The sequence below is a fragment of the Megalops cyprinoides genome, chromosome 11 (genome assembly GCF_013368585.1).
Source record: "Megalops cyprinoides isolate fMegCyp1 chromosome 11, fMegCyp1.pri, whole genome shotgun sequence".
In the NCBI taxonomy this organism is placed as follows: domain Eukaryota; kingdom Metazoa; phylum Chordata; class Actinopteri; order Elopiformes; family Megalopidae; genus Megalops; species Megalops cyprinoides.
Window position 1 is genome coordinate 34,447,957 of NC_050593.1, and position 60,948 is coordinate 34,508,904.

Here is a 60,948-nt window from a genome sequence, read left to right on the forward strand (position 1 = left end):
CACAGCTGTATGTAAGTTGCTTGTAAATTAAATTCAAACCATTTCAATTAACCCGAAAGACTTTGAAGTCTTTTTTTTTTTTGGAATGCTGGAAACATTCTTAAATGTCCCAGGATGGCCCACAGACAGACACAATTATATAATGACTCCAGAAGAGCGCATTCCCAGTGTTATTTCTGATTTATAATGGAGTGCTTAAAGGACCGGCGAGACGGTATTCAAAGAGCAGCCTCGGAGTGTTTTGTTCATTTCTCTTTGATGCCCCTAATGCAAGACCTTCAGTGCTGCTGAGCATCATTTGCGCCGTGTCACTTCCACGGTAGGACGGAGCCGGGCCATTTGCCTCAACCTGCAATTCAAACTTGGGCCATTACTACAAAAGCACTTTCCTTGCACTCAGGGGTTCTCTCCGGCTAGTGGTGGATATTTCCAATCACTCCGCTGTCAATCCAAGTGTCAGGTAAACATAGGCCCTGCAAAAAAAAGCCTTTTGAAACCCACACAACTGTGTTTCATTTTCCACAGGCCAGAAAGGGACTCGCATGCAGTCTCTTCCACGCAGACTTCCATGTTTAAAAAGTACAATTTCCACCTTTTGTGTGGCAACAATGGCTGCAGACGTTTAATCTAGTTGCCAGGAACAGGAAATTGTATACTATAAAGCTAATTTCGGATAAATTTACGCCGTGTTTAAATGAAAGGAACGTGTTTGGTCTCCGTTTCGTGTGTTTGCAGGCCAGAGACATGCGCAGCTCGAGGCGTTTGAAAAGGCATCTCAATACTGGATTGCACTGGCATTATGGACTGGCGCTGGTCCAGTAATTGCAATTCTGGAGAATTCTGCCATTGACTGACAGGACAGGAAGCATCAGGGAGACCTTAAACTGTATGTTGTTGTGCAGTCTGTGGGATGCTGTGAATAAAACAACTTCCTCCTTACAAAAATGTTAATCTTTGTCTAGGCCCAAGGCCACATCTATTGGGATTTGCTATTCAGACTTTTTACTCTGTATGCCCAAATTCCAGGCAACAGTCACTGTTTACAATATTCACATATAACCTATTTACACAGCTGAATATTCACTGAAGAAGGTCAGCTTAAGCACCTTGCTCAAGGGACCACCAACATAACCTTGTCTTGGATTTTGTCTTGCAACTTTTACAGTTACAAGCCCAGGTCTGTAATCACCATGCAACACAGCTGCTATAACATAAACACTTTCGCACCTTAGTCTCCACTTGCAGGAGAGTGGCTTGGCCTGGCCTGCCGGGATGGAAAAGCAGAACCTGCTGGTCGTGCAGGATGGCTCGGAAGGGGTGGCATTAGCATATTGACAGTTTTGTCCGTAAAGGCCGATCCCGGGGAGAAGTGACCCCATGGAGTGAAACTGCCACTCTGGAGACACATTGTGAGACACGATAAATGGGGCCTCGGAGGGAAGCTGGAAAGTGGTGCAGCAGAAGAAATGTGGTGAGAATATCAAACGTGTCTCAATGACACGCCAGAGACGGGCTTCGGGAAGGGCAGAGTGCAGAACACAGCTCTCCCGTCATGCGCACAGGTAACACACGGGAATTGGCAGCGTTTAGAATGTCTTCCTTTCCTCATGGTGAGAGTCACCTTAGAGTGATAAAGGCAGAGAGAGTGAGCCCACAGTAGAAGCTCACCTAAAAATCCTTCATTTGAGCCTAAGCAAAGATGTATCGCCAGATTGTGGAAGCCATGAGCAGTTTCTTTACTTTACTCTCTGTGCGTAGCCTCTGGCATGTCAGTTGGAAGGACTCAATGTGAAGCACCAGCATATTTCTGAATATTTTTGCACAGGAACGTTATGTGGACATGTCCGCTGAGACATAATGACTGGGTAAAGTAAGAATGTGGTTTATTATTTACCCGCTTTGTACTACCCTTTAGGACCGGACAGCTTGCATGGATTAGGCCAGCCCATTTATTTGGTTGTATTTTTACCGGACCAATTCAAGTGAAGAGCTTTGGCTCCGGGCTGTAATGGCACTGTCTAATTCAAACTCACAACCAGCTGCACACAACGTTCCCTGCCCTAACCACTAATTAGCACTGCTCCCCATAGGGATGTATCTAGTGTGAGAGATGCTCTGTTGTCATGGTTCTAGCTCTGAGAGCGATACATTAGCTCATTAGACCTGTTTCTACTGACTTTGACCACATGGTCAAAAACACCCGCTGCTCTCTTGAGCACAAGAAATTTAAAAGAGCAAACAGGCCAAAAAGTTCCTGTTTAAGCAAGAGATTAGACATTTTGCAAGAATGTTGGAGACAGACCTGCTACTCAATGACAAACATGAAATGATAATTCATTACAGAATGTGTTTCTGACGTCCTAATAAATGAATGATCAGGAAACCCATGTCTGCTGAAAACAGCTGAAAGTGCAGATGCATTCAGCTGATGTGTCACAGTGGGGGAGTGTGGGTGATGTGATGGCCAGTGGGACTGTTTGAAATCAGACTCTTATTTCATTCAGAGGCCATGAGCCCCATCTACTTCAGGTCAAAGAAGAGCACTGTTAGAAACACTGCTTCATACAGAGACATACAGAAGTCTGTTTTCATCTGATACGGGAAAGGACATAATAATTGTATACATCTGGAGACTGCTGTGGTGTTAGTGTCATGTCACTTTTTTGCAGCAGATTTTCTGAAGTGGATCAAATTAATGATTGCTGGCAGAAAAATAACGACTTGTGTTTTCATATTATTATCAAATGATACTGAAGCATGTCTGATGCAAGTGTGGCTATTACACGCAATGCACGCATGAATATGCAATGCCGCTGTGGCAAGACTTCTTTCTGTTCATGCTTAAAAAGTTTCCCATTTTCCAAAATTCTCAAGTTGGCTGTTATTTTACCCTGATATTCCGTCAGCGTTTAAATATAAAGCAACTGTAAGTCCTGAGTGTAAATTATTTTTCCTGTCATTCACACATTGTTCTCAAATCCCCCGAAGAGAGGATGAAATAAATACATGAATAAAAACAAGAAGTCGAGACGCGCGGTGCAATCCGTCGGAGCGCGGGAGGGGAAATGCGGAAGAGGATGTCGCTCCTGTGGGAAGTGTGGGTTGGAGGGAGCCGCTTCAGTCGCCGGGTTTCGGGCACATTCTTGAGAGCCATGATACCCCGCGTCTCGTTTGCATGAGACCGTTCTGCCTCAGAAATTCTCCCGGCTCTCACCGTTCTGAAGCGAGTGCCACAGGTACGGCGAAAGGTCTCGCTAATGAGCCGTGTTATTCAAATCTCAACAAATGAGCTGTTTTGGTGTGCTTCGTTAAGAACATTCACTACAATTTCTCAGTATGAATCGTTTCAAATATGAGAGAGAGCACAATTACCCATTAAATCCATGTTGCTGCTTTTCAGCTAAAACCAATAAGTAAGCCATTCTAAGAATGCCTGGTGCAGACATTGTATTTTTGGTTTGTCCAATAAACCCTAAATTTCCTACGATATACTGCACCAGCATGGGTTTATTCCCAGGACAGAATATAAACCATGTTAGCGTCAGCATGTATGCTTTTCTTGTTAGAAATGTGAAAATTTCCTCCGAGATCTATGAACACAGGTCAAAGCACTACTCAGGAATTTTTGTGACTAAACCACCTTTTATTTCTCCAGTGTCCCCAAGAGTATCTTAAATCCCCTTAATTTATTATTCTTACCACAGACCTTATGGAGAACAGCCATGAACCCTCTGACTAATATTTGGCATCTGAAGCCGCAAATTATACCAAGCGTACCAATATTGTCTGCAATATTTGTGCAGCCGTGAATACATATTATCATTAAGTGTTATATTTTAAACCTTGACCTTGCAGGAATAATTAATTACCTGTTAGTTAACTAAGTAAATGGGCATCAGATTTCGCAATAGTCTCCCGTCAAGAACGAACAAACAAGTCGCAATATTCAGCATGAATTAGACATTGAAAAAGTTGATATTTCAATATCACTTTAACTAGTTCTTATTGAAATGCAGTTTTGATTCTTTTGAATATTAACCACGATAAATATAATAATATGCAATATATGATAACGCCAAAGGGACTAAAACCTTTTAACCCTTGGATTGCTTGAATCCTCACCTCTCACACCCATCACCAAAAGGGTAAACTAAACATGTGGGAAATATAGAGCACTAAAGTACTAAATACTTTAGTTCGGTTTAGTTAAACTGAATCCATGCAAGCATAGGTCTAAAAAGATTTTTAATATTGCATTAAGACAACCGTGTTATTCTTGAAAGCCTGGAACAAATGATAACCTACTGATATAATTATATATATATATATATATATATATAATAACTGAAATAATTATAGTACATGCATATTTGACGTGGATCGTTGCTTAATGCTTAATTAGACAGTAAAACAAACTGATAAAGCAGTTGAGAGTTGATATATATATATATAAAATATAAAATAATTAATTGGTGCACAGTAATGATGTTCATAATTAGTATGTAATTAATCATACTTCAAATATAAAATATGTTATACATCTTTACTTTGGATGCCAGCCGACATTTTCATCCTCCTGATCAAATTCTGGAGATTGGGTTATCAATATTACGCCCCCTTGTGATTCAATTCTGAAACATAAACGTGTTAATATCTGAAAATTATAGTGACTATATGAATGGGCATTTTTTCCGTTTATACAACATTGACTAATATATTAATTGACTAGAGGGCGGTTTGCTATGGTATGTAAATGTTAAAATTGTACAGTTAAAATGTAAAAATATCAAAATGGATGTGGTATTGAAATTCAATTCCTGACCGTATCACACGCAAAGAGTAATGGTTACTATTAATAGAAACGCCGTGACTGACAAGGAAATTGAATTGTTTCATCGCCGAGTGTTGCACGGGAGGGTAACCGCCTTTGAATGAAAGCATTTATGGACATTTCTGAATAAGAAGGGCGTCTGTTATGTAGTTGAATCCAATTTCTCCCGTTACAAAAACGAACTTTTAAAACGAAATTTAACTGCTGTCTCGCCACCCATGAAAGAGTGCAGTTGCTCCAACAAACTTCGACAGTTCGAGCACGTCACGGGTGTTTCTCCTAACTGAAAGATGGTTTTGCAGAATTAAATCTCGATCTGTTCCAAGTTCATTCAGCTCCAAGGGAAGGCAGTACACATCACATAATCAAATGTTGCCTCTCTTCCATTAACCAGCTATACTCGCTTTTTTAAAAAAAGGAAAACGTGGTGCATGTCATCTTAGCCGACAAGAGAGCGACCAGTTTACAAGAACGAAAGAATGCGTAGTTAACACATGACACAGGCTTTCCGTAAACATTTACGTTCACGCAGTCCGACGTCACAGTCACAAAGGCAGTTAACCCACATACATTAGAAGACCGAACCTTGGACACAGAACAGGTGTTGGCAGAGGCTGTTTCAAGCAGCGGGGAACATTCGGTGTTAGGAGGTGTATTTGTAATTTGAGTTCACACCAAGCCTATTAACAGTAATCATGTTTTGCTAAGGTCCTCCCACTAGAGGGAAAATCCGTATGCTTTGCATTGTCCCCTAAAGCATGGTCGTATTTATCTGTAGCTATTTAGCAGACATCCCATACTGTTTCATGTGAAGGATTATTCAGATTTTCACAAGTGCTTTTACGATGACACTAAACTTGCGTGATTTATGACAGCGCGGTTTGATTTCTAATACTCTCAGTTCTTTGAGCTGGCTTTAAACCCATCGCTAGTCTTGGTGTGGTGCCACTGCGGTTTGCCTCTGGGTGCAGTGGCACCAGTTGATTGATGATGCTGACAGAATATTTGAACAATGAGATGGAAAGAATCTCCAAACAACTACCAATCATGCTGCTCTTTGATTGCCTTCAAGCTGATTTCATTTTGCAAATCAAAAACATCAAGACATATTCATGTGAAGTACACAGTAATACCAGTAACAGCAGTGGGATAGCATTTTAAGCGGTAAAAAGACAAATTATCAGTAAAAATAAAAAGTCAAGGACAGAAGAATGCTTTGCAAAATATACAACATATTTCACACCTCAAAACCGATATTAAGCTTTTGGCTTAGTTTACTACACTCTGCATGACTACAAGTCAAAATACATGAAAGCAACATTTAAATAACATGTATTGAAAATTTCAGCTTGTTAATAAAGCAAAACTTTTCACATGCCCTGAACAGACAGGATACAAGCAGTGTTTGCGTACAGAGTACAAGTCAAATCTGCTCTGCTCTGGTGCTTTGAAACCTTGCCTATTGGTATTCAACCCTAAAACGGTCTGCCTATGATTAAAGGCCAGAGGATTTTTATGGGGTTTTGTCTTGGGGGTAGCATCTGCATAGTTCTGAATAACTTTATTACTGTTTGTTAAATTTTACTGTCGGGCGTTCAAAAAAACAAAAAACAAAAAAAAAAAAATTCCAAGAAACCACAGCAAAAGCTTAAGTCCCAGACCCTTGAAGCTGCAAAGATGGCTTCAGTGAGTCTCCAGCACTGACACAGCTCCTTTGAGAAAAAAAGGACAGCTCAGTTACCAGTGTACCTCCAAACTGCAGACACCACATGGTCGTGACTAATAAAAATATGAACATCCCCAGCCAAACTCTGACTAAACAGTAACATTAGAAATCCGTTCCCATCAACAGCCTCTATTCACTCCTGATAAATCACAGGGATTTAAATGACATTATTACACTAAGATGAGAAGTACAATTGTGAGTCTCCTTCACACGGATTAACATGGAGTATCTCCAACGGACGTCACTCAATATCCAATGGCTCCGGCATCTATATTACCACAGCCCTAGCTTCATTTTAAACCTCAGACTCTTCAGGATGAGGGTACTAACCTGAGAACAGGTGGTCCTTCTCTAACACTCCTACTATATTTGAGGATAATTTCAGAAGTGTGCAGATCCCAATGCTTATTTCAGACAGAGACAAGAGGAGCCAACATTCAGTGATACCGTGGAGAGGGTTTGCATATCAAATGGGCTGTTTGATACCTTCCCTGGGTCTGGCATCCCACCCTCTCCAGGGGGATTACTGGGTGTTAGTCTGTGTAATGTGGTGATTCGCTCTGTATGATGCTCCACGGCCTCCCACAGTGCGAGACCCACTGATTTACGCATTATCTGTTCCTATTAGCAGCCTAAAGAGAACTGGATACCAAGAAATACATTTTATTACGTATCCAGATATTTTTCCCACCAGTATTTTACTCTCTTAAGAAATTCTAATGGACAGCAAAACGGGCATTTTAAGCACTACACGCTCATGCTTTGGAGAGGGTTGCACGTGTTTTTCGTTTGTAACGGCGTGATTTTAAAGCAGTCGCACACCTCGTGATTTCTGCAAAAAGACCGGTTTTTATTTAATCTCTTTGCCTCCACCTGTGCAGCATCATACTGCTCAGGGAAATACACTCCAGTGAAGGACGAGCTGCTCGGAGGTCTCACCCTCGCAGCGCATGCTACACTGCCCTGCACTGCTGATTGAGGCCCCTCCATTCCGCTGCACGAGTGCCTCACTTTTGCTTACTAACTACAGAGGAGAAAAAAAATCTGCGTCTGCGGTCCGGCAATGGGCGTCACATTTTTATTTTTTGGTCGGGGGGGGGGGGGGGGGGGGACGACGACGACACAATCGTTTATTCTTCTACCAATTTAAATTTGGGCAGATAAATATGGATAAATATGGCCGCTCGTTTAGTGGTTTGGTGGTCGTTTTCTGTAAGATAATTAGACCAATTAAACAACCGTCAACATTAAAACTGATCTATTTTCACTGCACCCACAAGCTGAGTGATAATGAGAAACTACATTCTGGAACAAAGGCTGGTAAAATGCTGGTCAGACCCCAAAGTCAAAGCATGTTTGTACTGGGGTGCAAAGACATTAAGTAAAGTGATCATGCACAGTGCAAATATTATCATCACCACTGTGATTCTCCAGTGAACTACATTCATACTCAAAATATTTTTTTACCTCCCAAAAAAGAATACTTTACAGTCCAATTACATCTCATGTATAATTTTAAAATAACAAGCAATTAATATCACCAGTATTTTTATGTTTGGTTCCTCAGTAGGTAACCATTTCTTTCAAACATTCAAGTTCAGCCAGATGGACCTAAAGCAGAATCATCTTAGAAATATTTCTTAAACATTTAAATGAAAGTAGTTCTTTTTATTTCTGACATATTAAATTTAGCTGTCAACGAAGAGTCACACGACAGCAGTGGTCATTCATTGGGGGTCCCAGGTTCAAACCACTTTAGAATCTCAATTCTAGAAAACTGTGCTTTCCCGCACACCTGCTGAAATTTCACAGACTACTATCAGACACAAGAATGCAGAGCAGTTCCTAACTGCAAACACAATCTGAGAAAAAAAAATCACTCCCTGCTCTCTCCCAGTGCTCTGTATGAAATCATCATAACCCTACCCTTTCCCATCCGATAAAAGAATCACTCCACGGATACAATTACAGCCCCCCCACCCTTTCTGCAAGACCCCCGTCCCCCTTTGCCTTTTAATTCCGTAATCAGTCCCCGGCAGGTCTCACTATCGCTGCGCGCACGCCGAGCACCAGTCAATACAGACATCCCCAAACACACGCAGGCTGGCTTTTTTCTCAAATGTTTTATTGAGTGTAGACATCTGGGCTACTGTAAAACATGCATTATCTGTGGGTGCAGGAGAGGAGCCGGTCCCATTGTTCCCCCTGTCAGCCATGTCAGGCCTGGCACCGCTGATGGAGATTAATGAAGTATCAGGAGAGTAATGCGCTTCTTCAAATGCTCCTACAATTTTCGAGTGGGGGGACCCTAATCTTAAATAGCAAAGCTGTCAGTGTTTAGCGGATCTGTGCATTAGCGGGAAAGGGGGGGGGGGGGGTCGGTATTTTTTCCCCCCGGCCCGAAAACAAACAGAGATAATGTGACGGTGTGCAGGAAGGATGGCCGTTTTCCTGGCAGGTAGCAATCATGCCTTCCTGTCTCATTCTGCCTAAAACAAAGAACATCTTTTTTATCCCCTTGCAGCACAGTTCGTTCTGATAGGTGCAGCAGCGCCGCGGCGATCACTTCTTCTTGGGCTGGTTGGGCGTGTTGAATTTGAAAAAGATTATGTCACCGTCCTCCACCGTGTAGTTTCTGCCCTGTTGTCTGTATTTCCCAGCAGCCTGTGAAATGGACAGAGAAGAAACGTTTCATTTAATATAATGACAGAGAAGGCAAGCCGTCCGCTGGCTAAACCTATACAACATTCAAGCAAAATGCGCACACACACACACACACACACACACACACACACACACACACACAGACAGACACAGACACAGACACACACATACACACATACACACATGCACACGCGCACGCGCACACAGACACAGACACAGAAACAGACACAGACACAGACACACACGCACACACACACACACAGACACACACACACAGACACACACACGCGCACACACACACGCGCACACACACACACACACGCACACGCACACGCACACACACACAGAGACGCACACAGACACACACACAGACACACACACACAGCCATTCTGTATTCATGAGATGTTTAGGTTTCCACAAGCACAAACCTCTTCTTTTTCAATTTGTATTTATAAATACAAGTAATATGCTTGTAACACATATGCAGTTTGCACTCAAGCTTCTAAACACTCAAAGTGTTCTGAGTTCCAACACGTCTTTTGAATACTTTCGCCGAGCTTGTAAATAATTGACTTGACGTGCTAATACAGATGGGTTTTTGCATTCTGTTCCCACACAGTATACAATTAATTAAAGAATCAATGTTCCTTTTAAAGGCCCAGGAGACCGTTTAATCCAGCCTCAATACCAGCAGAAACCATTGCTGGAGGAGGAGGAGGAGGGAAAAAAAAATCAATGGCTATTTGTGATTCCTCAGTATGTATTAAAGCAGACAAGTCTAACTGGTTCATTTGCACTTGAAAGCTGCCATCTGGAGGAGCAAGCTTCGCCTAGGCAGATATGATTACTAATGATGCGATATCCCGGTACACTCTGCGCACCACATAGCCGAGCTCCAGACCCGGCTTCCTACCGCTGACATTAAAGCCCAGGCCTTTAATGGCTGCAGCTCCAGCCCACAGAGGAAGGCTGGAGTCGGCCTGAGAGGAGAGCCTGTGTGAGGGGCCTGCCTCCACTCATTACATTACATTGCATTACATTACGGCATTTAGCAGACGCTCTTACCCAGAGGGACTTACATCATTTACAGGTTTTTTTTTTTACAATGTTATCCATTTATACAGCTGGATATATACTGAGGCAATTGTGGGTTAAGTACCTTGCCCAAGGGTACAACAGCAGTGTCCCCCCAACCTTTTTGGTTATGAGTCCTGCTCCTTAACCACTATGCTACACTCACTATGTCATTTACACACTGCGCTCACATTCCCAGAGCTCAGACGTCAGCCTGGGCCTGCCATTCATTCTGAGTTTGGATGGATTCTCAGAGCTGCCACCGACACAGAACCTTTTTTCCAATGGGTCCTCAAGATCGCATCGATCCCATTCCAATTCTGCTGTTTATTAGAGTTTGTCAAATCTACCCCTTCTCTCCTTTTTTTAATCAATGGTGCAAGCGCTTTATACATAATTTAAGTCCCTAAGTATAAAAAGGGACTGACTGGGATAAATATGTAACTGAAAAACATATATAGCCAATACTGAAAACATTCAGCACACAGACAAAACCACTATCCAAAAATAAATACAAAGCACCACACTTCAGATCAACCATATTTTCTCAACAGAAAACTGACAGGAGCAAGACAGCAACCTGTAGTTTTTGCTAATCTCTATGTATGAGGTATTCATTTAACATTATAACCACGCATATCCATGTGACTGTACAATATTATGACATACAACTTATTCAATATTTTCTAAAGATGATTTTCCTTCAATAATTTGGCATTACAGGACATAATTTTGATCCATACTATGTAACTATTACTTTCAGAGTTATTACATGTATCGAAAATGTATAATCAGTCTACATGAATAATGAAGCCATACCACCACCATAATTACTCAAACCTTACACACAGACGTCTGTAGTCACACGGGACCTGTAGGTGGCGCTGTTTGTGAAGAATGAAGAGGTCTCCTAGGTGATATTAGGCAGTCATGAATCTTCCATTTTCCCTCTCCCAGGGTGTCGGATTCTCTATCTTCATCCAGCTCTAATCGGGGCCAAAGGCCCTGCCTCAATTACACACTAATATCCCACTCGGAAGGCATTGGTGGGGATTACTGACAGTAATTTATCAGGTTCAAACTGGACTGCGATCTCTGCTTTGTTCTGATCAGTAAGTGATTGTCTAATCCACCTATTCAAGTGGAAAAAACCCCTCCATATTACACGCGACTGGGACAGCGCTGCTCGGGACAGCGCTGCTCGGGACAGCAGGACACGTGCCAGTTTGGACGCTGTCCTGAACGTTTTTACGCAGTCTGACGCGTTACTGATCTTAGGCCTTACTCTGCCTCGCCCTGAGGCACAGGCCATGTGTCACGCTTGACGGCTGTCCTGGTAATTCAGTTTAAAACACCAACATAATGATTGTTTCATTGCCCCCTTTGCCCCCCCCCCCCGCTCCCTAATGGAACCCCATCAACTGTCTCTCTCCTGTCAACGCATCCCTGGGCTAACGCTCCAGACGGCGGTAGCTTCCCTCACACGCGCTGTAACCACAGAGCCTGACACATTTACGCTCCTGTTCCTCAGGGGTATCAGCATATCTCGATAAATCAGTGCCGTCAGCCCGGAGAAATCACAGTGACAGTGAAGAATTACAAGTCCCACAATGCACCACAGCAGAGCGAACCCTGACTGGAGGATAGGCGCTGAAGAATACTATAGCTGTTCTTCACGCTACAGGTCCCACAATGCACCACAGCAGAGCAAACCCTGACTGGAGGATAGGCGCTGAAGAATACTATAGCTGTTCTTCACGCTACAGGTCCCACAATGCACCACAGCAGAGCAAACCCTGACTGGAGGATAGGCGCTGAAGAATACTATAGCTGTTCTTCACACTACAGGTCCCACAATGCACCACAGCAGAGCGAACCCTGACTGGAGTATAGGCGCTGAAGAATACTATAGCTGTTCTTCACACTACAGGTCCCACAATGCACCACAGCAGAGCGAACCCTGACTGGAGGACAGGCGCATCTCTGCTGACACCATGTGAGAATGTGTCAATGCGGAGGGATGAGGGGATACCTGGCCAACAAAACCTACAAACAGTGGAACAAATCCGTCTGTGTTCAGCTGCTATGGACTCCTGGTCACTACCGGTGAATGACACCACTCAGACTGTGGGACTCAATCTGGCCTCAGGGCTTGATTAGGGTTCAGTTTGGACTCGGTTTGGGCTCAGCTAGGGCTCGGCTAGGGCTCAGTTAAGACTTGGTTTGGGCTCGGTTAGGGCTCAGTTTGGGCTTGGTTTGGGTTTGGTTAGGGCTCGGTTAGGGCTCAGTTAGGGCTCAGTTTGGGCTTGGTCTGGGCTCAGTCAGGACTTGGTTTGGGTTTGGTTTGGGCTCAATTAGGGCTCAGTTTGGACTCGGTTAGGGCTCAGTTAAGGCTCAGTTAGGGCTCGGTTTGGGCTCAGAACAGGCACCTTCATCACATGAGCCACTCAGGAGCTTTGTCACACACAGGATCTTTGACAGTCCCAGCTGCGCTCGTGTAAAAATAACAGAGCAGTAAAAACTAACAGCACATTAGCAGCTATAAAAGAAGATATGCAGCCCGTTTTATGCGGTGTTCATCAGCGAAACCCTTCATACGTTAGGAATTACACACTTTGTTTAGCTTGCCTTTTCGAATCAGTGTCAGGCTTGGAACAGGAATCTAGGAATCTCACTGCACATATGTGAATTAATGCCCTTCTCCCGCACTGCCAAAAGCCAGGGTTTAGTGGGAGAAAACTGAGCATTTCTGCTGCTGAACACACAGTTTGAAATTAAGAGAGAGAGAAAGGAGTTTAAGTCCACTGAAAGGAGGTTTAGCTCAATGGTGTCTGGTGTGGTGGAGGACATACAGTCATTTCTACCTCTGTGAAAAGGTGAGACGCTTTGGAAGTCACAGTTTCACAACAACTGTCAACTCCAGTGACATTCTGTGTCTCAGCTCACACCCGAGAGCTCACCTTTACAGTGCGCTCACAGGACACCTCGCTAGCTCCAGCTCACACCTTTGTATCACGCTCATAGGAGATCTCATGCATCTCAGCTCACACCTGAGAGGTCTCACCTTTACAGCACTCTCACTGCCTTCCTCCTTAAAGTCCTGGAACTTCATCACTTCGGCCATGATGAAGCCCTTCTCGAAATCCGTGTGGATCTTCCCAGCTGCCTGTGGGGCCTTGGTTCCTTTCTGTGAGGGGGAGGGAGGAGAGGACACACACACACAGGAAGTCATTATATTACATTACATTCATTTAGCAGACGTTCTTATCCAGTCACTGTCAGCAACAGTGTCAGACCAGGCTAAAAACACTCCCAGACCAGGGAGTGCGAGCACAACACCATTCAAGCCCTACCACAAGTTACCTTGTGCTAACAACCTAGACAAGGGAAGCCAAGTATGCTACCATACATCAGTCATCGCAATACTTCATGTAAAACAAACAGCAAGTACTAGAGCTGTTCTGGAGAAGACGGACCGCAGAAGGGGACGATACGGGGCAGGGGTGCAGACTGTGTGGTGCAGCTCGAGGCGGGGCACTGCTGATATTGGGATAGCACTCCGCACCGCTGCACCCCTCTCCCGCCACAGCTCGCCCCTGATAAGGCCCCAGCGCTATCAACGCGCCCAGCAGCGATTTCGGAACCCCCTTTGCGAGGCGGTATTGATTTGCGACCAGGCAATCTCTGGCTCCTTGCGGGTTTCGGCTTTGATTTCTGGCTCTCTCCTGTGCGAGGTGTGACACTCATCGCTGAGGTGCGATCATACCCATCGCTGGGTTCACTGACCTTTGTGGATCAAACCCATTTTCAAATGGACAGTGAGGCTGAACAGTGTGGATACTGTACAAAAAAAGAAAAATTCTCTAACGTTCTCTGACGTTGTGTTAAACTATTCTGTCTGCTAACATGCGGCTCTGTAAGGGAGAAATAATCGTGCCTATTGCATTTCAAAAGGAGTTTTCATGCTGTAGAATAAATTTTAGCATAAATTTCCTACACATGAATTCAAGAAACCCCACATGTTAAAAAGAAAGCAGGAGGAGAGGAGGAAATACAAAGCAATGCTTTTGTCAAATATGTTTTGGTCCAGAATATGAGACTTGTCAAATATTTAATAATAACATTTTTAGAAAATGTTCTTATTCAGACCGACTTCCAGCACAATACTACAGAACTGTAACCATTCAAGTTGAAAAATGAGCAACAGTGTCCTTCAGAAAAAAAGAAATACACTGGGTCATATTTAGTGTTCACTGCAGCTTTTGTTTCTGATAAAAGGTGTCTTATTAAAAACTATAAAGTGGAGGAAAATTATGAACAACAACAACAAAAAACCCTGCCGTGATGACTGGTCCCTGTCAGCTTGCTCTCAAGCCACAGAGGTGTGTTCAGAAACTGTTGAGCAGTTTTAATTATGTATGGAACAAGGCTGGGGTCAACATATTTCATGCCAAAAGAATGATGCGTATTTAATGACCCCAATACATTACGATCCCTGAGTAATTTCACTGATGGAGCGCTTGTAAGGTTAACTACAATAAATCAGCATCAGGGTTTGTCTAAGTGGAGACAAATACATCTGAGTGTGATTTCTGTGTACAGGGCACTGCAGGGGTTATACACGCCACACACACACGCACACACACACACACGCACACACACGCACACACACGCACGCACGCACACACACGCGCGCACACACACACACGTGCGCCCGAACACACACACACCACATGCCCCCATACACACACGCACACGCGCACACACACACACGCACGCAGACACACACGTATGCACACGCACACACACACACGCGCGCCCGCACACACACACGCGCGCCCGAACACACACACACGCGGGCCCGAACACACACACAAACACACACACACACACACACGCCATATGCCTCCACACACACACACACACACACACACTCACACACGCATGCACGCATATGCACACACACGCACACACAGGGCAGGCTGATAGATAATACTCACCTCGAGCCTGCCTAATAAAGCATGCTAACAGGGCTAAGTAGCCTGACATTACAGAATGCAGTTTTTACAATGCAAGATGTATTGGGTTAATATAGTTACTCACTGATGCTTACCTGACTGAATGTCCCTGACACTAAATCAAGGCTAGCTGCAATCTGTTATCTGACAGGGGCAAAATAACGGCACTGTTTCATAAGAGCACTACCACACAGGTTTGCATTATTCCACATTACATCTGAATGTTGTTTTCTTCAGGCAGAAACACATGCATCCGTTTAGAATATTACTCACGTTGCAGCTGCTGAAATAGATCCTCAGTATCTTTTAATTACAGCTATGTAAGATTCATGTCAATTTTGTATCAAGACATCCATTAATCCAGGTCAATATAGCCATTTTCTCCACTTAACTAGAAGGCTTTTACTAACAGGTAGGACTTTACTGCCATATCGTTAACCTGGCTAGGTTATAATATTTTCTTAAGTTAATAAAAATGGCTAACACATGTAAATGTAAGTTATACATGTTTCCCTGTGTGAGGGTATTTCCCACACAAATACAGCGGTGTAACACCCAGGCAACCAAACTGTTTCTGAGTTTAACCCAAATGAGGCAGAGAGAAGACGCATGCACACCTAAAGCACCTTCCAACAGGTACAGATACCATTATTATTATTACATCATATTATTATGTCCTTTTATCTCCTGGAGTACATGCGATTACACCACCTCCCGTCTGTGTAAGAACCCATCCTGGATAAGGGCGTAATTCTGCCGTCTGAGACGCAGACAGCGCCGGGCGGTCATGGCGGCCGAACATTGGACTGATCCGGCGGCGACCGGGTGCGCACGGAGAAAACCCACATCAATTTGAGTGCGGACAAACTGCCGTCACACAGCTTAGACACGCACAATCGAGAGGTGCCTTATCTCTGCCAGCAGGAGGAGCCGGCAGGCAGATCCCGACACGATGGGGGACATTCAGCCCAATGTAATGGCCCACAATCAATTGCTTGCCCTCCTCAATCAATGAGGGCCCTCACTCTTCACTGTTCAGCAGCTCACGAATAATTGAAGTTATCCCCGGACAAAAAGCAACCCCCCCCCGGTCTGTAATGAGTGGCTAAAGCGCTAGCATGACAAAGTTGGAATTGGGTGATGTGTATCTGGTCCCGGAGGGGGCAGACGGGACGGGGGGGGGGAACGTACCCTGATGGTCCAGGCTCGCACCTCGTCCGGGCCGGCTGTGAAGAAGTACTCCAGCTGCAGGGCCGCATATCCGCTCTTGATGATCTTGGTCAGCACACTGTCACACACAAAAGCAACACCCTTCAGCGTCTGCGCCTCGGCTCAGGGAGATAACGCACCGATCGACGCGCTGGACGCTGCCTCCTCCGCAGGGTCTCTAACAACCTTTAACAACACGCTTTTAGACACGGAGCGGACTGTTGATCTTTTTTCACTCTGCACATTTAAGACCCCTCACTTGACAGATGACAGCGTATTAGCTCCGATAAACAGAGGCATTCCTCGAGAGAAGGAGAGGGCTCTGGTTTGAACGCGGAGGACTTTCGTTTTCTGGAGTGGTCTAATTAATACGCATATGCGTCGTCTCCTTCAGCACTTTCCACAAATTATCTCTACCTCGTTTACCGTGCACCGAAGCAGCCTGCAGTCAGAGCCCCCCCACCCCGAGAACAATGCACCTCAAAACTCCCAGGTTGTAATTATCCCTGAGATGGCAGATGACAGTTAAAAACTTAATTTAGAATATAATCCTCTGACTGAGACATTCTGCAAAGAGAAGGATCCCCGCTTTATAATGGTAATTACTCTGTCATTTATTATTCTATCAGAACAAGCAATTAAAGGCGCGCGAGGGAAACAGCTGATAGTAAAGTGCAGGGAGAGAGAATGCTAATTAACCTCTGCGTCTTGTGCTCCTCGCAGTACTTCTGCTTCTCCTCCTCGCTCATGTCCTGCAGCTTGTTCTCCAGGCCGCCGCTGAAGGGGATGACCAGAGCGCCGGGGTCGTGGCTGTCCACCCACTCCTTAATTTTCACCAACCTGCAGACAGAAGAGAGAAGCGGGTGGGGGGGTGGGTCAGTGGTGCTGGCTGTGGGGTCACGGCGCGTTCTGACAGAACAACATTCATTATCCTCCGGTGCATGCATATTCATGAACCCGCTCCCTCGCAAGGTGCCTGTTTACGCCGCCGTTTCGGGGCGGCACTCGGCCAAGGTCGCCCTGCAGACACGTGCCACTTCCACGTTGCTGTTGGTTTTTTTTTTTATTTTTGCTGGTTGTGTTTGTTAGCTCCTCCCGTGGCATTCAGGTTCAACGCCGACGCTAACGTAGATGCTAATTAAGCTGGTTATTTTAAGAAGCACAGCACTGCACAGGTTTTGTCTTACATGCCCGGTAGCAGTCAGTCTTGAGAGGGGCTGCTTTCACACTATATTGTGCTCAGCTGATTATCCTGGGACCTGAGGACTCTTACGGCCTATTCATCCCCCCAAACTTTTGTTATTCAGTCATTTTAAAGCTCTTCTGAGTGTTTTTTTCTTCTTTTTTTACGACTCTAAAAGAAATAATTGTTCTGGTAAACAGGAAGGAGCAGTGGGACAGCTGACATTGCGGGACAAAGATAGCCTTACAGTAGCTAATCGCAACTCTCTGCCTGAACAAAGTGGGGGTAGGAGGAGGGGGGGTGGGGGTGAGAGCAATTATCAGATTAGGCCCACACCCTTTCAGCAGCAGTCTGGACGAGACCCAAAGAGCTGCTTCACAAAAAACCCATTTTCACACTTCACTTTGCCACAGCTAAGTGCCCGCATTGGTTCGGAAGGGCTTCAGTAATTATCTGTAATCCAAGTTTCCTGTTTAAAACCTGTTCAGTGCTCCAACAAAAAGAATTTGCACACCTTAAATACCAGGGTTTTACATACAACAAAAGCAGTTAACCTTCCGTACACAAAATTATCCTCTCTCAGTACAGAGAGTCTGGTAGACCACCATAACATCCAGTAATACTGGTGTTTTTGGTTTAAGAGGAAAAGAATCATCCTGATAATTAGTGCAATCATGTTGACAATTAGTGCATAAATGCTCACTTATAAACTTGAATACATGCACAGAAAATCCCTGTATGCTGAAAAGGAAACAATGAATATGATTATCATGTCTAACATACGGATTCAATGTATCCATTCACAAATACATCCATTCAACCACATATAAAAACGTCCATAATTTGCCATTTACGTTGCACTGACAGTTCATACAGTGCTGCCTATTAAGGTGCTGCACTTATAAAGTGCAACTGAGATCTGACAGCCAGTGACGTGCATCCAAAGAGTGTGGAAATCAAACCGCAGCGCGAGGAAGCTGACTGCCGCTGAAAGAGGAGGGAAAGAGTCCACGTGGAGGATAACAACCGCGGCCTGTCACTTTGAGAGCCCTGCCATCCGTTCTCTGGCAGGGTCTGCATTCCTCAGGTACAGTGTTTGGCAGCCAGGGTGAATAATGATCTGCAAATCGCTCTCCCTTCCCCGGTCGGGGGGCCGCGATCCCTGCGAATCAGCCATTGTACCTGAGACTGTAATTGGTGGGGACCCGACAGAGGAGAGCACTGCCAGCCTGCGAACAAAGGGGTACCGGGCCAGGGCTTGACGGACAATTTTCATAATGTGGAAGCAGAATCGGGGGCGAGGGAGAGACGAAGGGAGGGAAGGCGGGGGGTACGGGGGTCCCTGGGACGAAGGGACACGGGTTTGCCAAATTCCCCGCCACAGAACCACGGTTCTGCCAATTAGGGAATCCAAAGCTGCATCAGAGGCCCCGCCCACTGCTCAAACGCTGGCTGCTTATTGGTGCCCTTCCCCACCGCTGTGCCACTATGCCTGCCCATTCACAGGCGGAGACACACGCAGGCTTGAGCACGATTTGGATTAAGATGAATAACAAAAGCATATTTTTAAAATGTCAACTGTTCATGCATCAGCTTTAGGAAACGGATGCATGGAGCGGCGGAAGAGACGGCTGATGTCCGTTCCTCTCTGCGGAGGCAGGCCGGGATGAGCAGAGATGGGGAAAGGCAGACTGCGCTCACTCATGCCTGCACTGGTGCAGTGGCAGTGTGGCAGCTGTGCAGCACAGTGCTGTTCAGACACTGGTCTCCAGCAATGCCACACCAACTGACCCCTGGCCAGAGCCGGCGCTGCCATGGGGGTGCTTAGGGGTGCGCTGCAGCCCCAGACGGACCTCAGCGCACCCCCAGCTGTCTCCTTATATACCGATGTCTACATAGTGTTTATTTAGTTTTTTTGTTGTTTTGTGCTCCCTGTGGATTGCAGGTGAGCCCCTCTGTGTTTTCTCCGGATGACGGGCCTGCCCCGGGCTCGGACGAGCCAATCAGCAGGGCTCCATGACAGAACCATTTCAATGCTTCACAAACGCCGGTGGAGAGACGCCACCAGAGATTCAAAACGCCCACTGGGAAAAAAAAAAATCTACTTCCTGTGTGAAATGAAACAAACACTGTCCCAAACATACAACTTTCAAATATAAAATGCAAAAGTATTCCATTCCTCATATTTTAGTTTACATACCAAAACTAACAAATTTCTGCCGGTTTTAATCATTCGACTACAGAACTACACCACAAAACACAACAGCTGTCACAAGGACGAAGCCGGAATAAATGGAAAGAGTGGCTGTCTGGGAGCGGGTAAAGGAGAGATACTTGTGTCCACAGCTTTCGTAACACAAGGTAACTTCTCATACAAATAAGGCATTTTATGAATTTGAATCTGCGAGAGAGAACATGACTCCAGACCTAAGCTCAAAAGCAGCCTGTGTCTCGGAGTGCAGGTAATCACTCACATCTCTGCTAATAGAAAGATTCAGCACTTTCTAGTCCAGACCTCCTCCTTCTCTGAGCAAATGATGCCTGAAATTTTTATTCTTCTTATAATGGAATTTCAACGGCCTTCACCGCAAATCTAGTGGAAATTTTTGCATATTAAGTGGAAAAAATTAAATGTTAACCACGTTTTAATGTGATTAAGGCTGACAGGGACATTATTTCTGGTAATCATTCACCAGCCTAAAAAACTCCAACAGACTGAGGAACAGGAAATGCTCGCCCCTTCTGCTGTACGTCCCAATCAGAAAATAAATAAATATTTACTTGATTACACTGCTCTCATATCTACACTAACATTCATATCAACACGATGGAAATTACAGATATCCATTTAATGCTTTCAAAACAGAAACTGGAAAACTACACAGATCATTTACTAAATTAAAATACAATGTAGACTAGACCCTCTCAACTGGACATATTACAAAAAAAGAATAGAAAAAATACTGATAATGAAAAAATACCTATAAGTTACAGCAGATTTTAGAACAATTAAATATGTAATGAAACAACTAAATAATGTACCAAAAAAAAAAATGCTTCACTACTGCCATATGCTCTTTGCAGTCCTTAAACTACCGTGATTCTGAATGGGAGACTTGAAAAAACAGGTGAGTAAATTTCTGAACAGGATGACCCGAGGTAATCTAGGCATCTTCCTCCACCAGCTGAAATCCCTCCACGCTTGCATGGTGTTGCATTTGCTTAGCTTCTCTGTGATTCAGTTATTTTTCAATTAACAGTACAGAAGGGGAAACGAGGGCATTTACTGACATCAAAGACGGTCCACTTAGGGGATAAACTAGATAATGGAGTGGCTTATCCCTGCCGAAACAGGAGACTCCACCTCAGAGGGGGTTTGAATGAATTACTCTATAGTTTATCTGCTTTTCCTCCCCACACCCCTCTTTCTTTAGCGATACCTCGAGGTGTGGAACCGCTCCAGAATTTGCACTCGCCTCAGGCCGAAGCGAGCGGTGTGAGAGCTTTGATCTGCTGTAATGACTCGGGAAGGGACCCCGGCGACGAGCGCAGGGCACAGGAAGAGCCAGCAGAGGCTGGGCTTTACTCCCGGCAGTGTCTCACCTGCGTCCACCCGAGCAGCTTTATTATCACCATTACGGCAGGTAAGCCCATAAAGGAGCGGGACAAAGGAGACAGCACCGGGGCTCTGAAAGGGCCTGCTCAAACCCTGCTGACTGCTGAAAGACCGGCACTGTAATCCTCTCACAGACAGTAAATCTGCAGTCTCTCCCACTCTCTCTGTAGCTTCATCACTGACCCCACTCCCAGGTGGACAGGGAGGTGAACCGCTACTCCTGAACTGGTGCCAACGCTTCTGGCTGGCTTGCAGACAGACATGCCACTTCTGGGCACTGTGTTTCTCAGTTAAACTCTGTACTATTTCATTACATTACTGGCATTTAGCAGATGCTCTTACCCAGAGCAACTTACATAGGTTACAGTTTTTACAGGTTACCCATTTATTTACTGAGTTTTGGGTTTAATACCCTGCCCAAGGGTACAGCAGCGGTACCCCAGCAGGGAATCAAACCAGCAACCTCTCTGTTACAGGCTCTCCTCCTTACCACTATGCAACACTGCCACCGCTATGCCCCAAATGACAACTTCGAAGTGTTTTTTTTTTGCCTCCTCCTCCTTGTCGGACCGCCTCAGCGGAGGGAGAATGGCCACATGAGCTCATGACGCTGATGCAGGCTGGGAAGTCGGGGCTCTGTGGGGTGCCTTTCATCCTCACAGCGGTATGTTTCTGGTGCAGACACTGTGGTTCTGTATCGACGGCTCTCTGGCCCCTTGGTCTGTGGCCGGTGGAGGAACGGTCCCTGGGCCAGGGGGCGGCTGATCCACAGCTCCCTGGACTTACATTACATTACATTATAGTCATCTAGCAGACGTTCTTATCCAGAGCGACTTGCATAGGTTGCAAATTTTTTCCCTTTATACACCTGGATATTTAATGAGGAAATTCTGGGTTAAGTACCAAGGGTAGCGAAGCGGTGCCACAGCAAGGAATCAAACCTGCAACCTTTCCACTGCTCCTGCTCCTTACCACTATGCCACACCACTGCCCTGCCTCATGGATTTCCCTCATCAGACTCAATGCTGCTGCTAAAACAAGGATTCTGTTTGGTTCAACATGGCTGCTTAATTGATCAAAAGTATCACGTCGAAAACCAGACTAAATCACAAATATAGAAACGCAGGAAAAACCTTTTAGTATCACAAGCTAGCATCAACCTTTTAAAGAATAATAAAAAAAGAATAGAATGTGATCAACTGAAATACATAATGTAAACATACTACCTTTAAATGAATGCTAAATTATCATGACCGCAGTTTGTTTGTCTGTAAACTGGCAAAAATGAACTGCAGATCCACATTCAAGCAGTAATCGTTTTTACAGCAGACGTCTCGCTGAATAATTCTCACAGGGCAGCGGTGCTGCCACCCACCGCAGCTGAATGGAAAAAGGAGAAGGATAGAAAGTTATCAGGATGTGACAATTCTGACAGGAGCAGGCAGAGTGTGGAGCTACGGATTCTGCTGCGGATTTCTCTGTCTCCCTCGCTCCCGAAACGCCGGCCCTGGTGACAGCTTAATGTGCACCGCATGAAATATTTATTCTCATCTTGTGTCGAGCTGTCCAAGGGAGTACAAAGAGTGTCACATATTAGAATAAAAGCAGAGGGAAGGTAATCAAGGACACATGTAGCAGCAGCCAGGCAGACGACCTGTTCCAACATCATCTCCCCATTCATAACAGTTCAACTATCAGCCCGATAACAAGCTTCCAGGAGCCGTCCGAGGCCGCGCTAAATGCATTTATTTAGCTTATTAAAGCCGGCTTCTGCAGGACACTCGCGGTGACACCGCCATTTTGTTATAATAACCTTATCAAAAACAGAGTAAATAGCACAACTTGTATCAAGCGTAACCATCAAAATACGTCATTATCCAGCCTTTTCAGAAGCACATGTGGCTCCCTATGCTCTCAATATCGAAATTAAGTACTGGCCGTGAATGATCACCATTGAGGGCTTTTTTTTTTTTTTTTGGAGATAGCCAGGCATTCCTGCAGAAGACGCAGCTCTCAGGTTGCAGAGCTGTTTAAGAGGCTGCTGCCACTGTGCTCATGAGAACACAGTCCTGCTTCCCTAGCATTTCTCACTGAAAAACCATGAAAGCTCACGCTAACACAACACAATCACATGTCACACAGGGCCAGACCAACACAGAACACAGACCCACAAGCTCGCTAAAAATACCCAGCCGCTGCACACACTCTCCGCTCTCCTCTCCTGAAATGCAGAAGCACTGAAGGTGCGAACAGCGGCAGGATCGTGCTGATGGACCGGCTAATGGCTGACAGCAATCGTTTCACCTTAGCCGCGTACATTCCTACGCACGAGCTGGACACATGGTTTGCTTTCAGTTTTGTGGCAGGGCATTCCACAACAAACGGCAGTAGGATTACAGCAGGAACTCCACGGACAGAGCCAGTCGCCTGGGTGAAGTAGAGTTACCAAACACAGAACTGGCAGCAATTACAGAATCGCGATTGTTCATTTTATTGTTTTAGAGAGAGTGCTATAAAATTTGAGTGCCTCACACCAGCGTCATGGAAAGCCACTTGGCACCGTCTTTGACCTTGTCCATTTCCACAAAACACACAGGACACATAAATGAAAACTGACATGATTAGAGACCAATCGGAGCACAGACAGTGTCACTTAAGCAGATTTGAAGAGAAGATGTTTTAAACCCTGTGGACATTTTAAAGGAGCCTCCCACTGCAATGCTGTCTTCATACCACATGCATGTGCTACGTGTGAGTCCACATCTTCATCATATGAGCAAAGCTGTTTAGGGGAAGAACTACCTCCACTGCAGGGACAGAGAACTAGCAAATCTGTGCTTCGTCCTTGCGTGAGGACAAAGCCCTGACACGGACGCTTACGATCTCATTACTGATAACGGGTCAGGAAAGGCTCTATCAGTGACAATGTAAGGACCCACAAGTCCTTCAGTGACCCAACACAGTGCAAATTAGACACCAGAGCTGGCTCCAGATATACCGCGTGGGTAATCAGCTGGCTCCAGGACGACTGCTGTAGCTCCAAAAAGACCAGCGGCTCCATCCACTTTCACCTTTTTACAGTGCAACCAGTCTCTCTGCTCTCTACAATTTGCGCTCACGACAAACTGAAGCCGAAAGTTTCTCGTGTAAGCGCTCACAGACGGCAAACCGTCCAGCTTACCCACCAGAAACTGCTGTCGGGTTTCAGCATTTCCAGACAGAAAGCAGAGACGGCGCATGGATTCTACTCTGACCAGCTCGTTTTTAGAAGCAAACGCTCGTAAATTTTCCAACGTCTCCGAGAGCATTGCCGGCTTAGTGCGTCAGTTCATAAAGCTTGGAAGGCCTGTTGTTTCTGCACCCTATAAAGTTTCAGATTCTTGGGCATTATGGTTTCGGGCAGCGGGAGTGGGTTTGTGGCCGTGGCTTTTGTGATGGTGTTCTCAGCGGAGCAGAAAAACTGCGTTCCCACAGTCTGTCCAGCCTGGTCTATTCTTACCACTCCCCACACAGATGCTGCCACACGGGCCGCTTTGCATTACTTACGTTACATTTGTTTAGCCGATGCTCTTATCCAGAGTGACTCCCAGCACAACAGAACATGAGCGTACCCATTCAAGCTGAATGAGCAACAGTGTCAGACCAGGCTAACAGCACTCCCAGAGTAGCGAGTGTGAGCATAACACTGTTCCAGCCCTACCACAAGTTAACTTGTGCAACCTGATGAGACAAGCGAAGCCAAGTATACTACCATACATCAGTCTGGTACACTTGATCTGGTCACTAGAGCTTTTCACCTTACACACACTCACTTTTCATACACACCGGCAAGAGCGGAATCTTCACACAGCACCAGACACCACCGGACAAACCAGCAAAATGTTCTGACATTGTTTTAAAGAGACGTACACTAACAGCTGCATGAACACGGATGCATTAAGCTGAATACAGATATGTATAGAGATATACAGATACATGCACAGGCAGAGATACATGGAGCAGCAGGAGCTCCTCACAGCCTCAGCGCCCCCTTCAGGCCAGGCTGAAAAGTGAAACACCTGAGGCTCCAATACACAAAACTACACACGGCCCTAACCAAGCGCAAACACATTCAAATGTACACACACACACACACACGCATGTGTGACCACAGGTGACCAGCCCTTCAACACGTCCCCCAGCTGTCTCCATGGGCTACAGCCCTGCTGGAAACATAATCCGAAGAGAACCCAAACAACTCGAGCTACCAGCGTTGTAGAGGCTCAACACTTTGTTTTCACAGGATTTAGAAAAGGTAAATATATACATCTTTTAGACAGGTAAAATAAATATATCACTCTCTTAAGGGTGCGCATTAAAAACATCTTTATTGGGGAAAAAGTTCTCAACTGAAGTAATGAGTTTCCTGCACTGCAACATCTGAATCAGTGACCTAAGGGCAGATTCTGTCTTTGTTTTGCTAAACTGGAGGAAACCGGAGGATCTCCCATCATCCCCCAGCTTGTTTGTGCCGCTGCCTCCCCTGCTTCATGCGCTCTCACACAGGCTAACAGTGCTAACAGCGCGGGCCCGCGGGCGTCGGCCGGCGTTCCCGGCACCGAAACGCTGCCTCGCATGCTCTCTCTGACGCGCCAACTACGCCACGCTCACCGCGGGGCAGAGGAGGAGGAGAGCGGGGGCCTCTCCTCAGCCTCTCGAGAGATGCCCTTCCCAATCACGCAACACTTCCCACTCATAAAGACATGACAAACACTTCCTCAATCAGCTTTTACGAGCAGGAACGTGCAGGGGGCAGCCTGGGCCTGGCTGGAGGGGAGAGCCGAGCAGCAGGCAGCCCTCTCTGCGCGGAGGAAAGGGCTCTGCGGTAAAGCCTCCTCAGGAACATCACTCGCCTGGGCCCGGCTTTGATCTCCCAGCTGCAATTACACTAAAACCCAAACGAGACCAGAGTCGCCGCCGCTCCCACTTCAAACGCGCACACAGACGCAGGTTCCCGTACGCACGCACGCATACGCGCGGTACGGAGGCGCACACATGGTGCTGCGCGGTAAATGATGTACCCTATCCAGCAGAGGACCCGGGGAAAGCACTGACCTCTTTCCCTCCTCTGATCTCTCAGATGAGCGTCTCGTTAAAGCCATGCCGTTTATTAGTATTTAAAACGGGGACAGCACACCGGTGTCCGGCGCTCTCCGCCGATGGCTCCAGTCTGCTGCTGTACCCCCGCGCCCGGCTCTCTGCCTAAATTACTCCAGAGGAAATCCAGCTGCACAGATGCCTTACATAACGGGAAACATGTTAGCGCTGATCAACTGCAGGCAAATAACACAATCAGAGCGTGCACACACACTCACACCACCACAACCAGAGCTGTAAAATCAGGAGCTGTGACGAGACTGAGCAATTAAAATGCACACCATCTTTTTATATATGGTTCTATGTATGTATGTGTGAATCTATCAATGTCGTATATATATATATATATATATATATGCGCATATATGTGTGTGTGTGTGTATATATAATATTTGGAGACAATGCTGTACATCCATCATTAAGAGTGGCGTATCCTTTAAAATACATATAAATACTGTAAAGTTGTGAATACATCCTCCTGCTTGTTTTTCTTAGTTTAGGCTCCCCTCTCTTCCTTCCTTACATTAAAAGCAGAGAGTGCAATTTGTCTTCCCGTTTGCTTTGAATAGTCCTTAACCATGTCATCATCACAACTGGTCTGGGGGGGGGGGGGGCGTGGAGCCTGCCGACAGTGAAATGGCAGCCTGGCGTCACGGCAACAGACCGCCTGCCATTAGGGGGCTGAGAATGGCGTTTATTCCACAATTAGAGGCAGCCGGATCTACCTGTAATCATCTCCGTACAGGTGTGAGCGGCTCTCGGGCCGAGGGAAGTGAGTCAGTGCATGTCAAACACGCACGCTTTGATGTCTGCATTGTTCAGCAGAGAGCCCTCAGGACACAGCACTTACAGTCTGCATGTTTAAAAAAGAAAAAAGGCCAAAGATTTATTGCGTTTCATTTCAATCAGGTAAAAATAGAGAGAAAAACCCTTCCTGCTGATGACACGTTTTACGAGTCGTGAATCAGTTGATTTATACCGGGCTCAATTAAAGCGGGCCGCCCACAGCTGTCAGGGAGACAGGCAGGCTTCTCTGTCAGAGTGCTTTAAACAGTCACCAGCGGAAAAACACTGCCGAACCAAGAAAAACAAGCCACCGAAAGACAGTCAGCAATTCCAAAATGGGAAAGCCGATTTCTGCGCCCCCCCCAAAATGCGACACTGTGGCAACAGTGAGGAGGGCTCGATGGACAGCAGTGACCCTGCTAGTCGTCTTCTCTGTGGAAGGAGCTCCAAGTCCAGCCAGACCTCTGAGAGAGGTCAACGCCCTCAGGAGCAGAGCAGGTCTGCAAAGCACCCGTAAACCCTGAGGGAACGTCTCTCAGCACGCGAGACACTGGGCTGCCCCCTCCAGTCAGGACACTAAGTGCTCGACAATGCAGAGGGATCTCTCCCTGCTCACAGGTCTCAACCCAAACTGGACGTTTATTCCCTGAAGAGAACTGTCTCCACTCTGATCACTCAATCAAAGGCAAAGACGCTTCTTCTGGCAAATAAGTGTGAGAGAAACTATCTGGCACCAAAGTGAGGCAGCGTGTTAATTCTCTGATGACAGAAGTACCGTCAGGCTCTAGGCTGCACGGAAGAACACAAACCTGACATGAAATTACACTGCTTTTTCAACAGTCAGCAGAATGCAATACTAATTTTATGTTGACCTATCAGTCAATAGTTTCTATAAATCTAGGAATGTGAAGTCCATACTAAAAATGGAGCATTTCATGACATTTTCCCAACTACTGCACACAACATCTGAAAAGAGTGAAGCTGCTTCAAATTCCAATGACACCAAATATGAGAGAGAGAGAGAGAGAGAGAGAGAGAGAGAGCAAGAGAGAGAGAGAGAGAGAGAGAGAACGAGAGAGAGAGAGAGAGAGAGAGAGAGAGAGAGAGAGAGAGAGAGAGAGAGAGAGAGAGAGAGAGAGAAAGAGAGAGAGAGAGAGAGAGAGAGAGAGAACGAGAGAGAGAAAGAGAGAGAGAGAGAGAGAGAGAGAGAGAGAGAGAGCGAGAGAGAGAGAGGGAGAGAGAGAGAGAGAGTGAGAGAGAGAGAGAGAGAGAGAGAGTGAGAGAGAGAGCATTCCAGAGCACATGGCATTCAAAAGACAGGCTTCCTGTAATTTATTGGGCAGGCCCATGTGATATTAATCGCTGCCTTTGGCTTTTGGTCCACGAATGTTTATTTTGCAGTTGTTTAAAGCCTTTTCTGTCTTTGATACCTTATAGAAATGAGAAATGTTTACATGAAAATGGAAACCATGTGCTCATAAGTAGCTAATGGCGTGCAGAGATCGTGGGGGGGGGCTGGACTCCCCAGGGTACTGTTTTGGGTCACAGCGGGCTAGGTGACTCCTCCAGGCAGGTCATTCCGGATGGATCCTAACCTGGACTCATCTGTGGTCTCATTAAAGCAACATCAGCAGGCTCTTACCCCCCGACCTGCAGCTGGAGCACTGTGCTCCGACACAGAGAGAGGGAGGACTGCTACATACCATCCACTATTTCAAACGCGCCGCTCAGAGGAGCACAGGGACACGGAGACATTTTAGCGCCGGGTAATACGCAGTGAGTGTGACTTCTGGAGCTTCGCCCAGACCGCGTGCTGTGACTCACCATTTGTTCTTCTTCCTGATGTAGTCTTTTTCCGAGAGGTTGACCAGGTAAATCATCGGCTTGGACGTCAGAAACAAGTATTTGTTCAACACGTCAATCTGCAACAGACGGAAAGAGAGAGGAAGGCTTCCAGACGATCGTTCAGGACAGTTTCCAAACCCTGCTTTGAAGCCCAGTGCAGGAAGTGAAAGAGAAGCATGTAAATCAATGAGAAACACAGGCTAAGCACCGCAGGGGAGCATCAGTAACGCTTTCAGATCCCTATCAGTCACAACACATGTCATTAGTTTGTTAAAAAGTAATATTGCAATATTGGAAACACTGCGTCCGCGTGCATTAAGTCATGATTTGCACTGCAGAAACTCTGCAACAAAAGCAGGAATCTGACTTTCAGCTTTCAGATGAAAAGACTGCCTTAATAAGGCATATTAATACGTTTGAGAGTAAGATCAAAGCCCCACCTCCTTGTCGTTCCAATCGTGACAGTAGCGGACATGTTTCTTTTCATCTGCTACCCAGTTCTTGATTTTGCACATTATGTCCTGTTTGGGATTAAAAGGGAAAGAGAAAGAAGTCATTAAAGCAGATGAAAAAGAATATAAACCCAGCAGGATACTGGGTAATTATTTCCTAAATGGACGGCATCCTGATGCCAAAATGAACAATGCGTGCTCATATCAAACAGGAGAGGCAGAATTCTGACAAGGACAGGCTGCACAAAGGCCTACCTCCCCCCCACCCCCCATCCCTTTCTTCAAAATCAGAAGCAAATGCCTTGCAGAGAATGATTCAAAAACCCTTATAAACAGCACCACTTCGTACCGATTACTTTAATGAAAAGAGCTTAGTTCAGTCGCTTAAGGCATTGAATCTGGAAAATGTGTACAATAATGAGAGTTTATATAAACTACATTAACTTATTTTTACCTTTGCACTCTGTTACACCTGAGTATGCAATCAGATGGCGAAAATGCACAAGGTAGCAATTAAGCCCTGCTTAGTCAAGACAAAATATTAGGCTGTTCCCGTGATGTTCCTGCGTTCGTTATCTGAGCCAACGTGGCTGAGAACTGCAGGTGAGATCAGCACGCGATTAAAGTGAGAACGGGTGGGAAAATCGGAGGGAGGGAGTCAGGAAATTCGTAACAAAGAAATTGAGCCTGTTATTGTTGATCCAGCCCCACAGAAATTAGCGGAGGGCGTTCTTTTTTTTTCCTCCCTCGTCAACTTCATCTCCTCCTCCTTAAAGGCCCTCCCCACCCCGCAACCCCTCCCCCTCTCCTCCCCTTCCCTCCCCAAACACGGCCGCCAACCTCACAATCACACCCCCCCACCACCCCTTTTTAAAAAGAAAAGAGGAAAAAAGGCTGCCAGAGCCTGAATTACACAATGGCGGGGAAAGCTTGAGCCAGTGACCCCCGGCTGGCGGAGTCCTCGGCGGACCCCGGCTCTCTCTGCAGGAATTCTAAAGGCCCTTTAGCGCGCGGGCCGAGCGAGTGGCTGGTGGAGCAGGCAGCGCGGGGGACAGCCCCTACGCACTGCGCTGTGCCGACCCCAATCCTCACAGAAAGATTAATCATCTGTGAAATGGAACCGGGGAGAGGGAAGCGACACGGGCCCTCTCCATGCACCCCCCCCCGTCCCCCCCGTCCCCCCCCCGCATGGGCGACACAGGGGCCGCGGACGGCTGGGTCCTTCTTCAACAGGCAGGTGTTAATAAAAGGCGGGGGCGGGGGTTCTGCGGGGGTCAAACACATTCTGCTGCCAACGGGAGGGGAGGAGGCTTTTCGGGGGGTCCAGCTTCTTTTTTGTCACGAGACTCGAAACGAGAGTTTTTTTTCTTCATTAACATGTTTTTCTTTTTTTAAAGGACCACAGTCAGTGACTCAAAGAGGCTCTACTTTAAGAACTGAGCAGCACAGCCAACATCAGACACCCTGAGAAATCACTTTCACCAGCTTATGAACATAAAACAAACATAATTAATCACTCAGATCACACCTAAAACCCAGAGGTGGCACCTGCTAGCAGTGACGGTACAAATCTAATCGCAGACATTTTTCAGACATTAACAGATATTACAGTTTCATATTTTTATATGTTTATAGTTACAGCACAGTTTGTGTCTCACAGCTGCAGCCACCTCAGAACTCAAAATTTGCCCCTGCCGGAGCGGTGTCCCTTGCACCTCCAGTCATTCTATTGTTATTTTCACCAAAAAGGTCTCCTTGTCCACAGCGAACAAGACTTCTTAACGCTACAGAGGAAGTCAACATCTGGGAGCTGATCAGAGGGTGAAAAGCACATTCATACACGTACACAAATACGGACAGGGATAGACATTTAATCAGCGAGAAGGATGCTCTCCCTAATGACCCCATTTCATTCCCGTCGAAAATTAAACTCAGCTGAACATGTTAAATACCAAAATTAGCTTCTTGTGAAATTCATTATTCCCCCCTCAAAGGCTCTGTGCGGGCCTTGATAAGCGCCATTCTCCCAACTCTAAAAGGGCCTCCCATAGATTCTGCCTGGCATGGCGCACACAACCTTTGACAAGCAATGTAGATCATTTTTATTCATCGCCTGAAATTGTCAGCAATTACATGCGTCAGCGGCCACCTGCTTGGCCTGAAAGGCTCCCTGGCAGCAGGGCTCGGCGGAGGGGGATTACGCCCGGATCCAGCAGGTGGAATAACCCGGTCGTTAGCGTAATGAGCGGTCAGACCGCGCGGTGGAGCGGCGCTGGCCAATGGGCACGCGGCACACTCTCAAAGGCTGGATTACCCCGCTCACAGCGCCGGGTCGGAGATCATATCAGTGTGTGTGTGTTATTAATATTAGCATTGAAATAAAATTTCATAATAAAATACCTCTGTTCTAGATTCTGGTGGCAGGGTAAACTGTCGACTTGAATGGGTTGACTTTAACCACTGAGAGCGACTGTTTTTACACCCACAGATCCTTGTTTTGGCAAGGATGACTGAGGCAGAGCACCTAATGAAATGGTAGACGTGAAGAGACTGATTCACACATTCTGGGCAACAATGTTTTAAAACGTACATGCATAGTCGACCATGCGAGAGCACCTGACAATTCAAATACAATATATATACAATACGTTGAAGTGAAATCTAAATCCAGCCCTGACTAAAAAGTGTGCCCCATTCCCTGTTTCACAGTGGAGAAAAGCGGAAGTCGTGTCAAAACATAATCCAAACATTTACACGGTCAGTGTCTGGCTGTGGGCTCTGTCACTGTTTGAACTGGCAGTGAGGCGCAGAAAGCCGTGTGGTGATTGGAGTATTACTTCATATGAAAAGAAGCTTGTGGAAGCACTTTCATTAGGCCAGCACTGTGACCCCGGGTTAGCAGCTGAATAAGTAACTCTATATTAATGATTCCTAGCAGAGAAAACCCCCTGCCCTCTGCTCACTTTCAGCAGGAGAAACAGAAGAGGAAGGGGAGACAGAGGCGGGAGATGTGGAGATATTACCAAAGGGAAAACCTTGGATGTGAGTGGTGTGACATGTTAGAACACACTCTGGGATATAGGCATGCTGGGATATAGCCACTCACGTATTCGGGTTTGAGCTTCTTGTCCCCGCCCCTGACGGCGGTCTTCTCCAGCTTGTCGATGATTGGCCCGATCATCTCCTCGTCCTTCAGACGCAGCTCCTCGTGGATGATCTCGATGTCCCTCACCGGGTCCACGTTCCCTTCCACGTGGATGATGTCCTCGTCCTCGAACGCACCTGCAGGGACGACGGGGGGGTCAGAGGGGCACACATGACGCTGTGGAACTCGCACTGACAACTGAACTGTTCAGAATCCCTTCTTTTAGAACATATCAGTCACAGTGAATGACACTGTTCCACTCATACACACACGTACTGCAGAATTACAGGGACCACAGTCAGAAAAAACATTGGTAAATTACACACTGTGTCCACAACAATATATAACTACAGTGCACGATTTAACATAAAATAAAAATAAATTCGCAGAGCATCCTAACTTCCACACAATGAAAACACTGCCTGGAATTACAAAGAGGCGCCACAGGCAGCACCAAAACCACTCTCCACTCCGGGTCGGAGCTGTAGCTCTCTGTGAAATATGACAGGATTTGGCTCGATTTTTTATTTAAACTATTGTTTTCATTTCTTAAGAAAGCCAGCATACTGTAAACACACAGTCAGACACAATAGAGTCAAATAAGTTTTTAACATGGTCTGTCCTTCCCATTAATTTCCATAAATTTATTGTTTGTGTTCTCTTTTGCCTTTATAACCACAACATCTATATGCAGCGGAAGATATTTTTTATTTATTTTGCTACCACAGTAAAAAAATAAACAAATAAAACAAAATAATAAAATAATGAATCATGCTAACATAGGATTCTATGCACATTTGAGGGTTAGACTATATCTCATCCAATGTCTGACCTTCTTAGATTCTTATCGTATATAAAAATGTTTAGAGAAAACAGGCATGCATTCTAAACTGAGGCATGAGTCCATATAAAGTGTAAAGCTGTGGTAAATTTGGGGCAGGAATTGAGCCCCCCCCCCCCCCCCCCCCCCAAATCGATCTGCTTTGTTGCTGTGGCCCCGCTGATGATGAGATAATGAGGCAGTCAGTGACACAATTCCCTGCCGCCACCCCCCGACATACACACACACACACACACACACACGCACACACAGCTGTTTCCTTCTCCTGACCCCCAGGTGGGGCCTCCAGGGCCCAGCCTCAGGGCAGGGGGCAGTACCTATGGCTCAGGTGAGTGACACCTCTGCGCACCGGTCACCACCCCCACACTGGCGCCTACTGCACACACATCCACCTCCTCAGAGCAGGAATCTGACATCTATCATCACACACTACCCAGCCTCTCGAAAGACGTGGAAAGATAATGTCGCCCACCTTTACCGCCGACTTACCACAAAATGTGGTTTAATGACACAAAGCTTGATATTAACAGGAACCCAACAGCCTGGGGTCTAGTAGTAACAATGAGGGGATGCCTCACTGGGCTACCAGCTGTCAAAACTGTGCCGGCACTGCTAGCATCTACTGTTTTACATTGCTGTTACAGGAGAATCCAAATGGCACTGCACAGATGATTTTAAGTTCCCATTAAATACAAATGCTTGACATCTTGTGGTGTATGATTAAACTACAAAATCAAAATGTAAAAAAATGTATGTAAAGTTTTGGAAAATGCCATATTGCCCATTCAGCTCAACGGACGTATCAGACTTTGCTGTAAGGCTGCCATCGGGCAGCTCCTCCTCCTGGTGAACTGAAGTTATCTAATTACTCTCCGCCTAATCAGCCTGTTTTGGCTCCTCTCCTCATGCAGAGGTACTCCACAGCATAAACAGTTCGCTTACAACACACAGAAAGGGGCCAATCAGCCGAATTATTGTTTTGCTGCTCCAATTTACCCGGCTCAGAGTCCTGCCCTGATTGTAAGGGAGGTCTGCCGTTGCGTGTTGCTATTCTTCTTAAACTGTTTGCAGATAATGCCACACAAATCATTTCAAGCCCAATTCGGACTGACCAAAAACACACAGATTATAAAAGGTTTGGAGGAAAACAAAGTAAGAACTAATATGCACTTTGTAAAAAAAATGCTTCTTATATTCATACTCCAGCAATCATTGTGATCAGACAAAAAAGTGTTGTGGGATGGAGGTTTTGGAGGGATTGCATTACAAACACTGCATCCAATACACAAACTCTTACAAGTTAATGTGAAACATCTGCAGCATTAAGAACACAGCGTTACCTACCCAGCAAAGAGAAGTGCATTAAAGAGCTGTGATAATTAGTTAAGCTTAATCACCGACAGAGTAACACACACCCACCAGTCCATAAACAGTCAAACATGCTATAAAACCAGTATTAACTGCGTGTCACAATTTGTTGTGTGTTTGGACAGATCCTATATCCAGTGTGAGTGATCTCCCCTAACTGCGTGGAGCTCTGCATGAGTTCTCAGTGAGGGCTCACCCTGTGTCCTGGTAGGAGCCAATCACAGCACAGCTCTCGCAGTTCCACACGCCCTCCCTAACGCAGTCACATATTACCAGCAGGCCTCTAATCAAGCAATGACTCTTAATAAAAACAACAAAGGCTTTTTTCTTCTGGTTTTTTTTGTGTTGTTGTGTTGTTGAATTTGAGGCTGCTGATCATTGACATCCTTTTGCTGGGTTCAAAATTCCTGAGCAAGCTGCCTTAATTTCACTTCGGTTTAACCCCTTACTTCACACTAGCTCAGTTTGCTCTTAACAGTCTCCATACACGAGGGGTTAGGAGGGAGTAGACCAGCAGACAAGGGGGTTGCAGAGCAGTGGGCAGGCTTCCCTTGCGAGACAAAAAGCCACAACGAGAACCATAAAAACAATAAATGAAAGCGGAGAAGCCAGGCTCCAGGGGGCAAGATTACCTACGCAGTTAATATTGTCCTGCATCACTCTGAATACTGCTTGTTTGGAAAGGACAGTTAGCAGGTGGCTTCCTTTCCTGTCAGTGAGGGGTTCTGCACTGACTGGGGTTTGTCCCGGTCAGCTCACCTCACGACCTCCACACCGCTACGACTGTGGGACCTCCCCATCACCTCCTCAATGCTACAACCACGGGTTGTATACTCATTACCTCCACACCATTATGACTGTGGAGCTCCTCCAGTGTGTATCCCACTGAAGCGGTGTGGGCCTGTTACAGACAGCAGTCCTGACACAATGGACCTCTAAATTCTTCTGAACAGCCCTGAAGGTACTGTTGGTCCAAAGAGGCTGGTGGTATCTTGGTTTCTCATCTAGATCCCACTTATCTAACAGACATCAGTCTGTACAACTAACTGAAGACACTTCTGTACACCTCTGTGTACTGACAAAAAATAAATTATGACATCCCACATAGATACCGATTGATTGGTTTGTTGACTAATTGGCATCAAAACAGAAATTCTGGCTTTTTAATATCCTCTTCTAACATTTCAAAATGGATGTTCCTCAACTTTAAGCCTTTCACCACATCTTTTTTTCCATGTAGCTGAGATCGCTGATATTTGGAAACAACAGGTCCCTCCATAAGCACTTCAAGAGGCGCCATACCTGATGACCTATCCTGTCTACTGTGCAGAGAAAAGATTTCAAAAACATTCCAGATCAATATCGATCACGGTTAAACCGGTCTGACTGAGGCCGGCTCCGTGAGAGAGAGGGAGGACATGAGAAAAGCATCATTTAGTCTAATTACAGTGCATGCCGGCTGCTGGCTTCCTGTACATGTTTTCACATGTAACGCAGAGAGGAGCGCACCTCCAACATCTACATTCCTGGAACAACTTTTAAGATGTTCTACACACGCTCGCCACTGCAATTTCCCTGGTATTCAAAGCAGTTAAGGCAGCTTTAATAGTCTGGGTAAAGAAAGGTCATTTATAGCTGTTGCCCGACACAAAAACAAAGCTGCCAACACAAACTGGTTACTCTTGGTGCAGCTGAAATGAAGATTTTATGTTATTAATACGGATTAATATGGAGTTTGGTATTTTCTATAGTTCATGGTTACCCTGTCCCTTAGGATAACCTGATAAGGTTTTGCATAGTTACTGAACGCAAAGGTTAAGCCCCCATTCCAACACTGTTTTCCTCTGCATGTACAAGGTATAACTAAAAACTAGAATGTGGTTAAATGTAAACTGAAATAAACAGGCAATTTTTGTTCAAGAATTTGCCTTTTAAGAGCCCTTATATGGATGTCATATATGGAAGCATTCAAATGCCCCTCCTTCAGAGCTCAGAATGTATATACCAGGCCTCATGGGAAACCCAAATGAACCAACGGGATCTGACTACAAGTGACAGAGACAGAGAGCACCCATAGGGGTCATTCAAAGCTATCTTATTCATATTTTCACCACTAGACAAGGATTATGCTTACAGTTACATGTTCTCACTGTATGGGGAATGTAGTAAGTTTAATCTACATAAAACATGCAGATTTCAATCATTTCTAAAAAGAGGTGAATTCCCCTGAGCTGTCATTTTTGAAGAGTGCTTTTCTTCTAGGCTATTAATTTAAGGCACACTGCGAATGGATTAAGGGGAGAAAAGATCGATTAACCGTTAAGCTCGCTGTGAAGATATCTCTTGCGTTAGTCAGGGAGACTGAGGTTGTGTGGAAGGGGGGGGGGCTACTGAATGGACAAGAGCAGCTTGAGATTTCATTAGCTCTGAAAAACAGTGAAGGTGTTCGCGCTCTCTCTCTCCCACCTGCCCCCCCCCCCCTCTGTATTTTCCTCCTCTGCACTCTGAGAGGTCTCTGATTGAAAGGAGCCATCTTATGCACGTCCGTGTTGTCCCACATCATTCAGGGAACAAACCTTTTTAGATCTTTAACTGCCACAGTACGCTGATTGCTCAGGCACCACCAATTTCCTAACCAATGGCCACCTGAACAATGATGTGTTCAGCTTTCAGTACCCCCCCCACCCCCCCACAGCCTTTCAAAGGTGAATCATTTCACCGTTTGGAATGGGATCTCCATAGCAACTTCTCTTTGAGAGGTTTAGAATCACCGTCCCGGTAATTCTATGATCATCAAGGCCCAGGCCATTCCCGACAGGCTCCTTTCAGGACGGACAGGGGGAGAGGAAGCCCGGAGATTCTGCAGTCTATTTCAGGCAATCCACCCGCCAGCTGATTAGAATTCAAAATATTTCAACCTTCAATCACAAAACATGTCATCTGGAGCCGCGGTCGTCTCCAGGCGAGACGAGCGGACATCTTAGGCTAATCACCCACGACGAGTGGAGGCCGACAAAAACTCTTCATCTGAGCAGAATCAAAATGGCCATTTTAACCGCATGATGGTGCCCCAACAGATACCATAAACACACACACACAGATCAGCTCTGCCTCCTACAGTAATTATGCTAAATCATTCATTCTTCTTATCCAGGGTCACTGATGTGGATTACTTTTTTTTTTTTTTTTTTTTGGGGGGGGGGGGGGGGGGGGGGTACAACTGCCTGGCTTCACTGAAATACAGAACACATGAATCCAGAAACACAAAATCTCTGCAACAAACAGATTTATCCCTGTAATATTTGAGCATTCATATCAATAAGGAGCAACTTGATAAAACCTTATCTCAGACTTCCCTTCACGAATATCAGCCCAGATGTGGGCCAAGACCAACCCTGTATGTTAATTTTCTGATGTTACTTAAAATTATGCGTATTTTTGGATGTCTCAAGTCCGCAGTAAGTATAAATCAGTGGGCATCCCACCTCAAAACACTTTAATTAAAAGCAGTTAACATCTTCAATGATCCTGCTAAAACACATCAGAAAATCAGCACCTCTCGCTCATATAGTACACAGGAGCTGTTCACGTCACCATTCAACCCAGGCTCTTCTGCCACTTCCTGCCGTTCAATAACACTGGTCCGCTTCTCATTATCTTTAATGTTCAGTAACACTGTCATCTGTCCCACTGTCTTTAGTGTTCAGCAACACCAACCTCCTTCTTGGTATCTTTACAGTGCTCATTAACACCATCCTGCTTCTCGGTATCTTTAGCGTACTTTTCTCTCGCCCACACTTCTGCAGCCCATACAGATACAATTAACTTTCCACAATCATGGCAAATGAAGACCCCCCACCCCCAAGTGTCTTCCTAGGGGCCTTTGGATGTTTTGGTTATCTGGTAAAATCAGTCTGGTTTCAACTACAAAACTCAAGGATCACTAAGCAGACGTAATTTGGAAGACCCAAACTTTTTAACTGCACATATAACAACACCAGACATGCAGAGGGCGACCTTAGCACTTCATTATGGTGGACGAAAATAATGGCAATCAAGTAAACTAAGCATTAGAAATGCCACAAACAAATCAGACTGCATGCTGCTTATTTGAAGAGAACATGCATTCTGTATTTCTATCATGTGTAACTACCAATGAGTTCTATCACAATGTAATTGTCACTGCATTTAAGTCCACTGGGGAAAAAATATTTAAGTACAAACTTAATTTATAAAGCATATTCAGTCTATATCCAGTCTATATCTTTTCCACTGCTACCAGTTTCAGAGTGTTGGCCACATGCTCTGCTCGCCCTTATAACCACGAGTAACATGGATGATGTCCCTTCACAGGACTTCCAATACAAACTTCAAACACTTAACAGCTGAGTGCACTTTACAGAAAACCTGCTGGATGATTCCCTCAGTCACTCACCCTGAGTTGATAAGCTCTCAATGGGACAGATCTGACACTCCCCCCCCGAAAGCGCTGGATTTGACAACGCGGAACTGCACTGTGTCATTTAGCATTAATAACCGCACGCTGTATTAAGTTGTTAACCTATTCAATAAACGTTCCCGCTTTCATAGCCTGATTCCCGCATTGAAATAAAGACTGCATCTGGCATATAAGGATCTGGGAAACGATTAAGTGAGAGCAAACCCTTCAATGAACCACTGGCTTTGGTGAAATCTCGAGTCTCCTGCCAAAGTAGCGCTACGGAAGCAGCAGTGAGGGCCGCTAGCTGTACAGGAAAGAGGCTTTAAGCACACTGAGGAACATCCAAGCCAGACCTAGGCCCTGGTCTTCCAGGACACATGCAGTCACAGCAGTGAGAAGTAATCATGCGAACACCAAAGAGACAAACAGATCCAATGATGAAATGCAGTGTATGTTTGAACTCCATTCCCTGACACGGCAGGGGAAAAGGTCACAGTCTGATATGGGCACACATAAGCATTTGGCCTACATGATCACATTATATTATTGTCATTTAGCTGACACTTACCCAGAGCAACTTACACAGGTTACAATGCTACATGTTATCCATGTATACAGCTGGATATTTACTGAGAAAATTCTGGGTTAAGTGCCTGGCTCAAGGGTACAGCAGCGCCCCAGCGGCGAATCAAACCAGCAACTTTTTCACTTCTTTTCGCTGCTCCTTAACACTGTGCTAAACTGTTACCCCAGGGCCTAGTTTAGCCAACACATGCTTGGGATGCACTTCTCACAGGGTACATTTCCACTTATCCAGGGGACTCCAACTCACACCCGAGTCTCAGCAACCCCCAGTCTTAAAGCGCAGCCGAGATCAGAGGGAAGGGGAGCTATGCAAATACGACCGCAGAGCTGGAGTGACAGGATCACTGTTACCGCCCCGCCAAACGAGAAAGGCATGCCGGCACGGCAGAGAGCGGCACGCTTCCAATTTCTGCAGCGTCTGATTGCCCGAATAAAACCAGCGGGCCTGGAACCGGGAGGGCAGACAGAGCCGTCTGCGGCCAGCTCGAGTCCCCTGCAAAGAAGAGACGGAGGAGCGTGGATCTGTCTACTTCCCTGGCAGAGGCTGCCGCGTCCCCCGCCAGGCCCTGGGAGCACTCACTCCGGTAACCATTCCCTTCTGTGAGGGCTGGAAACGCCTGCCATCCAAGAGACTTTCAGAATGCCGTTACGCTCCCAAATGGTTTTTGGAAGCTCTTCTTGAAAGCTAAACCATTGTTTATGCAGCCTTTTCTAAGCCATTAGTTTTCCCGATATTTACAACCTGCGTACTACTGGAAGAGTTATTGGGTCTTACTGTCTTCAAAGTTGCAGTTTAAAGGCAGAAAAGCCGGTCTGATCATTCACTCACTGCCTGGCTTCAATAAGCAAGCAGCAGGGGTACAGAGCTCAGCTAGCATCTCCAAGCTTAAAAATCATACACTTCATCAACAAGTAAACAATTCAAGACTATCAGGAGATGCGCAAGACCACAACAACTCTCCTCTCCTTCAGAGAAACAGATCATTATGCTGTGGTTAGGTAAACACACAACATTCCCCGCAATAAATCCTCTATTTGATTTCTAGAAACGGCTGATTCAAATCAGATGGAACAAACAAATTAGACAGAATTCTAAACATAAACTGAAAACCTTCAAAGCCTGAAAACTCCAAGACACTTGGGAGGAAACAGTGGTTGCTTTGTCCTAACAGCCTGGGAGATGTCAACTGGAAGAGCTTTAAGACTTTAATTACAGCCTTGCCGGACTGATCCCAGCAGCTCTTAGTGTGGTGTCAAGGGTTCGAGGGAACAAACAGGAACTGAAATTACACCACGATTTTCAAATAGTGGTGTCCTGTTCCAGATCGCGCATGAACGACCGCATTACAAATTACCGTCCTTACGAACAGCTTTTAGCATTTCCCAGACGAGGGCTCCGGACGTTCATTGCTTTTAAAACCACTGAGAGGCCTTTAATCAGTTATCAATAATGCCACAAACATATTTAAACTTACGTGAGTAGCCCCATATTCTACATCCTGCACATACATACAATCCCCTAAATCATTTACATTAATAATCACCTGTATTAATTCTGTTCCCTCTGACCTACAAAATGACCAGAGCATGCTCAGGCTTCAGACAGATACTGAGCACACCATGCACAATAGTAGTCTAGTTTACCAGTTTTGACAGATCTTTTCCATTCCCCTTTACCCATTTAATTACATATATTTTTGAATCAGGCTGTCACCTAGGACCTGGGCCACTGCCAAAGGAGATGGGGAGAGGTGCTGACTGCACACAGTAATTGTATAGCTGGGCGAGCGCATACTTTCACTAGAATTAAACGGCATTCTTTGAAACACGTGAAGGAAGTCATCACTACATATTCTTGCATGATGAGACTCGACCCCTTTGGAGTTTAGAGGAAGACTCGCCATCCGTTTCCCCACATGCTGGTTTTCTCTATTCTCTCCATTTCTCACCCTTGAGAACAGTTTCTTCTTGTATTCATCACCTTTTTTTCCTTCCATGACCAGTTAATCTGTGAGAAAAGCCATAAAAACACATATGTGGCTTGTTGGACTCAGTTAGCTACAAATGAAAGGCAGATGGCATGTTTAGGTGTGCTTACTGTATGGCTCTCAGCAGTCAGTACTTGTGCTCCTTGGAAGTCCTGAGAACTGGTCTTATACCCCTGATTTGAGGATTACATCAGAGTGACAGAGCATGGTCACCAAACTGCTCATCAGGAAAAACCGACTTTAAAGCTACACCCAGCTGAAGAACACAAGTTAATTTCTCTATTTTGTATTTTCCGTACTGTACAACCTACATATGCATACAAAAATGTCATCTCTGTAAAGAAGCTGTACACTGTGATTCCAGAGGTACACAGATGTACAGCGCATTGATTTCACACTAAGCTTCTGGACACTAGAACAGGTTTTACCGAACCATTCAGCTCCGATCCATTTCATGAGGATCTGCACACTCTCACCAAACTCTCCGCTGTTTTTCTTGCCCAGTGTAAGACCTGGCACATGACCACACGCTAACAAGCCCTACACTGAAAACTGAAGTTAAAGGGTTTGACAAGGAGCAGTCAGAGAGATTGTATTTTATTTGTAACGTGTGCCCCTTCTGTTAAACCTGTTTTTAATTTTCACCGAGGAAATCATACCCGCTCCAGACTGAAAAGAGCTCCTGTAGCATGTAATCAAGCCGCCGCGTGTGCTGGGTGACACCAGATAAGGCGTGTCCCCAATTACCACGCAAAACCAGAAACGGTTAACGCTTAACTGAGAGGACAAACAACTCACTGTCTGCAGAATCCACACAAAAACAAACAATGCTAAATCAAGGCAGACTGCTGCGGACTGAACTAAAGGAACGTCAAAGTGAGCCACGCGCTGGTATCCCACTGCTAAATATGAAGCCTATGGTGGTGAATGGGAGGGAAAAAAAGAGGGTTTTCAGCACAGACTTGCCTGAGAACGCCAGACTATGCTGAGGAGGAAACGGTTAGGTTTCACACAGGCCATAAAGTACAAGAAGAACTGAAAGTTATGAAAAATATGGCTACCATTCACCTCCTAGGACAGCACAATAAACAACTAACAACCATAAACAACTACTAACTAAAGACATGGACAGCGGCAGTCTCCGTTCCACGCCTTCAGATGACACTCCCTGCATTAAAACTGATACACAAAATATTTAAGCTTCATGCAACAACCCCACACAGGTCCTGTTAGTGTCTAGGCTTAAGGTTGTGATGGGGGAGAAGGGTTCCTGCAGTAGACAGACTGTTCCTAAGGGGTTTATGGCACATGGCCAAGGCCCCAGACTCAGGCAGGAGAGGCACCGCTAACCACCAGCCAGGGTAATAAAGCACGAAAGGCAGCACTATGCTAAAACACTCTCAGCGTGGACTGACACACACGTCTCCACTCGCGTCTGTCCAAAGATGGCTGACAGAGCTGTGCTCACTTCAACTCCTCTGGGTGTAGCTAACCACAGTGGGGATGCAGACGTTACAGGCCTTCTCAAAGATGCTTCACTGACAGTTCGAGGGTGCCCCAATTCCCAGAGAAATCAACATGATGAGAGTTTATGGAAACAGTATCCACAGAAATGTCAGTTTGCCATACCACGCTGACCCCTCCCTCAATTATACAGAATGAACAATGAGCTTCCAGTTGTGCTTTTTTAAAATTGGCTTGTTAGGGAAAGTGCATTCTGATATGTTTCACTGATTTGTGGTGGGAAAAGAACAATTGTTTCCTAAGTAAGGCTTCCGTAAAACTGGAAATAATTATGGACTGCAATATCACTGCAATATTTTTATTCCTGCACACAGAAGACACGGCTATACTCTCTACAAACTGTAAGGTACTAAGAGACTTGTATCACAAAATATTCCAGCTCTGCAGTCCTTCCTGAGCGTCCCGACACGAGATAGATACTGAAAAAATTAGTCAGATTGCTTGAACTAGACAACACAGCAGTCGCTTACCAGAATAAATCAGCAGTCTAAATGCTGACTAACCCAGAAACATAACAAATCCAAAATAAGCAATGGGTATATAATATAATACACTAAGCGATAAGTGTGTTGCATATCTAAAATCTAACTGAGTCCATCATATTTCTCCATCAAAGTCCAAACAGAAACTGCGAGTCACTGCAGCCCATCGCCAGTACGTAAGAGGGAGTTTGTTGACCTGCGATTGGAAAATAGCCCCAGGACAGAAATGACACATTCATTATACTGTCCGGTGGGTAATTCATGGCAGAGACACTCCAAGAACAATGAGGGGAAAAATACTCTGCATTGTACCACTGTCCATTTGGCCTTTCAGCGGCTGCAGCCCGCTAACACTTGCTAATCAGAGCGCTTTCAACATGACGGGAAAGTCAATAGCAGCGCACAATCAGTAAACAAATTCAGCTATTTTTAAAAGGATCCCCGGCTCCATTTGGCGCCAGCAATTTGAATTATTCTAGCGTGTAACACTTTAATTGTGTAAGACAAAGACCGTGTCGAAGACACAAAAGAACTTGCGGCAGACAGAGAACAGCAAGTAATTTCTATGCTGCCACAGGGAGATGACAATTGATAAGCATTTTGAGAGATTTACTTTGCTTATGAATCTAAAGGCAACAACAGGCAATTAGGGAGAGTAAGTACTAAAACACAAAGAGGCACTTTTAACCATTTTCCAGACTGACTACACTAGTCTTAACTGTACAACGACACCGAAGAAGGAAAATCAAGTAATTTCTGTTTTCTCAGAATGTAAAGTAGACAAAACGGGGGGGGGGGGCTTTCAAAGACAGCAGTCAGCTGTTTTTAAACTGGGACCAGATTCCGTGTCTGCTCTCAGAACAGCTGTCTTACTCTTATTTAGGTGATCTAACCTGACAAGAGTATATGGATTTTCCTATGAAATACTGCAAAAATAAAAAATAAACCCCTTTTTCTGTGGCGCCCGACCATAATATACAGTGGCAATCTAAGGATCGGGTTACAACAATCTGTGGTGGAAAGGGACCTTCAAAAGGTTTCCTCCACAGACTGCACTTTCATATCCCGGGCCTCAGCTATGGTACTGATTGTGCGCTGTTTACCTTGGAAGTCACTCTAAGCCCAGGGCAGCCATTTTCCCTCCCTGGTGACTGATCCAGGGAAACTCCTGGCAGGAATGTGGGCTCAGGCCCAGCCTAACTGTGGGCATTTTAACCTGGCACTCAGCTCAACCACAGACCTCCCTGTGATGAGGATCCAGAGGACCAATCAAAAGCACTCAATCTCTTAGTTAGCAAGATCGGTTTACTAAGTTGCCATATTTGTTCTGTGTCTACTTTAGTATGTTGGTCCTAAGAACAGTTATGTGGCACTATGTTTTTACTGGGATACATTTTCACTTAAATGCCATTTTTCAGTCTGATGCATATTTACTGTAATTCTGGTTGCTTTATACTTATATTTTTGTTCTTGTTGCTCCTGTGATGTGTATTTAATATATCATGCTATATTAGCTTTATAATTCTCTCTGAATAAAATGATCCACCTAACAGGTCAATAGCAATTCTTCATTTTTTCCCTTTTTCACTCGAGTAGACACACTTTTCTTTCCTCACGCTAGGGTTTTGTATGAAAACAAAAGCTGTGGTTTAATTCTTTTTCACATACTCTTTGTTCTCTGCCCTTTGTTCATACATGTGTACAGCTGTGTGTGGCTGTGTGGAGGCTGGTGTTCATGCATGCAGTGGTTGTGCATGTGCATGTGTGTGTGTGCGTGTGCGTGTGCGCGAGTGAGAAGGCTGGGGTTTGTGTATGCGGTGTTTGTGTGTGCGTGTGCGTGTGCGTGTGCGTGTGCGTGTGCGTGTGCGCGAGTGAGAAGGCTGGGGTTTGTGTATGCGGTGTTTGTGTGTGCGTGTGTGCGAGTGAGAAGGCTGGGGTTTGTGTATGCGGTGTTTGTGTGTGCGTGTGTGCGAGTGAGAAGGCTGGGGTTTGTGTATGCGGTGTTTGTGTGTGCGTGTGCGTGTGCGTGTGCGCGAGTGAGAAGGCTGGGGTTTGTGTATGCGGTGTTTGTGTGTGCGTGTGTGCGAGTGAGAAGGCTGGGGTTTGTGTATGCGGTGTTTGTGTGTGCGTGTGTGTGTGCGTGTGCGCGAGTGAGAAGGCTGGGGTTTGTGTATGCGGTGTTTGTGTGTGCGTGTGTGCGAGTGAGAAGGCTGGGGTTTGTGTATGCGGTGTTTGTGTGTGCGTGTGTGTGTGCGTGTGCGCGAGTGAGAAGGCTGGGGTTTGTGTATGCGGTGTTTGTGTGTGCGTGTGTGCGAGTGAGAAGGCTGGGGTTTGTGTATGCGGTGTGTGTGTGTGTGCGTGTGCGTGTGCGTGTGCGCGAGTGAGAAGGCTGGGGTTTGTGTATGCGGTGTTTGTGTGTGCGTGTGCGTGTGCGCGAGTGAGAAGGCTGAGGTTTGTGTATGCGGTGTTTGTGTGTGCGTGTGCGCAGGGGCAGTGACTTACGCGTCATGTGGAATATGCCATCGCAGGCGCTGATGTGAGACAGGAAGGCGTTCCCCAGGCCCTGCCCGGCATGAGCTCCCTTCACCAGCCCAGCGATGTCCACCACGTTCAGGAACGCCGGCACTTTGCTGCAGAGGAAACAGCTCACTCATTCGCACAAACTCAGATTCCAGCCTTACTGTTCACTTTCACAAATATCATATTCCCATATACAGTAAATAAACAACAAAATGGCGACCTTGTCAGACAGATATTGGTGAACTTGGATTAAATGTGAGCTCCTGGTGTCTAGAGTCTGAGAGACGGCTCACTGGGCTCCAGTCACTGAGGCAGTGCATAAGACTCAGGCTCTCACGGGCTGTCCCACTCACACAGAAGAGACTCCCCCATTCCACTCACTCAGCACACAGGAGAGACTCCCCCATCCCACTCACTCAGCACACAGGAGAGACTCCCCTATCCCACTCACTCAGCACACAGGAGAACTGACTCCAGCTGCTCCTTCAGCAGTGACAGGCACTCACAGATAGTTCACTCACTCATCCCATCCCCTCCTCTCTTTTCAAGAGCAAATTCATAACCACCTCAAAATTTTATCCATTTATACAGCTGGATATTTACTGAGGCAGTTGTAGGCTCAGCACCTTGCTCAAGATTGCAAAAGCAGAGCCCCAGCGGGGAATCAAACCAGCAACCTCTCGGTTACTAGCCCTACTCGTTACCACTACGCCACACCTTACGCTGTGCGCAGCTGTGCCTCTTACCTGGCAGGCTTGTGGTACTGGCAGAGGAAGTCGAAGCGCTCATCGGGGATGGGCACTCTGCTTTCATTTGGATCGATCGTGCAGAACGGGAAGTTTTCTGCCGCCGCCTGGCTTTTTGTCAGGACGTTAAAGAAGGTCGACTTCCTGCCGTGGGAAAAAGCACAGCAAGGATCAATGCAGCCGTCAGAATCTGCTTTTATCTGAAGGTGAGCTCTGACAGCATTGTGTAGACTTGAGTGTAAACCCTGAAAAAAACCCAGAGTCATGAAAAACGCTACCGTCAGGACATCATGACATTGCATGTACCGAGGGTCCTGTTCATCTTCCCAGACTGTGAACACAATAACAGCAGTGAGAAATAGCACTCAGCCCTACTTTAAGCCAAGTGCAAATAGCTATGTTTGAAGCCACCATCACTTAGTGAGAAAGCTGCCCCGTCATGTAACATGGATCCTTCACTCTCAGTAAGCAATGGGAAAATTCACTGCAGCATGGCCAGGGTCCAGCTTGTTTTAGAGAGACCTTCAAATTAGAGACTGGTTTGCATTCAAAATGGCAGGACTGTGTTCCGCTACACAAGGACTTATATTAGCAGGGTTCAACAGGTCACTGAAAATGAAGAGATTATAACAACTGATGGGGCTGGTGAGATTGCTATGCTACCACATTATCCCCATGACTTTTATCTTGTTTTCTTTGCTCTCTGTCAAGGTCAATGTTCATTCACTTTAGTGGTACCTGTGCACAGTGCGATACTCCCTTTGTACACTGCCTCTTGTAACAAGAAAGTGACTGATGTACAACTGTCACTAAATGGCTTCTCCACATCAGCATCTGAGAGGCTTAAGTGCAGCTTGTGTTCATGATGAGGCAGCTGGGTGATGATGTAATATGCCATCCAGAAGCCCAGTGAATCATGACTGAGATGCCGTCACTGTGGCGACAGCGCTGCAGGCTACTGCTCAGTCAAACCACAGCCTGGACTCTGTAATCCATTTCCTCTGCGGGACCACAAAGACACAGGCCAGGTGCAGCTACTTCCTGTTGAGACTATGACAAATGGACAGGACTAACAAATGAAGGGGCTGAGCCAGAACAAACGCCATCCACCCAACCCCACGGGCTCTCTGGAGCGGAGCTCCCAGCCTCTGCTGTGCCTGTAACAGCAGCACGTGATCCTGCCTGTGCTGGCGTAACTCCTGCCCAATGCACAGCACAGGGACACCCTAGAAAGCTTTGTCACCCTTTTCCCAGCAGGAAGCCCCATCCTCCTGGAATAACAGGAGCAGTTGTCATGCAGCTTCCTCTTCCACCCCCCCCCCCCACCCCCCCGCAGGCAGGAATGACACTGAAAGGTTGCGCCAGGGTTTCTTAGTTGAAACGGCCAGCGCATGTGTCTATCTGGCTGGGAGCTCTCACAACCGGGAAAAAAGCGTACACTTATGGCCGTGGTTACCAAGACAGCAAGGATCTGCAGGCCCAGCCAGGAGCCACAGTGAATGCAGGGGGATAAAGTGGAATATTTCCGACACTTTTACCAAGGAGAACATTCAAATTCATAACACAGCTGACAGCTGCTAGGTTTTACTGATAGCGCCTGTTTTTACTTCCTTTATCATGCATTACTGTAAATATAATGCAGAGCTCTAACTTCCTACACTGCATCCTAGCTTTTATGTAATGGCATCACATTGGTGTGACAGCATGCAAACTCTACACCGCTGCCCTGACACATGCACAGGTGAACACTACTGGCATGTGAAACGGATATGCAATGTGTTATCGGAGGTCACGGCACTACACACAGACTCTGGCCATAACTGCCAAGTACAGTAAACCTACGCTCCATACCGTTACTGCACCAAACTGTCAACAAAAAATTATACAAGCGAGCAAAAACAAAAAAAAAAAAACAAGCAACAAGAATTAATACCTGGAAAGGTAAAGAGAAATGACACTCAGAAAATTTAGGACACATCACAGGTGGAAAGGTCCTCCAACAGAGGAAGGGGGGGGGGGGGGGGGGGTAGAAGGACTTTAAATGTTTTTACAGGGAGTCAGCACTGTCCATACAATTCATGCAAGCACTTAAGAGCTGCACGTTGCGTCTCATTTCACAGATCTGAAACGAGTATTTCACCCATTTCATCATTCTTACACGCAGTTGCCCCGTCACCTAAATCTGACGTTTCTTTTCTGAGGGATGGACCACCAACGTACCCAACATTTGGCAATCCAACAATTCCGATCTTCAGCGAGGTCCCAAATCGTCCAATCAGTGGCGGCTGCTTTGGTCCATCACCTGCCTTCTTCGGAGGCATCTGAAATGGACAATATTCCACTTTAGTGACCACGCCATCATCGTCATCCCATTCATTCTCACGTCAAGCCGGTACAAACACACCTTTTTAGGAGCCATGTTGTAATTTAGCTACTGTAACACCAGAGGTATTGCAAGAAAACCGCCTATAGACACATTTTAAACCGAATTTTAATAGCTAGCTAGCAAACCTTAGTAGCAACCAACGTAGCTAGATAACAACGTGTGACAGATAACTGAAATCGACCACACTACACTCAGTCATGTCCTTAAAATAGCGGGTGCATCTGTCAGACATGAAAGATGAAACGCTGACCTCTCCAGGTTCTATATTTACCATTTGGCCACTTAGCTAACGTTAGCTTTCTTGCTATCTGATATTCACAGCATTCAGAAACTGACTCCCTGCCGCGACAGCTCACATCTTTTCAGGAAGAGGACTGAGATTCCACGTACAGCTAGCTAACTAGAACGCACGGTCATCTGATTGTTGATTGTGACTGTTAACATGTGGCTAGAAGGAGATCTGGGAAAGAAAACCCATGTGTCACACACGGGCCCTGTCTCCCAGCTAGCCAGCTAGCCATACATTCCCGGCTGCTAGCTAGCTAGCGCACCGGTAAACGTGGGTTTCTACATCATGCAAAACACATACAAAGGAATACAGACAGTACTGCGTACAATTATGTGTTTATCAATCTGATAATACTCAAATTCACCTTCAAATATAATATTTTCTCCGGGCTATTAATAGGTTTGTAACTGTGCGAACGTGCACGCGGCAGACCACTGGAAAGCAAAGGAGGAAAGAGAAGCTGTAGACCGGAAGAGTCTGTGGGGCCTCGCGTTCTGATTGGGTGAAACGTGCACACGTTTAGGGCTGCGTCACTGCGTAATATGAGGCGACGTCAGCACATTTCCACGGCTGTAAGAGTGTAGCCTGCGTTCAGTGCATTTGCTGTATTAAGTGGTAATGATCATAACAGCTGTACTGCCACTTTCAAAACGCTGAATGCTTGAATGATCTTGGCCAACAGTCGTCAGGCATTCAGCGTTGGACCTTGGTTACACGGCTAGCGATGCTCCCACTTTCATTGACGAAGAAACGTATTGGCCGTATGATAAAACGTGATTCGTGAACCGGTGTCAATAAACTTTGATTTATCTCAGTGTACAAGACGCTTTGGGTTAAAAGACACTAACAGCAGAAGAAATGCGTTATGTCAGTCACACCCACGCACGCAGTCCAATTGTGACAGCTTTCAGAAAAATCTTTTGATGTAGATATCGAATGGAAAAGGAAAGTAATAAAGCTAATAACAATAAATATTTACAATGAAATAGCTACGCCCACCAACACGGATATTATGCGTTGTCAAATAATCGATTGTTAAAATATTTTGTGATATTTGGACACACTGTGCCATTATGCATGCCTGGTATATTACAACTACTGTACGGGTGACTGTAGGCTGGCAAGAGCAGATGTGATCGTATGCACAAAACACATAAATAAAAAAATCAATAATTCATTATTTTTGTATCAATACACTCACAATGCATTCAGGTGCTTCATCAAAGCTGAGCAAAAAAAGACACACCTCTGCTATACTTGAACATGCAGGCATTGATCACCACGGCCACAGAATGTAACACACTGCATTCCCATAAGCCTATAGGCTGGTACAGAATGCCTCGCACCTTTGCAATGCCCTGTGACTGACATGTTTCCATTATATCACTATGCTATGAGAAACCAAATACATGCAGAACATGGCGCTCGGGCATGTTCATTAAGCCACTGATGAAAAACGCGCATTATTTCTCATCCTTATTCAGAATTTCACTAAGTGAAGCAATTTCGCTCAGTGGAGCAAGTTCTAATTCACATTAATAATGAGCATTATAAGGCAATGCAGATTTTTTATAACAGTTTATCTGAGACACATCTCATAATAATAACGCTCATGGATGACAGTAGTGAGGTTTTACAAGGTATTTGACAAAAGCGAAAGTAATGATCCGCACAGGTTGCGATGCGTTAAGCAGGTGCCTGCTACTCTGCAAGGGTTGTGTTACATGAGTTACTCACTCTCTTTCACTACACTTTGTAAGCTTTTTAAGACCTGAATAATGTACATTATAAAGCTTCTAAATGCGTTTTACACTTATCAGTTCTGATAGTTCAATTGATAGGCCTAGTTAATCAATTACAGTATTTCCCCCCTCAGATCTGAGGTGCAAACTATCTTCAAGATGATATTTTCATGCTGCTACCTGCATTAGGTTTATTATTAACTTAAAGCGGAAGCATATTTCACATATTAAAAGAGTGAAAATAATGGTTGTAAACAGCAATAATATGAAAACAAACGACTGCGTACTGTTGAACTGTTGTATTTTAAATCTGACGAATGCTGCGTATTTGCGCACACAATGATCAATCAAACACACAGGCCAATAGTATTTATACATTTGCCTCGGTTGTATTCTTGGTTTAGCTCACACTGCTTTAGATTAAAAATTACCATTATTTTAATGCACGGTAGAGATTCTTCTTTGTTCAGAATAAAAAAAGTCCATTCCATTCTACCTGTCGCAACATGGATAAAATATGGGCTGGTAAGTTGAGCCATGAACAAAAAGCCCTACTAAAAGTAAATGAATTGTGGGTTTATGCAAGAATTATACTCATGACATGCAGGTAGGTTGGCTGAGTGCGTTAATTAACACCTCAAGAAACGCTTTCAATTATAACAGGTGTATCTCACATACCGAAGTAAGAACAAGGTGATACAATCTTACATCAGGCAACCCAACTTTGAAGCTTTGCTAAAAGCTTCCACATTATAAGACAATTTAAATCATATTAGACTGGCGTTTATTTGTGCCCAATCTGAGACAGTGGTCGACGTGTTATCATAGATGTAAGCTATATGAAGAAAACTATTTTATGAAGGAGATCGTATTGCATTCCGCACAGGTTGTCGTTGGTATGTCAAGCGCTCTTATACACAGCTAGCTGTATTCATCAGGGTTCCGTCTTGTTGCATTCTTGTTATCTTTGAGTTAATCTCAGGCGAACAGATTTTTGAAAAGGTTCAAAGTGGCTTGCAATGGCACGATATGGGCCACGAAAAAATAACCAGCACCAGTCAAATGAATCATCTCAATTACTGGCATATTGTCAGAGACACATTACAACGCGTCTCCTAAAACCTCTCTAAATTCTTATTCGTATTGGATGTCTGTTATCTATATGTCATACTCACCATCGTAAATTATGAACTGATCTGAAAATGAGCATTGGCTTTGAATTTTAGTAAAGCTGTTGTAAACTGACATAATATTGTAGAATTATCACCACAGAGTTTAAGCTTTTTTCTTTTGGACAGCTGAACTTCATCAGCTCAAATGCTTGCCATACACGCGCACAATCCTTCCAAAGTAAAAAAAAAATAGTGTGTATACAGCACGCGAATGATGTAATCGCCTGTATCAACGCTCTGCTCAAAAAGACACACAGAGGCTTGCTGACATCACATGTAACATTGCAATAACAAAAGAGAAACCGCTTGACTACATCCACATTTAATGGAAAACCACAAGATACTGTGCCATTTGCATATGCAAATAAACACATTTCTACAATTTCATTTTTGCACAGTGGTTTTGCAGAGAGTGTAACACATGCCACAAGCCTTTGCCCAACAAAAAAAATATATATATTTTGTGTGAACACTAACATATAAATCCATCGACAAGTTAAGATTTGTATTTGTAAGATTTGTTGATTTGTATTATAAAAAAAACACGGCTATATATATCAACTATTAACTGTGAAGACTAGTCTATACGCTGGTCTACGCTTTGTTTTAGATTTGCATTGATCTGCTTTTAATTCCAGTACACGCTGTATCATCTTCAAAAGCATTTCACAGACACGTCTGGAACTTGAAACATCTGCTTATTGTGAGCTGGAGATTCATTTACATACTGTCTTATTTTATTTAATAATATGTTTTAAACCTTAAATCAATGCAGGTACTTCAGATTAAAAGGTGGGCGCTCCCATGGCATTTTAAGATGATGTGGTCAATTGTTTTAAAACAAGCCTTTCCCCCCATAGCGAAACAACAAATCAATCCGTTCAGCAACCAGTCTGGAGTTCCGTTCACATGTTTCTTCAGTCCAGCACCCAGGGTCGTTTAACATACCGAAAACGAGACCATAATAATGTAGAAATGAAGCAAATCGAAATCCCTTTCTACCACGTATTAAAATGAATGGGTCTGGATTAATCATTTATCTTTTGTTGTTTAACGTCGTGATGGATGTACCCCCACTCAGCCTCACCACAAAGGATGCAGACCGTTTTTGTTCGGACCAAATAAATCATTGGCATTGTTTAAGGTACATTGATCAGTCTAATGTCTTGTAATAGGCTCCTAATTGCCACTAGAAAAGTGCTCGCTGGTGGTTGAACGTGAAGCGTTAACCCACACTGCTCAATGGCCCTGGTTCCCTTCTAAATAATAAAAGGAATACAATAAGCAATTCGGGTGTTTTGAAGGTTACAACAAAATTGTAAAATGAAGTGCAATTGCCTCGCATACGATTTAATTGAAATTATTGCCATTCTATTATGTGATTTGCATACCTGTACAGTTGTGACGTATAAAAAGAATAGGGGTCAAATTCAAAGGGGTAAATAATAGGCCATGGGTCTAATTTAATATTGGCCACATATTTAAGGATGATAGGCGAATCTGTAAGGAATGCATTCTTTATATACAATTGTACACACCACATTCAAATATTCAATACACATAGACAGCATTAATTTTTATTTTATCATGGTTGCTGCTGTTTCTTTGACGTATCCTCTTTCAAATCGCTCTGTACTCAGGAGCATGTGAACATCAAGACGAATGTCGTATATTCTGAGAATCATTCGTCTAATTAAAACTCCGCTCTCCTTTGAGATTAATCTTCGCATCGCTGTCACATGATCAGGACTTATTTCTGTAATAGAAGAAGCAAAGACCTCTGAAAATTAAGATATTGCTTGTTCAGATTTTAGTGATTAAATGGTATTGTAATCCGGCACGCTATCCGATGTTCTAGGATGAGGACTTAAATATATCACTTAAATTTATGTTATGTTAGTAAATAATTTGTGAATGGAAACTGGAAATCTATCTATCAATCTATCTATCTATTTATCTGCCTGTTTGTCTTTCTATTACAGTAGATAGATAGATAGATAGATAGATAGATAGATAGAAACCTTTACAGACACATACACAAACGCTTTCTTTTCATAAGGTCTTCTGCTCTTTTGCATTTCAATCAAAATTGTTTATGCAGAATCGACATTTAATAGGGCTAATTGCACTCCAGTCAAATTGCCATGATTGCAGAAATGAAGCAATTTTCCGAGCTCCGCGCCTGGGATTTGAAGAAATTGTTTTATATTCACCTCTCCATAGGTGGGGATTTAAGGCACTCGCCTTTGCACAAATTGCACTCGGACTGACTGGCAGCATTCAGGTTCCATAATGGCGCATTATTTGGTCGTTTTGAATACTGTAATGTACAGCTTTCGGCGAACGCCATTCTCTGGAAAATTGCTTTAACTTTTAAAGGGACGATGATTCACTGCGAAGCGGGCCATTGTTACATTATGCCATTACCCCTAAATGTTTTAACAGCCCGCACGACACATTGGCATAATGCATTGATCCTAATGAAAAGAGAGAAAAAGAAACGTCTCTCATGGAAAACACATAACCGTTGACTGAAAGGGGGTTGATACTTGATAAGTTTACCATGAATATTAGTTGCATTCGCAAAAAAAAAAAAAAAAAATCAAAATTTTCATCTGCCTTGTGTCTATTCAATTCAATGAAAACGTCCTTCCAACCCTCAGTGCTGATGCATTCAGTTATTATGAAATTCTGTCAGACAGTCAAAACTTTTCGCTTCCCTCGTTGTCTGTCTACAATTGTAACACTCCTCCCCCCTCCTGCCCCTGGGCTGGTCAGCACATCCTACTCTCATATATAACCATATGACCATACACACGCGCGCACGGGCGCGCAGCGCAGACACACGCACGCACGCACGCACACACATACACACACGCACACACACATCCCTAAAAGTTGAATCTCAGTGCCGATTATTCACCTGTTGTGAAAGGTCCTGAAAATTACGTTGTTGTCTTCTGTACCGGTTCCTCTTCTGACGAATCTGTCCCGATCTGATAAAGTCCACCTGATTCCACAGAAGATTACTAGCGCCGTGGGTAAGCTTCACATGGTTCACGCACGATTAGAATTGTAATGCAATTTGTGAGCCACAGAGGAATATGAGCATTCAGTTTCTCAAGTCAAAAAAACATCAAAAAAGAAAGGAGACGTGAGATCTTTATCAGAAGCGTTTGGGGTTACTTTGGTGCCATTTACAGCGAATGATATTCTGCAGCTGTTACTGATATTTAAGTTTACATGTTTTCATTCAGCAGATCCTATTAAATGTTTAAATAAATACATTATTAGCGCTACCTTTGCATTTGTAGAATTAGGTATCATTCGATACTCCCTTTTTGCAATGAATGCGTAAAATTACAACATGCTTCAAAATAATTTCGCTAGTAGATGTTCTATTTTAAAATAAATAAAAAATAAATTCCATTCACGCGCCTCTCCAAGGAGCGGTTGTCGCTACTGTCACTGCTAGCTAGTCTAGCCTGCTTCAGCACAGAAATATCGAAGTGGAATAATTAGGAAAGGTAGCGACTTCCAAAAATATGAATTCCTCTCCTGCCAAAACCCACCCACCCGACCACCAAACCCACGTCCAAGTATTTCAACAGTTTAATTCTTCCCCAATACCCTAAAGAAGTGAAGCTTTTTAAGAGCTATACTGAGGCGGAATCTGCACCGTATGGAGAGACGGAGCGTTATTAGACAAATGTGTGTTTATAGATGATATTAAAACAGAAGGCGTTTGGTGCTTGAGAAACGGATTCTCGAAACCGTAATTGATGGACATTAAGCTGTGGTACTTCTGTCATCTCCGAATACCTTATTGGCCGACCCTCTCCTATTTCCTGCGCTTGCAGCGTTTAGATTGGCTGTGCGCTCTGACCAGCTGTACTTCAAAGAGCGCGCTCTCTACAACTAGGTAGTTTGGAGCTCCGAGCCGAGCTTGCGAACAGTTGTGTTGCTGCTTAAAAGCGCTGACTTTTGGAGTCGAACCGAACAAGCCCCGGTTCCTCGACTTCACGAATTCAAACAGGACAGGCCATGGCTATGGCAACGTCTATACTTGGGGTAAGCAGTTATTTTGCAATCCGTACATAGAAGCTCGTAATAACGTAAGGTATTTGCTGCATGTTACCAACATAGTCTAACACGTGAATAGATATTTTTGTCTCAGAACTGTTATGTTTCTTGTCTGGAGTTTCTTTGTGTTTTGGTTTATTTTCTGTGACTAGTGAACGTTGTTGGACGTAAAGTGACACTGGGTTTCCTTCAGAATCTCGATGCGCGATAAATAATTGCATCATTCAAAGGAAAATTAAAAGTAGGCTAACATGTATGCAAATTATTGCCGTAAACTGAATGCCTTTCAGGCGCGGCGTGCTTCCCCTTCTGCGCCAGTCTAGCATTGCGAGAAAATCTAAATTATGTATTTAAAAAACGGATATAGCCTTTTATTTGAATCAGGTACGTTGCTTTGCACACTCCGACGTATCCTCGTCGATTACTGCTGATGACCACGTTTATAATTGCAAAACATAGCAACTTTAAAAGTTTCCCATTTGTTCTGCCGTTTGACTAGTGAGATCAAAGTCTGCAAACTTCTCTCTCGTTAGGAAGAACCACGATTTGGGACTACTCCTTTGGCCATGCTGGCTGCAACCTGCAACAAAATCGGTAACACCAGTCCCCTTACCACTCTGCCCGACTCCAGCGCTTTTGCCAAGGGGGGATTTCATCCTTGGAAAAGATCTTCCTCGAGCTGTAACCTGGGATCAAGCCTCCCGGGATTCACCGTGGCTACGAGCAGAGCATCGACCGGACTAACATCCACGAGTGGCGCGAATAACAGCGCGTTTTGCCTAGCCTCTACCTCCCCGACATCATCCGCGTTCACGACAGAGTACAGCAGTATTTTTTCGAACTCGGCGACGGTGTCGTCGCAGGAGTCGGGACAGTCAGCCTTCATCTCCAAAGTTCACACTTCAGCGGAGAGCCTGTACCCGCGGGTAGGGATGGCGCACCCGTACGAGTCGTGGTACAAGTCCGGCTTTCACTCGACCATCTCGACCGAAGTTGCTAACGGGGCGTCCTCTTGGTGGGACGTTCACAGCAACGCGAGCTCCTGGCTCGAGGTCCAGAATCCAGCCAGCACCCTGCAGACGTCTTTGCACTCCGGAACTCCCCAAGCCATACACTCTCAGCTGGGTGGGTATAACCCCGATTTTTCCAGTTTGACGCACTCCGCTTTCAGCTCCACCGGAATAAGCCCCACAGCGTCTCACCTCCTGTCCACAAGCCAGCACCTGTTGACACAGGAAGGATTCAAAACCGTGATTCCCTCATACACGGACTCTTCCGCGGCTAACACCATGATATCAGGAGCGAGCTCTGGAATAGGAAGCTCATCGAGGTCCTCCCGGAGGTACTCCGGCAGGGCAACGTGCGACTGCCCGAACTGTCAAGAGGCCGAGAGACTGGGGCCTGCTGGAGCCAGCCTTCGAAGAAAAGGACTACACAGTTGTCACATACCTGGCTGTGGCAAGGTGTACGGCAAAACGTCTCACCTTAAGGCCCATCTGAGATGGCACACCGGCGAACGGCCGTTTGTCTGTAACTGGCTTTTCTGTGGTAAAAGGTTCACGAGATCCGACGAACTGCAGAGGCACCTTCGCACTCACACCGGAGAGAAAAGGTTTGCGTGTCCGGTGTGCAATAAACGCTTCATGAGGAGCGACCATTTGAGCAAGCACATTAAAACTCACACCGCCGGAGGAGGCGGCAAGAAGGGCAGCGACAGCGACACCGACACCAGCAACCTGGAGACCCCCAGGTCGGAGTCCCCGGAACTCATTTTAGAGGGAGTAAACTCCGGCAGAGTCACCATCAAGGACTCATCTCCACACAACGACTCATAAATGGCTAGGAGCCATAATAACGACACGCAAATGACCTCGAATATAACAAATAAACAATTCAACGAAAATGGCACATTTTGTTTAGAAAAAAAAACGGGTCTGGGATTTGAAACACTGAAGGCTGCGAAATGCGGTCTTTTCAAGACGAATACATTTCATATTTTCAACGCAAAACTTTTTTTTAAGTTCAAGACACCTCACAATGCACCGTAATTTAAGAATATTTTAAAAGCCCTTAATAAAACCCATACGAAATAGCCTGCATAATGACCTATGTTATATAAGAATGGCAACTTGTATGTCATACCATACCAAGCATCCCGCATATAAGATCTTAAACGCTTGATTTTTTTGTAAGGATCAATGCGCAAAAGGTGAGCAATCCAATGAACTTCGTGGAACTATATGTAAAGTTGCCATTCTGTACATACAATGTTAATGCGGAACATGTTATTATTTTCTTGTGAATGTTAATTATGATTGTCTTGTCTGTGGTTGGGTTCCTGAAATTCAGGGAGTTACCTTTGCTTCCGACGCACTTTGTGAATTACAGTATGTACGTAAACGGCTATTTAAAAATAAACAATTTCTTTTCTTGATTCTAAAGATATTATAAACGTTACAGCGTTATTATATTACATTATAAACGTTTATTTGTATAAGAACGAAAGTATAATAAGCCTTTGATTTTCTGAAGAAAAAAAAATTAAAGAGACTTACACCAAATTCGCAGCATTCGTTTATTTAATTGGGAAGATTATTTACGTATTTATTTTACGTTATCTTCAACATGTCTAATGTTTGCCTTATATAGCTTTAGTGGTTGAACTGGGTCGATTCAAAAGGGATAATCTTAGTAATGCAACCAATATTTTCTATCGACGTTTGCAGTTGCAACTCTATTGAGTTTGCAATTGTAATGTGTAAAAATGTCTGTAATATAAAAAAAAAATTTCAAATGTAAAACGCAGACAAACAACTTGTTTCTACCCGCAAATAAGTCGCACCCTGCTGTTAAAGGCAATCACACATTGTCGAACGTTTGCTCCGTGCAATACATCAGTCGCTAACACCCCGGAACAGACATTTAATGCCCAAATGAAAATCTTCGTAAATGTTATTAATTATGATTTGGAGCACATAACAGCCCCATGAGTCTTGTATTCCCGGTCAGGGATTCGTGTCTTATCAAATATCTAATTAATCTCCGACACATCATTTGTCCGGCCTCGCATCCCTTCGGGAACCTCGCGGGGATATGGTGACAAAGATCCCTTGAATATGTGCTTTAATTGTCCAAATTAACTGCTTAAATCTGCATGTCAAACGCAGAGATAGAAATTCAGAGCTGCGCGTAAACAGTTTTAAGCTTTCAGAAACACAACACTTGATGTGATTTTGTGGAAGGCCAACTGTTTCTTTCCTTCTGAAAAGAAAAAGATGTATGCAAATGTTGAATTTGAAATGCTTATGTCGCAGCGCAGTCAAATGGCTCTTGCATGTTATTTGAATATCAGTAGCCCCGCACTGAAAAGGTTCAAGGATGCTCTCTGGGTTCTTTGTGCTTACCCAGTGCAGCGTCCGATTCTAAAGAAAAACCCAGGGAATAATTAGAGTGCGGGCCCGGGCCTGGGAACACGTTAGGGGCACGAATCTCATTTAGACAACCTCTTTCAGAACGGCGAGGTTAAATTGACCAGAAGGCAATTATTTAGAAGAAAATTATTTTCATTTCCTTTTGTGTCCTGGTGGCTGGCTTTACAACTGATAACGTAAAAAACTGTGTATAAAATGACAGTTGTCAACAGTTATTTCGCTACCAACCAGCGTAAATTTGAAGCAGATCTGAATAAAACTATACAGCCATAAACTAAACACGTACGACGCACTCATAATGTATTTATTTTATTTATTGTGTATTAATTCTCTTCAAATTATTTCACAAAATAATTCAGATCAGTAAACAGCCTCATGAAATAACCACATTTTAAGATAAACCTGTCTTTCAAATAGCACCCTGAATGTCTTAAATTTCACACGTAAAAGCCTCAAAATGCCGGCTTGGCAATGATATAAATTGTCTTTTATGTAAACCCCGCAAATATTCCTTATTTTTCCATGCAGAATACAATAGCAGAAATAGCTGGGAGAGCATTCCTGAAACACTCTTAGCAGGCTCTGGTTCTGTGGAGATTCACAAACGGGAAACTGAAAGCGACACGATATAAGTGAGGTTAAGTCTTTGTAGGGAAGAGCCGCC

At 44.9% G+C, this 60,948-nt stretch overlaps 2 protein-coding genes across 3 annotated transcripts; one reads left to right on the forward strand and one right to left on the reverse strand.

Moving 5' to 3' along the window:
• Window positions 1-8,661: 8,661 nt before the first annotated feature.
• ola1 (Obg-like ATPase 1) lies at window positions 8,662-50,293 on the reverse strand. Of its 2 annotated transcripts, none has more exons than XM_036541180.1 (11): window positions 50,221-50,293; window positions 49,402-49,502; window positions 47,182-47,325; window positions 46,418-46,545; window positions 32,648-32,823; window positions 29,530-29,610; window positions 29,069-29,166; window positions 17,223-17,363; window positions 16,506-16,602; window positions 13,361-13,483; window positions 8,662-9,221 (listed from the first exon to the last, which is right to left on the reverse strand). In XM_036541180.1, exons 2-11 carry the CDS (start codon window positions 49,500-49,502, stop codon window positions 9,120-9,122), a joined length of 1,191 nt encoding a protein of 396 aa, XP_036397073.1. In that variant the 5' UTR covers window positions 50,221-50,293; the 3' UTR covers window positions 8,662-9,119. The 2 variants fall into 2 exon arrangements, with proteins under 2 accessions (XP_036397073.1, XP_036397072.1); XM_036541179.1 differs by lacking the exon at window positions 50,221-50,293 and adding an exon at window positions 49,586-49,725.
• Window positions 50,294-56,790: 6,497 nt separating this feature from the next.
• LOC118786215 (transcription factor Sp9-like) lies at window positions 56,791-58,688 on the forward strand. Its single transcript, XM_036541318.1, has 2 exons — window positions 56,791-56,841; window positions 57,387-58,688. Exons 1-2 carry the CDS (start codon window positions 56,815-56,817, stop codon window positions 58,686-58,688), a joined length of 1,329 nt encoding a protein of 442 aa, XP_036397211.1. The 5' UTR covers window positions 56,791-56,814.
• Window positions 58,689-60,948: the final 2,260 nt, after the last annotated feature.

What these genes read in the sequence shown, in the direction of transcription:
- ola1 (XM_036541179.1), bottom strand. An exon ending in AGAAGCTCAAACCCGAATAC is followed by an intron (nt 29,611 to 32,647) that starts GTGAGTGGCTAT and finishes AATCCCAAACAG; the next exon opens with GACATAATGTGCAAAATCAA. An exon ending in TGCGAGCCTGGACCATCAGG is followed by an intron (nt 13,484 to 16,505) that starts GTACGTTCCCCC and finishes TCCCCCTCACAG; the next exon opens with AAAGGAACCAAGGCCCCACA.
- LOC118786215 (XM_036541318.1), top strand. Translation starts at nt 56,815, where the DNA reads ATGGCTATGGCAACGTCTATACTTGGG. An exon ending in TGGCAACGTCTATACTTGGG is followed by an intron (nt 56,842 to 57,386) that starts GTAAGCAGTTAT and finishes CTCTCTCGTTAG; the next exon opens with GAAGAACCACGATTTGGGAC.